Source organism: Durio zibethinus, chromosome 2, assembly GCF_047325235.1.
Source record: "Durio zibethinus cultivar Kanyao isolate XHJ-2024 chromosome 2, ASM4732523v1, whole genome shotgun sequence".
In the NCBI taxonomy this organism is placed as follows: Eukaryota; Viridiplantae; Streptophyta; class Magnoliopsida; order Malvales; family Malvaceae; genus Durio; species Durio zibethinus.
The window spans coordinates 31,835,815-31,907,903 of NC_143163.1; the positions used below are offsets into that span (position 1 = coordinate 31,835,815).

At 30.0% G+C, this 72,089-nt stretch overlaps 4 protein-coding genes, 1 long non-coding RNA gene and 2 pseudogenes across 11 annotated transcripts; 5 read left to right on the plus strand and 2 right to left on the minus strand.

Annotated features, from left to right (window-relative positions):
• Positions 1 to 8,220: 8,220 nt before the first annotated feature.
• On the minus strand, positions 8,221 to 14,552 carry LOC111317856 (putative potassium transporter 12; annotated as a pseudogene). Its single transcript, XR_016331955.1, has 9 exons — positions 14,142 to 14,552; positions 13,192 to 13,419; positions 12,846 to 13,094; positions 11,710 to 11,760; positions 10,993 to 11,253; positions 10,638 to 10,690; positions 10,429 to 10,543; positions 10,045 to 10,299; positions 8,221 to 9,401 (listed from the first exon to the last, which is right to left on the minus strand). The product of XR_016331955.1 is annotated as a putative potassium transporter 12 (transcript).
• Positions 14,553 to 16,522: 1,970 nt separating this feature from the next.
• Positions 16,523 to 17,567, plus strand: LOC111317415 (centrosomal protein). Its single transcript, XM_022919841.2, has 2 exons — positions 16,523 to 16,757; positions 17,021 to 17,567. Exons 1-2 carry the CDS (start codon positions 16,557 to 16,559, stop codon positions 17,213 to 17,215), a joined length of 396 nt encoding a protein of 131 aa, XP_022775576.1. The 5' UTR covers positions 16,523 to 16,556; the 3' UTR covers positions 17,216 to 17,567.
• A 4,170-nt stretch (positions 17,568 to 21,737) lies between these two features.
• On the plus strand, positions 21,738 to 24,081 carry LOC111317857 (serine/arginine-rich splicing factor RSZ21-like). 2 transcript variants are annotated; one of them, XM_022920335.2, is made up of 6 exons: positions 21,738 to 21,906; positions 22,065 to 22,174; positions 22,382 to 22,470; positions 22,972 to 23,197; positions 23,485 to 23,607; positions 23,708 to 24,081. In XM_022920335.2, the coding sequence occupies exons 2-6, from the start codon at positions 22,086 to 22,088 to the stop codon at positions 23,712 to 23,714; spliced, it is 534 nt and encodes a 177-aa protein (XP_022776070.2). In that variant the 5' UTR covers positions 21,738 to 21,906; positions 22,065 to 22,085; the 3' UTR covers positions 23,715 to 24,081. The 2 variants fall into 2 exon arrangements, with proteins under 2 accessions (XP_022776070.2, XP_022776071.2); XM_022920336.2 differs by having other exon boundaries at positions 22,073 to 22,174.
• A 1,256-nt stretch (positions 24,082 to 25,337) lies between these two features.
• Positions 25,338 to 32,627, minus strand: LOC149520130 (uncharacterized). Of its 4 annotated transcripts, XR_016331971.1 has the most exons (4): positions 32,490 to 32,627; positions 32,124 to 32,222; positions 25,753 to 28,801; positions 25,338 to 25,662 (listed from the first exon to the last, which is right to left on the minus strand). It is a non-coding gene; the product is annotated as an uncharacterized LOC149520130 (long non-coding RNA). The 4 variants fall into 4 exon arrangements; XR_016331969.1 differs by having other exon boundaries at positions 25,338 to 28,801; XR_016331973.1 differs by having other exon boundaries at positions 25,338 to 28,801; positions 32,124 to 32,240.
• Positions 32,628 to 35,755: 3,128 nt separating this feature from the next.
• Positions 35,756 to 37,079, plus strand: LOC111317666 (uncharacterized; annotated as a pseudogene).
• Positions 37,080 to 37,536: 457 nt separating this feature from the next.
• LOC111317416 (U4/U6 small nuclear ribonucleoprotein Prp31 homolog) lies at positions 37,537 to 39,486 on the plus strand. 2 transcript variants are annotated; one of them, XM_022919846.2, is made up of 5 exons: positions 37,537 to 37,774; positions 37,889 to 37,954; positions 38,050 to 38,187; positions 38,474 to 38,549; positions 39,096 to 39,486. In XM_022919846.2, exons 1-5 carry the CDS (start codon positions 37,772 to 37,774, stop codon positions 39,116 to 39,118), a joined length of 306 nt encoding a protein of 101 aa, XP_022775581.2. In that variant the 5' UTR covers positions 37,537 to 37,771; the 3' UTR covers positions 39,119 to 39,486. The 2 variants fall into 2 exon arrangements, with proteins under 2 accessions (XP_022775581.2, XP_022775577.2); XM_022919842.2 differs by having other exon boundaries at positions 39,173 to 39,486.
• A 5,153-nt stretch (positions 39,487 to 44,639) lies between these two features.
• LOC111317858 (aldehyde dehydrogenase family 2 member B7, mitochondrial-like) lies at positions 44,640 to 49,211 on the plus strand. The gene is made up of 11 exons (XM_022920337.2): positions 44,640 to 44,825; positions 45,574 to 45,708; positions 45,839 to 45,981; positions 46,060 to 46,213; positions 46,329 to 46,558; positions 46,920 to 47,009; positions 47,668 to 47,841; positions 47,921 to 48,058; positions 48,271 to 48,408; positions 48,504 to 48,565; positions 48,649 to 49,211. The coding sequence occupies exons 1-11, from the start codon at positions 44,747 to 44,749 to the stop codon at positions 48,920 to 48,922; spliced, it is 1,617 nt and encodes a 538-aa protein (XP_022776072.2). The 5' UTR covers positions 44,640 to 44,746; the 3' UTR covers positions 48,923 to 49,211.
• Positions 49,212 to 72,089: the final 22,878 nt, after the last annotated feature.

Below are 72,089 nucleotides of genomic sequence, written 5' to 3' on the forward strand. Positions count from 1 at the left end.
CCAATCATACATGCATGCATTTCTTTAAGGGGGAAAACAAGCCAATGTGGGATCCCATTGTTCGCATCTAATTGTTTATAGAAACGACATAAAAAAAGATAAACAAAACATGAGATCTTATAACCATAAGTCGTTCCTACAGCCTAAAATTCAATAATAATCTTTTCCCTTCCAACACGTAACTCTTTTGACCTTAACTTTTCTCATCATTTGAAAATATACTGTTATATTATTATTTTTTATTATTTATTATTTGCCTCTAATAAAGAGATGGGACCAGTTCCCAGTAGTAGAGGTGTTCAATTGTTCGTAAATTGGGTTTAGTTTTTTATATTAATATTTTTAGATATATATTTAAAATTAAATAAAAATATATTATTTAGTGATAAACTATTCTAATGTGATCTATTGATGCAATGAATCAATAATTTTTTAATAAAAAAATACTTACATTAAACCATAATAACATTAATATTATAAATAGAATTGGATAAAAAAAACTAACAAAACCAATTGATCACCAAGTCGACAATCAACTCTAGCAATGTTATGAGTTATTGAATTTGCTATTATGTTAACATGGATAAAGTCGCATACCTTAAAAATGTGTTGCTATTTCTATTACGTCAGCAACCATGCATGCTCCATCCAAATAAGACTCTCTAGCTTGTTTATATCTCCTCCACGTCTAGGGTAGTGTCACTTACTATGATGATTGATTCAAAACCTCTTTCCCTAACTAGATCAATCCCAAATAGAATCAATAATGTTGATGCAAAGATTATGAAATTAGCTCATTATTAACTATTTTATATGTCTATTGATTTGTGATAAAACAAAATAAATTAACAAGAATAATAATAGGATATGAAGAAATATTAAAAAATAAATTATATACTAGAATAAAAATGATTTTTGTCCAAATGATTTACATTCTTTGATCTGAGATAGGTGGGTAAGTACTTAGGACCGTAAACCACCCTAATAATGTTGGTCATTAAATATTTAGACCATGAAACATTCATCAAGTTTCAATACCACCCTAAAATAGATCTAAACTTATCGGTCTAAGGCGGTTTGCAAGTGACCCTGGACCGTTGTTCAGCCCTACCCGCTCTGAGTGTTGTCTGCTCTCGAGACCCAAAGACCTACCCTCACGATTTTGTCTTCTGGAAAAAGGCAACTCAAGAAACAAATGGTGTACCCTTACTTATAAGCCATGATGCATATCTTTCGCTATTAGATGTCGCATCGTTTTTCTCTCCTTAACACTAGTCTCTTTACTCAACTGTATGGACTGTTCTTTTGCTAAGATTGGATACGGAATCCCACATACAGCGCATTGTTGATGCAACGGAGCTAGATTGTGGATGTAAGGATTAGTCCTTGGACAGCGCCCGCTATGATATCTACTCTGGATATCTAAAGTGGATAATATTTCAGAACGGACAGTCTAACAATCCATGCATCCATGGTTTTGATTCGTTGTGTCTACGAGATCATGTCTGATCTAAAAATTTAGGTTTGTCTAAACTTAGAGTCCAATAGACTGACTTGTGAACATCTCTATTTCTCCTAATTGCACTAACATTTCATGAAAAGAAATATTTAGGAATTTTTGGCAGCAAATCTCTTTCGATTGGGTTGGGTCCATCTGTTTATTCTTTGTTGCTAATTAATGGAGCAATCCAAATTACTATTAGTACCTGCATACTACATAGTTTATTATAGGATAAAATTCCACTTAAGTCCTTTGAGTTTGGTCATAATTAACACCAAGTCCATTAATTTTGGCATTGGCCATCTCACCCCCAAAAACACATACGACCCTAACGGAAATTACATAATTACCTATAGGCTAAAACTCAAAAAATAAAAACAAAACTTTTCTCATTTCTTTCTGATCTCTCTTCACTTACTCATTCCCTCTCTTGTTCTTGAAGTTCAAACTTGCCACCTGCCTTTCTCCTGAATCCTGCAATTCACCATCCTGTCTACCGTCACTCGCAACGGTATAAAAAAAAGGCTTTTGTTCATATGGAATTGATGTTGCACATGATTGTTACGAGGGTTCACAAGTTCATGTGTGAATAATTTTCACCTTCTCCCAACGCTAATTAAGAGCAATTGATACTAACCCTAATTGATACTTATAACATTAATTCGTTGCTGCCACTTCACTTATAAAATTAATTCGTAAAATATAGAGAACACTTTGGATTAATTAATGAACCAAAGTGTCTGAATAAAAAACTCTAACTTAATCCAAATGGTTTTTTAGTATGTCCCAAACAAGAAACATTTTAATACGCCAAAATGAGAATTTAAGATGAAATTGAAGTGATCCAGATTACATCACCAGTGATGTTAATAAATTAGGTTAAACGTGATGGAAACAACAATAAACAATAATTAATGTAGTGATATGGTGGGAAATAACAATTCTTGTGGTTAGGTGTTAGGTCATGAACCACGAAGCATAATTACTCACTCTCTCCTTTTTATCAAGTTATTTAAAAAGCAAAGGCACCTAATCTGGGCAGAAAGTTATTTATGCATTAAAAAGATATATAGTCTAATAGTCATTGGACAGCTATGGCTGACGATGGTCCCTTTCTTCATTATTTTTGTGGCCTAAACTTTTTTCTTTTTGGTCATCTACAAAAACATATTTAATGTAACACCTTATTTTAATAAGTTCAATGCTTTTCTATTCATCTATCTTTTTGAAATCATCCGTCAGAATTAATTCACAAACCAATCTAAATGTTGTTGCTGAAATGAGGACAAGCACTTGAAAGAAAGAGAACAATGTCAATAGTGAGGACAAAGGCTAGAGGTTGATCCATCATTTGTGCTCCCACATTTAAATTAAGGAGTGAAGAAAGAGGAAGTAAGCTAACAATAAGTTAAGGATGAGTGAGAGAGAGAAAAATGAGTATCTACATTAACATATATATATATATATATGTATATAGCATTTAAATCCAAATTAATAATCTAATTCCCTATTCCTTTCTTTGTTTATTTTTATATGAATGTGGTTGGAGGCATGGCTTATGGAGTAGGTATGCAAAATGTGGTTTACAGCTATGCAACAAGGATATCGTGGAGAGTAGAGATTAAGCATGCGGTGAGACCTGGTCATGTTAGGAGGAGAGTCTCAACTCTAAAGTAGTTGAGGATATTTTCAAAATTGAAAGTAAAAAAAAGAATTGGTTGTTTTCTTGTTTTTATTTCCTACTATATTTTGGATGCACGAGGATTGAACTGAATCAATCAATATATAGAGATGTAGGACCTTGATTAATGTGCTAAGCCAAAGTTGAGTAAATTATTTGATTGTGATTTTCCTAATCTGCTATTTAGGTGATCAATTATTAATCCATGAAATGTGTTATCATGGGTATAGTATATACTTTATTTTTTTACGAAGGAGACTTGGGAAGGCAGGATCCTTTCCTTGCCAATCTCGTAGAACTAGTACAACATCTTACCGTCATTACCCCTTACTTACATCAGAAATTTTCAAGACAGGAATCAAACCTAAGCCATGCACTAATGCAGCGCACTCCCAAACTCGTTCTTATCATCGGGCTATGCCTTTGAGTGGATCCATAGTTTATACTTTAATTTGTTAACAAGTGTTTTATTTACATTTGATAAGTTTCAATATGTTTTAGGTATATATCATTTGAAAATCAGTGTGAACTTTTGTCATATACAGTATTATTGTTGAATACAAATAATTTTTTTCTACATATGAATAACGCCATTCGTTTTGTTTTAATATAATAGAGTATTGCCAAATAAACCATGTTTTAGAGGCAAATAGAAGATTTTAAAATCCTGAAATCTTAGTTTAAATTTCGTTGTCTATAAGTTTGGTTTAATTTTATATTAAATCAATTTAGTTTAGGGTTTTAGTTTATTAATTAAATTTTAATTTGTTGATTATTGTTTATTTGATTATTAATAATTAATTGTAATTATAATTTTTTTGTACTTGTAATTTCAAAATATATATATATATACAATGGAGAGTAATATGCTAATTTGGAATCTAAAATATGCACATCCTTATCTTATCCAATCTATAACTCTTTGCAGTTTACAGCTCTATAAATACAAATCTTTTTTTTTTTTTTTCGGATACTTCCATTGCTTATGAGGATTCTCAATTCACGTAAGTGCTTTCTAATAAGCAAGTCCAATGGCCCTTTGATTGGACAATCTCGATTAGCCGTCTAGCCCACCAAACCCTTATCGTGAAAACTCAATCAAAAAACCTTCAATCACATGTAAATCTGTCATTTTCAATACCGAAATTTTGAAGTAGACCGAAAGTTGGAGTGCTTGAGTAACTGGATGACCTAAAAGTTTATCCATATGTCCACCTAAGAGTCCCACCAACAGACACGAATTAGTTGACTTAAGAAGATTACAACTAATAATAAAATAAAATTCCATATTTTTTAAATCATATTTTTTGTGGCTTTTAAATTACCACTCAGTTTTTCTGGAGCAATTTTTTGGCCATCTATATACTGTAAATTAATTGGGCGTGCTTTACTCCATGGTAAAAAGTTAAAAAAAAAAAATGCAAGAACAGTATTCACCGTAAAAGTTAATTTAACATATACACAGCATTGTCATTATATCATTAGAGTACGTAACTAAGTATTGTTGTCGTCTTTACCCTTTTTTTTTTTAACAATGCATTTATTTTTCCAATAAAAAAAAAGTAAAAGCAAAAACAAACACGTAGCAAAGTCGACAAGTCTAATTTATCTGGTCTCAGTCAACACAATGACGTGAAACAAACTTTTTGGAGGCATGCAGGCACGGTCATATCTATACGTGTTGAATTTTAATGGGATGGACCTATTGTTACTCCGTCCCCAATTCTATCCTACTCTTTGTATTAATGCTTCTATTCATGAAATAAAAACTTGAAATTATACTAACTAAATCAAATTATTTTTATTTATTAATTTTTATATTTTAAAATAGACATAATTATTTAATTTAATATATGTAAATAAATTTATAAACTAAAAAATCTTTAAATTTTAAAAATCAAAGAATTGAACCAATTTAAAACAGTGATTTGATTATTTAAAATATTTAATTTAATTTAAATTTAAATTTTAAAAAATCAAAACAATGCATATTAACCAATTCTTTTTTAAAAATTGAATTGAACCATTGTCACCGTCACTATGTGGACGATGGGAGATTACCTTATCAATTAAAGTTATCAACATTTGTTGAATGCTAAGGATATTACTGATTGTGGAAATTAGAATCAACGAGATTGATTACATTTCATTTGTAAAAATTAAATACTTTTTTTTTAAGATTTAGATTTGATCATTTTTGTTAACAATCTCTTTTAATGGGTGGCCTATAAATTCAAGTAAGCTCTCTAAGACTTGACATGTGTTGGCTCTAAAAAAGGGTAATATCCTCTTTAGCTGAATTTTTAACACCAAAAATAATATGAAAATTAAAGGGTTAAATTTGACACAATAAATTGAATAAAAGACTCAATTTTTTTTATTTTAATAGTGAAATCTAAATTTTTTAAACTAAAAATGAAAAGTTTTAATAGTAATGAAATAACTGTAAAGAAATAATTATGCAAATTGACTATTGCAAATGTAAGTAAATAACAATTGTGTGGAGGTGCAATGACTAGTTTTATTAGAGCCTTTTAGAATTGAAATCAAAAGCGTGGAACATTGTCCACGAGACACATATTGCCTTTATTGGCATTTTTAGATTATTAAATACTGATAATGTAATGAGAATGAATTCCATATTGGTGCTTGGATGAGTTAGGAACCTGTCATTAACCACGCCAAGACATCCTCTTCTCTACAAATTAGCTCTAAAAAAAAAATTAAGATAACGTAATGTAAGCACCATTAAGGCCGACAAAACACGTTAACATCAATAAAATAAAATAAAATAAAGTCAACTGATCATTCAAAGACATGATTTTCAATACATATGTATATAATTTTCCATGGAATTCATTTTTCCTTTTTTAGTGACAAGCTGATGTGATTATTTGTGATAGTGCTATTACCTCACCCATGAGTGACAAATCCTATGAAAATTGCAAATATAAGCAAACTATGAATCCTAAAATTTATATTTGTGATTAATATCTAGTAGCTTAATGACAGCATTTTCATAGTGCGTGTGTTGACATCCAAAATAATCCATAAAATGGGCCAAGATTTAGCAATAAGTAACTAAGTTGATTCAGTTAAAGCAATTAATATGTATTGGATCAATAATAATCAAATTAATTTGTGGTTAACTAATTAAATAAAATATAAACAGTATATCCTTGGATTATTAATCCAATATAGTCAATTAGAGATTAATTGGGTTTAGATTTATTAAAAATATTAACTATAGGCCCAAAAATGCACAAGGCCTTATAGACATAGACCGTCCTTAGCCCCAACAATGCTAGGAGGGAATTCAGCACTTAAAAGGGTAATGGAAATTCAACATAATAATGTAATATCATGAGACTGAGTGAGATTTGTGTTGGAGAAAATTCAGTAAATGGCATAGATATACTACCTTCTACATGGGACAGTTATCAGTTTTATGTTGAAATGAAAATTCAACTAACAATTATATGGAATGGGGAGGATCATGTTAAGCAATTTTCACTCGCCTTGGACAACATGATGGCAAAGAAGAAGGTGACAGCAGCTATGGTTAGACATTTTGTTTTCTTCTATAATTTATTTGTTATTATGTGAGTTAGAAAGAAGTAAAACTAATTTTGGAAACTACAAACACCATGCAATTACACTTATCTTAATTTTTGAAACATTTTTCCTTTATTTTTCAATTCAATTTATCTTACCATCTGCACATAGGAGCAGTTTTAACTTAGCAAATTATCAAAGTTCCCTTTTTTGTCATTTATTCTTGCTCTTGGTGAGAGCACTTTAATTGCCTAAGTAGTCGGATTAGATCTTAAGAAATCAACCAAAAACATGCACAATAATTAATAAGCAAAAATATCTTCCTAGCTAGTTGGAGACATCTATACCTATTTGGGTTTTTTTTTTTTGATGTTGATATCTAAACAAAACATTAAGAGGCTTGGAGACTTTAGGGATTGGTGGCTGCCTTTTGGCCCTTCGGCATTATGAAACCAAACGCCAAAAATTGACCCCTAAAGTTCCCACTTGTGGTATGCTACCAGACTTGGGGCTGAGAAAACCAAATTGAACTATTGTCTTCTTTTCAGTTTGTTTGGGATTGATTTTTTAGGTATTCGATTCAATTTTGATTAAAATAATAAAGCTTTTTTATTTGGTTCGATTTTGATTTATAAGTTTAAAAATAAAAATTATTCAAATCTAATTGCATATTTTTTTATTTTTTCGGTTTTACAAAACAAAAATAATATTTTATTTTTAAAGATATAAATAAATTAAAAGTAATATAAAAAATTATAAATTCAAAAAATGATGAACCAAAACTATTGAAACCGATAAAATTCTTGATTTGATTCCTAAAAACTCAAAATGCTGCACATTAACTGCATTTTTTATGAAAATTGAACCAAATTAAACTGTTATGAATCCTACTACTAGTCAAGAATTTCAAGATGCAGGAGTTAGGAGCTAGGGGTAAGGGTCTAATTTAGATTGGATTTAAGGGAAAACCACACTAAACCAAATTTGATTTTAAAAATTTGAACCCAACCAATCTAAAGTTATAATAGAAACCAAACCAAACCGAAATAATTTGGTTTAGTTTAGTTTCTTTTTTGGTTAGGCTTTTAATTATAATGTAAATTAAATCATGAAAAAAAAAAAATGGTTCCCTAACTTTTTATCATAGATAATGAATATCATCCATTTAACTAGATGTTACTCATGAATTAAGATTACAAAGAACGTATTATGAATAAAGAAAATGACCGTGGAGTTGGACCAGTGTATTATAGACAATCAATTACAAGTTCACTCAATGTTTGAGGTGGTAACATGCTTGACTCGAAAAAGAAATACATTTTTTTTGTTGGTCTGAGAAAACGATGGCATTCCTACGCTTGGACAACATGCAGACGCCATACAATGTCAACGATAAAAGCATTAACGAATGACTCGACTGATGCTGAATGTGATATATGAGTGAAGAGGCGAAGGAAAAATTCAAAAAAACCACACTAACTACAGGTTTAATATAAATTTTCCAATGGCAGCCAACCCCGATGTACAAATATTTATCACTCTTAGCTTAACCCTCGATCTGAACTGGCAATGGGGTGTTCAGAATCAATAAAATGGTAGCTCTGATGGATGGCAAACACATCAGACCATGTATGTCATACCTACTTGCAAGATATTCATGTGAGGTACACTCAAATTTGCAGCGCCAGCTCGGCAGTTTCTCCTTATGAATGCATAGAAGTAGTTAATGACAAGTTTCTTAAGAAAAAAGGAGTTCTTTTTGGCCCTCACATCTCCATGTGCCAGAAAATATGTAAATCCTGAATCTATTGCTTCTCGCAGAGCTGAAAGCTGATATTCCAAACTTGGGTCTTCATCTGATGACATGACACTAGATGGCAATGCTGCTGAAGCTTCTTCTGAGGTAGAAGTTCCCGCTTCTTCTGATCTTCTATCATGCATCAAAGGGATTTTAAGCTCTTCGTTACCCCTGGTTCCATAATCCCTCGAGCTCACTGAAACCCTATCATGGTCCACCTCATGCAAACTGCTCTACAAGGCCAGATCTTGAGCTTCTTTCCGCAAGAAATTCTCCAGGCTTTGAACCAAAAGTTGCTCAAATGCATGGTGATCCTCCTTTTGAATATCTTTGTAACCATATCGAGCAATACACTGAAACATATGGTAGTCCTTTGGGCAAACTCTTCGGAAAAGAAATCTCTCGCTCTGAGGGACCACAGGAACAGGGACGTATTTGATACAAACAAACACAATGGTAGAATGGATGGCAGGTAGGCTAAGTAGAAACTGCCCAAAAATTGAGGGAATGCCATGGACAAGCTCATTGTATAACAAACCGATCCCCGGAACTCTCACTGTCCCAAGTGTGGAGCCAAGTTCAAAGCATGAAGTCCATGGATATGTTCTCTCTGACCTCACTCTGGTACTTCAACACACTGCCATTGCTCCAAATGTACATCACAGTGAGAAAGAAAGTAGCAAAAACGAGTGGTAGCCAGCCTCCCTCTAGAACTTTTGATAGAACAGCAGAGAAGTAGATAAGCTCTATCAATCCGAATACAAGTGGAAAACACAAAGCCATAAATAAATTGGTCTGCCATATTAGAAGCATTACAAGTGTCACCAACGAGGTTGTGACCATCATAACACCAACTTCAGCTATGCCTGCAAAAACAATTTAGACAGGCATTAGAGAAGCTACCATCAAAAGATTAGTAATAGAAGCTACTAGCTTAATCAGCCCTTTCCTTGCTCATAAATATTATGATTTTGGTGGAAATTCAGACACCAGTAATTCTACTCAATACTCATTAGCATAACAATAATACAAAGTTTTAAACTCAATTAAGCACCAAAATCAACAAAACATTATATAACACAAAGACAACAAATAAGTGACAGGATAGACACTGATGAAATAAATAAAACCAAATAAGTTCAAAACAAAGTTGGGGGTGTTGCTACCATGACATGAGGAAGCATTCATCATTGATCAGCCATTATAAATTCGTCAGTTCAACATTATGTAATATACTGCAGTTTTTACATTAACAAATCTGTAAATCAGCAAATATGCAAATATATATGAAATACAATCAATCTATATTATTGAGTAAAATTTCCAAGTGCCACGTACAACCCTAGTAAAAGTAGTAGTGTAGTTCCTGACTTCACCAAAGCAGACACTCAACTGGGAGAAGCATCCAAAAGAACACTAGAATATTTTGAATAAAAGAAAATGATACTTTTCAGGAACCAGAGAGGCAAAAAGAGAAAAATAGTGGTTGAAATAAGAAAAGTTGCTAACCATATGCATTGGCGATATCTGCAGTGCTGCGAAAGATGGAAACAACAACAACACACATGATCATTAAAAACCAATTTATCACAGGGAAGTAAATTTGACCCATCAGTCTCCTTGAGGTGTGAATTATCTTCAGTCTTGGGAAGCATCCAAGAGCCATAGACTGCTTGACACATGAAAATGTAGCAGATATCATTGCTTGGCTGGCAATCATGGCAGCAATGGTGGCTATCACGAAAACTGGCCAGAAAATGCTATCTGTTTGTTCATAAGAAGCAAAATATGAAGTGTCAAAATCAGCAATTATTAAAATCTAAAATTTATTGAGTACAAATTTGAAAATATAGAGAAATAGATGAAGATAATCAGCATGTTGGCAACTGTTACCTGGCACAGAATCATAGAAAATTCTTCCTGAAGAATCAGGGTATTTCATTAGATATGCAGCCTGGCCCATGTATGCAAAGAGAAGACAGGGAAAGACTACAAAGGTGAAGGCCATCTGTGCAGGCAGTACAAATTAATCATAAGAGGCATAATGAAAATCAAAGGTCATTCTTCAAGTACTAAAGAGATGAATTAAAGGAAGAATCAACCTGTATGGCTTGTATGGAGAAATGCCCTAGATCAGCAAACATCGCTTCAGCACCTGTAACAACAAAGAAACATGTTATGCCACTGAAAGGGGGTTGTACTTGTTTCTAAAACTTCATACAAAGAAGCTACTCATCTCAACATCAAAGAAAAGCATTAAAGCTATTTTTTTGCAGGTTCTGAAAATGTATTAATATATATCAACAAATTCTAATGACTTAATGCAGAAACAGATCCATGCATTGTGATATTCTCTAGCATGTCCAGCTTCAGTATTCCACTCGGACATCATGAATATTGATGTTTGACAAACATTGCTTCCATGCTGTCAAGGTCTGCTTTAAAAGCGTAACATACCTGTAATGCACAGAACGCAACCTCCCAGAGCAGACCATGCATCTCTGCTGTTCTTCTTGAAGAAAAAATAGATATAAGCAGGATTGAATGCCTTCATAACTGTAATATCATACTTCACTATATTGTAACTTCCTATTGAACCCAGAGAGAAGAACCACAAAGCAAGTGCTGGAGCAAACATGAAACCAACTTTACTGGTTCCAAACTGCTGTATGCTGAACAACATAACCAGGATTATAATTGAAACAACCACCAATGCAGCTGTAACAAACAGGTAGATAAAGAAAAATTATGACAGTTCATCGCTCTAAAACATAATTAATTTATAGGTTAAAGCTAGAACCATTATCTATTTGTTAAGAACTGCCTTATATGATGGTGCATATTTAATAAAAATTAATACCCAGTGGATAATATAATATTCATCCAGCCCAGTAGAACTGTGATTTAGCAATCAAACTTAGGCTCCTCCACTACCTCCAACCCACCATCAAAAACTTTTTTTTTTTCTAAGACGCTCCTTCAAATAAATATGAGAATCGACATTGAGTATCATATGGAAGAAAGGAAACAATGGAATCATATGATGGCTGCCTTATGCCTCTATCCTCCATATGCTATAAATACTTCATCTCTTCAATTATTTTATAGAAGTTCTTGGCAGTTAATGAACAATAAATATTTTATATGAGACAAAAGATAATGAAAAGCACCCACTTGTACCAAAGCCTTTTATTTCACCCTGAAGACCACTCACAGCAGACATAACTGCAACATAAAATCATTACAACCTGACATCAGTATTAACCCAGGCATATAATTTTGAAGTAATTCAATATGTCAAAAAGATATTGACATTGCTGTCATACCAGCAGGTGAAATTAGGAGCACTCTAGTTTTTGAGAAATAGAAAAACTCACACATAGCAATAGCAATCAATTCAATAAAGCAGAGAAAGTGAAAGCATTTTGCCAATTCAGCTATTAAGACAACAAAAACAGTTTGAGTTCACGATATTTGCTAGGCAAGTACACGTGAACTCAAATATGCAACTTCACTATTAAAAAATCAATTATAACAAGCAGTGGCTGCAAGATTGTGACCTTCTTACAGTGTGCAAATTGCACAGTTAATACAGTGAACACCAAACATACGTTAACTTTGAGGTTCTATTTGATATCAAAGAAATGTTCTAGGAACCTTTATAAGTTTTTCTAACAAAGATGCACAACTGAAGGTGTAGAAGTGAAATACATGTAAACCCGGGACATTGAACCTCACTTGAAGAAAAGATGGTTAAGATGTTTATCTTAAAATCAAATTCAAGTTTCATTTCCAGCATATTTGAAGGTTTGAGTATCCTCCAATAAAAATTATACGTAATTCACCTTGTCTATTCAACTTCATAGATTTGCAAATTGATTCTCCACAAGGAATCTGTTATGCTCCAATGCTCAAGTTACATGGAAGACCCTTTGAATAACAGAAGTGCTTGCTCTCTTAGCATAAAATTTTTTAGGTCTGTCCCAAAAGCTGTTACATGGAAATAATGGACTGTACCCAATCTTTTTCTTTTTCTTAGGTAGAATCTATTATATCATTCAACCATGAATTGTGAAGCATTTTCTTGAACCATATGAATCAGAAAAAGCCTGCGTTCTTAAGAGATCTTGAGTTCTAAATAGTAGGGAGACAAATTTTACTGCATCTAAACAAAGCCAACAATACATTCAGGTTCAATGCATCTAATACCATTCAGCTATTCATAAAATTGATAAAGACAGAATTTGAAAGACTATTTGTTTAAAATATGTTTTTTAACTTCAACACAGGATATATACGCATCTATCTACCTGATATTGCTGGGGTTAGAATGCCATCTCCTATGACCATGGAAGTTCCCATCAAAACCAACAGCAACAGGAGGGTCTTCAAGGATGATCTCGTTTCCAAAGCCTCTTTTATGTTTAAAGCCCTTTCCAACTCTGGAGTGGGCTGTTTGAGCTTAAAACTTGATATCCGTTCATCCGCTGGCTGACGATTTGGCAGCATGTTGATCTTCGCATACCTGCAAATCAGTGAGTATAGTGCAAATGTTCCCCCTACAATTGCATTAATTTATGTGTCAACAGGGAAATGATTTTCAATATTACTAGTAAAAAGTAAAGTGAATAGGAATCCTACTATAGAAGCTCTTACCCTCCCCATTATCATTGGCTTTAAGCACTACAAATACATATTTTGCCAACGGGATTAGAGCAATTGTGTACATCACCAGTGACAAAGTCCCAAGATATCCACATCTGATTCAATTTGTACTTTGCTGAAGACATCACTGAAAACGTATAAAGGGCTTGTCCCCATGTCACCATACACGACCCCAAGTGTTTGAAATGCCAATGCAAGAGTGCGCCAAGTTGAAAGGTCCTGATCAATTAAAGTAATACATTTTAGTAAGAGAATACAGTTGAGCATATTGGAATGTCAATTCCTTTGTAAAACGATCAAACAATTCTTGACTTTTTGAAAACAAAATAAGGTTTTCAATGGTTAAAATTCATACATTCTCAGATTAGAAAGCTAATCACCATGGAAAGAAAAGTACCCTGTATAATTTCCTAGCTATTATAAGTGAGAACCTAATAATTTTCTCCTGAGAACCTAATAATTTTCTCCTGAGACTATTTACTCCACATATTTGATAGAAGACACTATTTGCGCTATACCCCAGTTACTAGAAACAACAAAAGTTGTCCAATTTGTAGTCCATCATACAAAATTGATTGATGAACCAAGCTGTGCGAAATGAATATATGAGAAACTTGGGGACGCTTCAATCACAGCACCTGCTCTGTAGAATGCAACAGTATTTTCTAAACTTCTTTATTTCTTTATTTTTGTAGATGCAAAATTTCTTCATTTATTAAACTTTAAAAGGTCAAAATAAGAAATTGAAAAATAGAGTCGTCCCAGGCATAAACTTTTCTACCAATTTTCCAATGTCTTAAGCAGTACGGTAATGATAATATGCGACACTGATACAACAAAACGCCAAAAGCAAAGACTTTGAAGAGGAAAAAAAAATTATATATCCAAATATCTTCAAGGTATAGAATTTTAAAGGAAATGGAGACAATCAAATTAATTACCTTAGGGTGGTGATCATGAGCATCAGCAATCTCCATGGCTTCAACATCAAAGAAATCAACTCTCCTCGGCTTCTTAACCAGTCTCCTCCGCAAAGATCCATACCCTTCTTTGCCGTCATTTTCATCAAGCAATGACCAAGGAGGTGACTCTGAGTCCACTTCACTACCATCGACCCACTTTGACTCAGCCATCCCACCACCACTGTAAGTTCTGGCAGTCAGTCTCGCACTGCTACTCTCTTCAATCTGATCTTCTTCCATATTCTCAAAAACCCTTCAAAACTCACTTTAAATGGCTTCCGTCTTTGTAAAGAAAGACTTTTTTTTTTATTATTTTCCTTGGCTCAGAAAAACCTCAGCCCCCAGTATTTGGTTCTTTGTACAGAAAAACAAAAAAAACTACCCCTTCGTGTTTAGTGCTTGCTCATTTTCTTCTTCTTCACTGTTTTCTTCTAAGGTAGATCTGGGAGGTTAATCTTATATTCTTCATTGGTCTCTTCCAAACTAATCGTGCAGAGACCAGAACATTGATTAATAATAATTGGATGGGACAGTGAGATCAACAGAGAAAAAGATTGCTACTGCTTACTTTTTAGTTTCTGATGAGAAACGTCTTTGTTTCCGTTGGCTTTTGGTGACTACGCCAATGAACACCTTTTTTGGGGTTTTTTTTTTTTAATGCTGATGCTTTTAATAAAGTGCGTATGTTAGTAGTAGTTTTTGCGTGATAATCGGAGATACGAGGGTTTAGGACAAAAGAATTTTAGAAATTTTTTATAATGTGTCTTGCAGGGAATGGGAGTTGTCAATTGTCATACCAATCAATGTCCTTAAGGCAGACATCATCTTATCCAAATTCCGTCAAGACTTCGTATTTTTGACAGCTCTTTCTAAGAATATGCTTTCTTCGTTTTTTAATTTGAAATAAAAAGAATTATATTTGGAACATAATTCCAAAAAAGGCACACTCAAATAATGTCCTATTATATTTATCTTTTATCGATTTTTTGAATCTTATTATTTTTAATAAAATTATAAAATTAAAATTTTTTAAATCTAAAAATTTTAATTAAATATAATATTTTAAAAAATTATTTATCAAAATTAAATTCATAAAAAAAATTAAAGATGGATATAAGGAAGTAAAAGTTAAGTGCATTAATTTTTTTGACCAATTTGCATTAATCATTCAAATGAAAAATGTGGTTTTTGTTTAACAAATAGCAAAGGTTTTTTTTTGGCAAGAAATCGCAAATGTAGAAGAAAACCATTTATATATTCGATTTTCAAGACGCAATAAGCAAATCAAACTTTGGGAATGAAAATTGTACTGTAAATTCGGCTTAGTGAAATTTAATTATGAATTACGAAAATCAAATTTTATTTCAAATCATAATTAAATTTAAATTATCCTCAACTCATTGATCCAAAAATTAAGGAGTTCTTTAGAGAAGATAAAGCTTGTAGTTTTGAACGAATGCCTCCTCATTTTCTTTATCATTAGGTAAAAAAAAAAACCTTGAATTAACCGTAATGAGCCTAAAAGGAAATTATTTTAATAATTCAATTCAATTTAATCTGAATTAAAAAAAAAAAAAAAACCTTTCAAAAAATCCAAAAATAAAATGAGGTGTCTACTGTCTGTAGGACACTAGTACTTGTAAGGACAGCACCAGCAAACTTCGATGTGGTAGATATATGGTGGTTAGATGGCTTTCAACATGTCAATATACCAAATCTTTGCTTTAAGAATACTAAATAATCTGGAGGAATTCAACCTACGAGTCCCTGGAAGCTCTAAACATAAGAAGATTCTCCAAATTATCCTTTGCGAATGCACAAAAGTGAAAGAGATGATCATGAGACTCCTCCACCTCATCTGCTCAAACTGATATTTCAGTCTTCAAGTCGAGATAAAGTGCTCAATCTGTCAAGTACTGCCAGCCATAATAAATGGATGTTTAGGCAACCTTGGAGTCTTATCTCTCAACCATTGCTAAGTAATGATTGGAAGTGGAAAACAAACCAGCTTGCCACATAACAATATCATCAGTTGAGGTTATGACAACAGAGTCACATAACAAATTGATCTCCTAACACCCCTTAGAATTTAGGGAAGGTCAATGACACTAACCATCATAACATTAAGCAGCAACATAGCATTTTCAGGAATTGGAACATGTTGTAGAATACCTCTGCCATATTTGACCAGGAGAGGTTCTGAGGAAAAAATATGGTATCATGGAATTGTTAGGTTTGAAAGGGCCTAAGGCGCAACCCAAATCATCCTGGCCCAAAAAGAGAAAAGGCCACAGATGGGCTTAGGAATCAGGAACTGTCTGGGTCTTCTGGGGATTGGTTATTAATGAACCAACAAATGAGAAATTACTCAAATCAGAGAGAGACAGGAAGGCAATGTCGATTCTGTGGGAAAAGAGCGAAACCTGGCGGTGGATAGTGAGGAGGACAAGGGATTCGAAGCCGTTCTTCTTGGCTTTCGCTACCATATGCGGCGTCGTTCCCGGTGTTATAGGCTACGGTGTTATGCAGCTCACCAACTCCCGTAATCCTCAGTTGGAGGAACAGCTGCGCCGAAACGCCCGCCCCGAATCTCTCGTAAGCACCCTTTTTTTTCTAATCAGTTTATGAGTTCGATCAATTGTTATTTCTTCGATTAATTATCAGTTAAATATTTTACATTGTTTAATTGATGCTTACCTGCCTGTTTCATTACAAAATGTTGAAACGCATGTCCCTGAATGTTGGAAGAGTTAGTTTGGGAAATAATGGCTCTGATATATTTTGGATTTAGAGCTCCAAATAGAGAGTATTTTATAATGGAGATGCTATTTGTTGTTATTTTGTTTTTGGTTAACCAGATGATGGGGAAAGTAAACCAAGAGCGATTGGCGGAATACCTTGGGGAGCTTCAGCGGAAAGAGGATACCAATGACCGATATGTAGCTGCTTTGAGGGGAGAGACATTGACTAGGAATCCTTACCAGAGAATTCAGCCTATTCCAAAGCCGAATGTTCAAGCTGACAATCAACTTAAGAAGACCGACAAGGCTTAGCCATGTAAATTGGTAGCTTAAGTGTTTATTTTGTTCATGCTTTCCTGGTATGGTTGCGTACTTCATTTCGTAGAGATTAAACTCAGATCTGAAACATATCTGGATTAATAACACCTGTGGGTAATGTTTTTGCAATACTGTAATTCTAATAGGTTCATTGGGTAAACAGATTTATGTTTAATATGTTGGTTTCTTGACAATAATGTTGTTTGAACTTACAACATGTGGTTTTGCATACCTTCTACTCTGTAGAAAGTGTGTGCTTGGATTATTTTCTATTGGCTTGCTGTCTTTTGTGTTCGTGTCATCTGTTGGAAGGTTGGTTTTGAAATAAAACAGCTCTCTTTTGCTATTTCACTTGCTGCAACTTAGCTCTCACAGTTTCCCCAATTATACTTCTTGTATGCACCACTTCTTCTCCTCTTCGTTGCTTCTTTATGGTATAAAGCTGGAGTTACATGTTTAATTTTCTGTTGAGATGTGACCGTTGAAACTGTTGATGCCCCCATTTTAATTTGTTTGATACTTACCAGGATTTCAAGATTTTGTAACATTTACGATTCGACCTGGTTTCAATGAAATGTAACAGCAAGATGATTGTGCTTAAAAAGTTAACCTCTCGCAAACAAATGCAGTCTTCCTGTCTGTTATGGGAATTTAGGCTTACAATTCATGAAACATGATTCTCTATGTTGGGGGAGGATTATTGTCGATGCTATATTGTGAGAAATATTCAGTCTAAAATGAATTAATCATGTGGAGGGAGTAAACTAACCAATAGCTCAGATGCGCAGTTGGACATTATTTTTTTCCAAAGAAACGGAACTCAGATGTCAGAGAGTCTGAACCTCCTTTGGACAAGTGTTGGACAAGATTTTTCAAGCTTGAGAATTGGTACGGTCAAACGGGGACTTTGGATAAAAATTTCAATCAAGCTCGGACTCGACTTATGAACTCTTTTAATCTGCATATGTCTCCAGTGGTTTTTTTTTTTTAATTGTTATCATAATACATATCTAATTTAGTGTAAAGAAGATAAAAAAAAGTTTTCTAAAGTATTTTTTAATCATTAATTAGTGCTTTAGTGTTTAATTCATTTGATTTTATTTAGAGATAATGGATACTTGTACGGGATAATAAAACTTATTTAATCAACAAAAATTGTGAAGTATCAATTTATAAGAATTGAGAAGATGACAATAACTTTTTGTTTTTTTGGATAAATGGTGTTTCATTATTCCAAAGAAGCAGGACTTCCGGTATCAGTCAACAATTAAAGAATGAACTTTCAGCACTTTTTATACAATCTCCCAATTTTTAAATACAGAACTAATAGTGGGATCACTTGTGTTTTTTTTCATATTTTAAAAAGCGAAACTTCATATCAAACTTATGCCTTGCAAAGTATCTTCAAATAGTTAGAGAACAAATGTCAAGTTTTAGAGAATTCCTCGCACACCGTATGTGGTATACGCTTGTTGTCCACTCCTTTCAAAATCATAGCCTTAAAAGTTTTACCTTTAGTATGCTGAATAGCCTAGTCAAACGCCTGTTGCCAACTGTGGAATCTACGATCAATCTCATACATTGTTAACACTAATTGCCAAACTTGCTTTGGGAAGTCACAAGAAAATAAAATATGATCTCTCGTCTTTTCCTTTATATCATAGAAGTATTAAGTGATTTTTGGGCAAATGAGTACACCATCTCTTAATATTAGCTAGTGTGCTCAATCTGCCAAGAATTGCAAGCCGAGTGATAAAACTATGTCTTGGGAGTGATGAGGAATTCTAGACTAATTTTTGCCAAGCCATAGTGGGTTTTCTATCCCTAATCCAGTCCTATGTATTTGAAAGTATGAATTTGCCAAATTTTGATGCTTGCCAAACAACAACATCCTTTTCTTTAGTAAGGGTGAGGCCAGCCAACTTCTGCTATAAACCCCTCATCTGTAGCGGAGTAGTGAGCTTCTGAGTCCAATAATTTGTTAAGAAAGCAAATACAACACAGTTACATTCATAGGGATTGCAACCTGTGATACTATTCCTCTGTCACAAGAAGTAATTAGAGGACCATCATTAAGCCAATTATCAAACAAGAATGAAGTATTGCTTCCATCTCCAATCTTGTGCTTTATGAGCTCTCTGCCAATACTTCCTAGCTTTAAAAGTTTCCTTTAGTGCCAAGTACAAGATTGTGTATAATCAATTTGCCAAAAGCTTTTTCCCCTCGAGTGATAAGCTTTTGTCCAGGTTACCCAATGGGAACCAGCTTGAGTAAATAAAGATCAAATACATTATAAAAGACATGCTTTATTCCATGTTATAAGATCTTTAAGACCTAGTCCACTTCCTTTTTTGAGTAGCGAATGGCTTTCCAACTAACTTTTGCTCCTCTTGCATCCCTCTCTTTTCCTTTCCAAAGAAAAGCAGAACAAACTTGAGTCATTTTCTTGGTAACTCTCTCGGGAAGTAAAAATATGTTGCACCAATAATTTTGAAGCCTAAACATAACAGATTTTATAAGCTGCAGTCTGCCAGCATAAGAAAGTCTCCTTGTGACCTAGCTATGAATTCTAGCAATTATTTTTTGGATTAAAGGCTGACAATCTTAATCATTTAGCTTTTTAGAAAAGAGTGGCACCCCTAGAGACTTGATAGGAAAGCTCAGCATTCTAAACCCAGTACTAACTTGGATCTCTTGTAACTTAGAAGCAGAAACATTAGCATGAAACAACTCACTTTTAGCTGGATTTAATTTCAGATCAGATATTGTGTAGAAAAACTGCAAGATAGATTAGACTTTCTTAGCTGCTTGTGAAGAACCTTTCACAAAAAGCATGAGATCATCTACCAAGCATAAGTGGTTAATTTTGATCTTTCGAGTTTCGACAATAGGGATGATAAGGAAACAGTCCTTGAGAACTGGCATTATTTAACATACATGATAAGACTTCCGTTACTAACACAAAAAGGTAAGGTGATAGTGAATCTTCTTGCCTAATTCCCTTTGCACCTGTCAAATAGCCCACCAAACCTCCATTCAATGATATGGAAAACCTGGTAGTAGTAACGCATTCATGTATCCAATTGAGGAAGTTTACAAGGATGCCTAGCGCGCTCGAAACTCATTTTAGAAAATTCCAACTTACTGAATCAAAGGCTTTCCTCAGATCGACTTTGAAAGTGCATATTGGAAAAATATGCTTCCTATGATTTCCTCTAACTAGTTCTTGAGCAAGAAGGATATTATGTGTGATGCTTCTCCCCTCCACAAAAGCTGAATGGTTAGGAATAATTACTTCAGGGAGACTTTTTTGTTCTGTTAGCCAATATCCAGGCAATACATTTGTATACTGTGCTACAACATAAGATAGGTCTATAATCAGCCATAGGATTGGGATTTTGAGTTTTAGGCACTAGAGTAATACTAGTAGAGTTTATGGCAGCATGCATTCTTCTAGAATTGAAAAAATAATGAATGGCCTTGAGGAAATCCTCCCCTACAATATGCCATGCTTCTTTGACAAATTTTGCAATATATCCATCCGGCTCAAGAGCTTTCTCATCTGGTAAGGAGAAGAGAGTATCTTTAATCTCTTTGCTAAGGAAATTCCCAGCCAGGATTGATTTACTTTCCTCAGAGAATTATTTCTTTAATATAGTTTTAATGTCCACTAGAGAATAATGCTTTCACAAGGATCTAGTGCACCAAGTAACTTCTAGAAATAATCAATAGCTTCTTGATTTATGTCATCGAAAGATGTGAGTTTTCTTCCCTCAACATCATAAAAGACCCTAATCTCATTATAAGAATTCCTGGCCCTCATAACCTTGTGAAAGTATCTTGTGTTTTGATCACCTATTTACACCTATTGTATTCTGGACTTTTGCCTATAGAAGACTTCTTCAGTTGCTAACATCTTCACAAGTTTAGAGGATTTGGCTTTTGATGCCTTTGCTAAGTCAATATCATTAGGCTTAATTAGCAAAAGATTTACTCAACAAGTTGACTAACTCTTTGCGCAACATTTCAACTTTACTTGAAATAGCAACATAATTCCTTCTATTAAGTTGCTTAATGACAGGCTTAAGCAATTTCAACTTTGGTGAAGCACTGACATAAGAGAACCTCTCACATTTTGCCTTCAAATATCATCCACAGTAGACTTCAAGCTTTCATTTTGTACCCAAAAGTTAAAAAACTTAAAAGATGCCAATGACTTTTAAAGGTTATAAAAGACATCGACCCTAAACCAAAATTTACCATTCGTAACCTTTTTTTTCTAATCTCGTCAACTAGTTTTTTATTGTAACAATAATTTTATTTGACTTTCTGTTGTTTCTTTTTTCATTTCTGAACTGGTATTTAGGAGGAAAATGTATGGACCTGAAGACCGCATCATCCCAGCCCAACAAAACCATAGTCCTTCAGGTTCGTGCTCTGGTGGCCACTGGCCAGGGCCCATATTAGACACTACAGTCTACAATATTATATCAGCAAAGCAAAATCGATTTGCTTTGAAAAACAGAAATCAGTTGTAATTTAGATTTTAGAAAACTGGGTCGTTTATTGTTCTAGGGTTTTAGAGCTTTGGGATTGGCTCCAGCACAGCCAAATTAATTAATCTTTTCCTTCAAATTTCGATCTCTCTCTCCTGTTTCGGACAAAACCCTAGAAATTTCCTCAAGGTAACACCTAATCATCTTCTCTCTCATTACATCTACTCCTTCGATCATTTCCTACTAATACCCTAAATTTTCTATGATCTCTTTTTGACGAGCCTAATCGCTAATCAGAACCATTGATTTTTCTTTCTTTGTTTTTTGTTTATTAATTATTATTTAAGTTGTTCAGTGATTTTACGAGAATGTCTCGGGTTTATGTCGGGAATTTGGATTCTCGGGTCACTGAGAGGGATCTTGAAGACGAATTTAGGATTTTCGGCGTTCTCCACAGGTAATTTTTTATCTTATTTTTTTGAATGAAGAAAAGAATGGTTTTTGATTGAGAGGTGGGTCATTATGGGTTAAATTTATATGGTAACTGTGAAGATTTTCTGGTTTTGCTTTGTGCCACTTGAAACAAGTTTTCGTTTCCATTTTTTTTGTTTTAAATACTGGTTGTGGTATATTGATTGATTAGTTGCTGATAAAATGAATCCAGTGTATGGGTCGCTCGAAGGCCACCAGGATATGCATTTGTTGAGTTTGATGATCGCAGGGATGCTATGGATGCAATCCGCGAATTGGATGGTAATTATACTTCTTTTTTTTTTTTCCAATTTTTACTATGAATCTTGATCTTTTTGGTGTTTGTTTCATCCATTTGTTGTAGTTCCCAAACCTGTTTGAAATATGGGGGTTATGTACTCCAATGTCCTTATAAAAGTTCATCATTTTAATTAGATTTTGTTTGATTATTTCTGCTCTCCTCACTTCATGTGCTGCATATGCTTAAAATACGTTGACTATTGAGCTTTGATATCTAGCTTAGAGATACATCCTAACTGTTTAAGTTGGTTGCTGATTTTTTTTTTCTATTTCCACAAGTTGCTATTATTTAGTAGTTGTTGGCATCCTGTTCTTTTAGTTATTTAGTTCATCATGGTTGCTTATCAAATTAATTCTAAGGTTCTTTACTTGACACTGCTTTAGTTCTTTCGGCTCCTCAGGTTCAAATGACAGATTTCTGATTTGTCCTGCTTTATTGACTGTTCTGAAATTTACTAACTGTTTATCTTTTTCTCCTTGAAGGCAAGAATGGTTGGCGTGTGGAACTTTCTCATAATTCAAAAGTTGGTGGAGGCCGTGGTGGGCGCCGTGGTGGGGGTGAGGATTTGAAGTGTTATGAGTGTGGTGAACCTGGTCACTTTGCTCGAGAATGCCACTTGCGCATTGGCTCAAGAGGCCTAGGAAGTGGGCGACGTCGAAGCCCCAGTCCTCGTCGCCGTAGGAGTCCAAGTTATGGGTATGGGCGCAGGTGTGTTTAAGCGTTCTTTTATTGTTTATATTGGATGGTTTAGTCCAAGTTAACTCTGTCAATTTAATATGAGCATGGCACAACAATTTAGGACTGCATTGTATCCATGTGTCCAATAGCGTTATTATTATACTGGCAAGAAGTATTTATCAGTTTATTTGAATGGATTTAATGAAGGCTTATTATTTTATTTAAACTTTATTTGGCTGCTAATGATTGATGATCTGAACAAGTGCGTGAACTACTGAAAAAATTTGCTTGTTAATTTTCCCGGCTCATTGTGGCAGGAGCTATAGTCCACATGGGAGAAGATCTCCTCGGCACTGCAGCATATCACCTTGTCATGGTCGCAGCTACAGCAGGTCACCTCCATATCATCATTCTCGTCGTGATTCACCTTATGCTAATGGGTAAGTCATGCGTATTGAATAACTTGAATCATCAGGGATCTTATTTTTGATACTTGCATTATAGATCCAATTTGATATGCTTGCCTAAATTCCTTTGCAGAGATTAAAGCGGGGCCTGAACTGAAGTAAATCTTGATGACATATATGACAAATGAATATGCAATACTGTAGTTCTAATATGTTCATTGAGCAAAAGAGATTTATGTTACTTATGTTCATTCCGTGACAATGAGGTTGTTAGAACCTGTGGTTTTGCATGGCTTCTACTCTGCCAAGTGTTTCAGCCGCCAAAAGGGGTGCCTTGGACACCATTTTGCGGTGGTTTGATGTCTTCAGCATATGAAACTGGGAGGTCTCTTTCTTACTTCACATTGTTATCTGCTTATATATCTGTTATGTTTTATGTTCACTTAGTATGGTAAGTTTGTCTTTTTGAGATGGATGATTCTAAAGGATTTATATGTTTTGTTTTGAGGTTTGCTTTGAAGTGCATCTAAGTGCACATGGTTTCTTCCTCTCATTGCTTCTCTGCACCACTTCATCTACTCGTCATCGCTCCTGCATATTATAGAAGCTTGAGTTACATGTTGAATTCGCTAGTGCCTAGTAGTAACAAACAAATTGTGGTTGCTACCTTGTTGTGGTGTATGCATCTGCAACAAAGCTTCGACCTTTTTAAGAAGATGAAGCATTAATTGGTCTCCTGTTATTAGCTTCTCTGCCCTTCGTCATCTACTTGTATCATTGCTTCATATTCAGCCCAAAAATTTGAGTTATGCAAGACCCCTTCTTAGCACGTGTTCTGCAACAAAGAGTTGATCTAGCTTTGATCTTTGCTTCCATGGTAGCTGACTTTGCGAGGTGTCAATACTACTTTATCTTGATCTTGTCTAGTACTATTTGTTGATGATGGGTAGGATGTTCATACATTTGCTCGGAGACATATTTGAAATTGATGGTATGGCATCCTTTCTGTCTGCATAGTGTCAACATGTTTTTGAAGGTTGCATTCAGCGTGGAAGCTGCTTCAACCTGCACCAACTTATTTAGTGAGGATCTAAATAATGATTATCTGTGAATGTCCGAAGGTAAGTAGTTGGGGAGTAACCATCCTGTCTTCTGCAATGTCTTTCCACGTTTTCCATCCTTTTAAAAAAATTTTTTTTTTTTGGGTATATTTGCTAGTCTGTTTGGGCGCTGTATTTCACAGAAATCTTCATGCGTTGATATGGCTAATGCTAAATGGCTTGACTTGCCATTTCGGTCCATTCCTATCTTGAAATTTTGATTGCTCTGTTCCGTACAGTATTATGCTTGGCAGTGCTAGTTCAGAATAACTTTTAATGGTGGTTGCATTTCACCTGGCGAATCATTTTAGGCAAATTATGGTAGAATCATTTCCATATATATGCTGTCCGAACTATATGAAGAACAAATTTCAGACAGCTGTTTTTCTTGATAATGGACCTATAGAGTTCAACACTGCTTATAATATTTTTCTTGATGGTTGATTAACTTTATCGAAGTAATTAATGATAAATTACCAAAATATCTGACTCTCCCCTCGCTGCCCATAACGCTATGTATAATAAAGAAAACTGAAAGCGTTGAAACTTTGTTTAACCTATGACTAAATAATTTGTGAAATTCTGCACAAAAAAAATACTTGGATTTTGTCTCAACGTTTTTGAGTGGTTGAGGTAAATTACCCAAAGCATGATCCCGGAGCGCTAACAAAGTAGTTCTTCCTTGAAAATTCCTCCAAGAATGTCAATATCAGTACAACGCTAAAAGAATCGACAAATGATTTTACAAGCCTTTCTTTGTTTTAATTTACAATAATTTCATATATCGACAAGAAAGAATCCACGTTTATTTTCTGTGATAGGTAGGAAAGGAGTGGTTTGCTTGCATTGCCATTGATCTTGCTATTGCTTGGTGACTTTAGATGGTAAGTCAAGGTCAATATCCTGACCAAATCAAGGATTGAGGATGCTTTTGTATCCCTGGTGTTGCTGCAGAAAGTCAAGTGATCTTTTCTAGCCACTCCTACTCCTACAATTAACCACTAGGGTAAAACTTTGATCTTTGTTTACGCAGAACTCATAAATAAGTGATTGAGAGAGGCATGGAGAAGGATTATACCCGAATTATGTTGACGCAGAAGCTAAAGTTCCTTGATATTTTCAAACAAGCTCTAGCAATTCCCTGCAGAAATACCAATTTCATTATCTTTGGCTTTTTCAGCTCCCTTCCTTTTTACTGCTTCTTGGTTTTCTTTGAGATCATTCTCCAGGGGATATTCCTTGAAATCTCCAAGTTTCTCGAACAGCTTCCATATTACTTGCATAATTATTATGATGCTGGGCGATACGAAAGATTGGGAATGAATTTTTTCTCTAAATCGATTCAACTCTGCTTTCTTTACCTGATACCTTATCAGCTTCTGGAGTTCCTCAACATAATCATGATCATTCCTACAGCATCGATGATATATGCAGCGGAGAAACCTGTCATCACCAGAGACATGATGATGATGATGATACGGAAAACAAGGTTAAAAGGTCCCTTCATTACATCAATATGTGTTCATCTCTTGTCAACTACTATTCTACTTGGCTTAGCAGGGTTTGTAACAAACTGCTGTATTATGGTAAAGAGCTTTGAAAGTCGGTCATACATTGATATTTTGCTGACCATTGCTCGTGGAGTTGGTTTTACAGCACTGTTGGTTAAGTTCTTTGAGTGGAATGCAGGATGGAACATGGCTTTAGTAATTTCAATACTGGAGGAGAAATATGGGATTGAAGCATTGAAGTTCTCGGCTTATATTAGCAGGAACTGTAGCGGACGAGGACTTATTTTGATTCTTGTTTTCTTTGTGTGGGGGATTATCATTAGGCTGTGCGGCATCTTATATGGATGCAATCATGAACTTGGAAGCGTTTTATTCACTTGCGTATACACTTGGTTAATTTGTTTGGGAAATATGATGAAGTGGGTAATTTGTGTTGTATGTTTATTTGATTCCAAGAAAGGAATTTTAGAAAATAATGTTGATGATGAGGAAGTAGGAAGAGATGTTAAACTTGTCAATGTTTAAGTTGTTATTGCAATTTGTAACTGCTATGAATAAGCTGAAAAATACCAAATGACTGTTATTGAGAGAACTGAAGTTGTAGATGCTTAAATCCTCTGCGACGGGGGAATTTTTGTGTTTGTCTAGTATATATCACTTCAGATTTCTAGAAATTAGCATCCCGAGTCATGGCACAGCAGACCATTGGCCTGCTTTGCCTTTCATCTGTAATTGCAGATTATGCTTCCAGCTTGGAACACTACTCAAAGTAGATCTTCAAACCCTTGAAGTTGAAAAAAGGAAAAACAAAAAATTATAACTCATTTTCTTTGTTCTCTTTAGTCTAATTTTTAGTATTAAATTTATGATAAATAATTGTTTATTCTCCTTAGTCAAAGTTCAGCTATGGTTCATTTCTTGCCAATAGTTTAGACCCTGGTTTTATCCTAACACGTGTTAAATCAATCAAGTACCAAATAGTTTTTCCACCAAAATCTCCTATTATTTTCACAGGCATTTCCTTTTACTTAGTTAATATAACCAGGAATTTACAATTTTTTTTTCGCTGGGGTTGGAAAGAATAGATTATATTGTTTGGTTTAAAAAATAAATATGAATTAATGTTTAGATTTGGTAACTGAAGTTCAACCACTTACATTCTTTTTTTTTTTTTAATATTTAATGACAAAAGGTTTTTATGTTTTATCTAATATATCCATTTTTCAGTCGATTCAAGTAGGCTCATCTATGTCGGATGTAACCAATTTATGAGAAAATATCCTTTTATAACCACCCGATGTATCTGAATGCAGACTACAAAAATATAAGGGTACACTGATTTTACCATTTGAACCAACCATCCGCAGGTCAATCACTTGTATTCAATGACTGGGTGTTGGAAACCTTTGTATGAGCGTGCTTTTGGGGTCGCCCCAAAATGTCAAGTCTTCATGCGAGACCAAATGAGAAGACTTTGGTCTTGCTTAGGAACATATGGTGAAGATAGGCTATAGAAATATAGAACTGAGAAATATGGAGACAGATCACCCTCAAATGATGTTGAAGGAGGAGCTCGAATTCCTTGACATACTCAAAAAGAAGCTTTCAGTTTTCTTTGAGAATGTCCTCCAAGAAAATTTTCAGTATTTTTATTGTCCACTAGATAAGAGAGGAATGAGGATGATGGGGTTTGAAGCCATATTTTATACGTATCCTTAAGCTTTGTTAGTCATTAGGTCAAGAAACTGAAAATTGTGATTTGAGAATTGGAGGTAATTTGATTTTCCTTTTTCCTAAGTCAGAGGAATCAGGTTTTAATTTTATTTTGTTGTTTTTAAAATTCTAATTAATTTTAATTATTTTATGTAAAATATATTAAGTTTTTAAAATTTATTAATTTTATTGTAAATTGCCACATCATCTTATTTATCCATTTGTATTTGCCATATCATCTTTTTCGTCCACTTGTATGCTGACTTGGAGGAGTCAACTCTGCTGGTAGTGATGTCAGCATTTTTCTTCCAAATTTGGTTAATTTTACTCTAAATATAGCATAACTTCTTAAAGACAGTGCTTTAACTTCATAGTTGTATTGAATGATTTCACAGGGTAATTTACCATGGTTTTGCATTCTAGTGATCGATCAAATTATGCAATCAATTCGTGTATTCAGGTTAATTTAAAGATTTAATTTATATACTACTAGATTTCAAATTCATGCTTCGTTTGCGAGTGTAAAAATATAATTATGTATTAATTTAAGGCTGAAAAAAAAATTTTTAGCTTGAATTAATTGAAAATGATTACACACCGTTTGATGATAGACAAATGCTTGGCAAAGAGGGGGCCAGCCTAGGTTAGGTTTGGAAAGAGAAATCAAAGTAATTATTGCCTTCCTGTTTGATATTTTGCTAGCTGTTTCTATAATTGGATTTAGGGTATGTAAATGTTCAACACAAAAAAAGTGTGCTTAGCAATGTTTAGCACCAACATGAAATTTTGTAAAAGCAAAAGATGCAGACACAATTGCATTGTCAGTCAAAACAACTCTTTGCTTGTTCAACTTCCCGTAACCTCTTGTAGACTAATTCCTTCACACTCTTGAGATTAGGGTATCTAGAAGCATATATTACTAAAAATTAAGACATTGCAAGTATATAAAATATTAAAAAAGAAAGTAAGGAAGTAGGAAAGTAAAAGATGTGCATAAGTCATATAAGGTTCATCCAGGTGAAGCTTGTTTATTCTTGTCTTGTTCACTTTAAGAAAAACATCAATGAAAATTTGCATTTTTTAAAAGTAAACACAGTAATTTAGATTTAGATTTTAATTATTTATTAGAAAAGTATTAAATAATTCCCAATACATTCACAGTCATTGTTTGCTCATAGTGTTAGAAAGAGAGACCTAGAGTTTGACAATACAGCATCATACCAAAACGTGCAAGTTTGATAATAAGTTCACAATAACTAAAAATTTATCACATTAACTTTCAATTTTGAGTTACATTATCAAAATGAAAAATTGCCCAAAGTTTCAACAATTTCAAATTGTACAAACAACATACTACAATTGAATTTTAGATAAAATATCTCAAACACCAGCACATGAATGCTGATATTAAACTATCAAAAGAGCAAGGTTATTTCAACCAGATATCTTAACACACATCTAAGCCCTTAAAGGGAAATCCACTTCATGCACACATACAACATACACATAGCGAAAAGTGGGAAATTGATTCTCATAATCCACATTTTTTTTAGTTTTGGACAAGAATCAGTAAGCTATCTATCTCAATAGCAAAAGCTGCAAGAACTTTCTCGTCCTTGGATGCATGACATTGATACTAAAAACAAACGTTCACAACATGTTATTATTTAGAATTTAGAATCATGAACCAATAAAATGTCACAATAAAGACATGCCCATGGATTTGAATGATAAAAAAAAAAAAAAAAAAAAAAGCTTAGCTTATGGATCAACATAAAATCCTTTCAACTTTGCCTTTTCCTTCAATTGAATCAACTATTTTTCCTAGCAATTATAGAACATATAATACAACTAAAACGCTTTTAAGATTTGATAAAAAAAATTTTATATTAATACAAACAGAAAGAAACCAGTGGCTTTATGTCTGTTAATTTCTTAAAGGCTTGTCATGCATAAAGTGGACACTAGTACCGTTTAGAATTTGTAACTCTAGTATTAAGAAGCATCACTGACGCAAAAAAGAAACCAAAGATTATATGACTGTTAATTTCTATAATAAAACTTTGCCATGAATACATTTTAAGAACTTATAGGAGAACTTGAAATTAAAAATGTAGATTAAACTTTTGGATCACTCTTATCTTGTTATTATTCACATGGTTACTGCATTTCAAATTGGTAGTAAAGTTACTTTGACTACAATGCAGATGACAACAGTTTCATTATTTTAAACTAATTAGAGAAACATCAATGTAGTCAGGGAAGCAGCTTTATGCACTTAAAGGTTTTTCCATTCCATGCACATTTAAGACTATATCAAAGGGGTTGATATGATAAAAACCAAAATAAAAAACCACTTGACTACTAATGTCCATGCAACTCAAGTGTGTGTTAGTGGTTGTATTCTAGAAATGAATGTATCGATCAGTTGTACCACCTCAAGAAGTAAGAAGCCTGTGCAGATGGGAAGACCATACAATTGCTTTTACAATAGCAATATGCTCACAGTATTTCAGGATAGGTTGAGTGGAATGTTGATTTCAAATAAAAGGTTGCATATGGATGAAAGTTTTGCCATTCAATCAGTTGACTATATGTATATTAATTTCTTAGGGGCCTGTCATTCATAAAGTGGACATTAGCACTATCTACAATTTGTAACTCTAGTATTAAGAATCACTACTGACACAACAAAGAAGCTAGTGACTGTATGTTTGTTAATTTTTATAATAAAACTTTACCATGGACACATTTCAAGAACTTATAGGAGAACTTAAAATTAAAAATGTAGATTAAACTTTTTGATCACTTTTATCTTGTTACTATTCACATGGTTATTGCATTTTAGACTAGTAATAGAGTTATTTTGACTACAATGCAGATGACAACATGTTTCATCATTTCAAATTAATTAGAGAAACATCAATTATATTAATACAGTCAGGGAAGCAACTTTATAAACTAAAAGGTTTTTCCATTTCATGCACATTATAGCCATATTAAAGGGGTATGCTATGATAAAAACCAAAATAAAAAAATCATGTGACTGCCAATGTCTATGTAGCTCAAGTGTACGTTAGTGGTTGTATTCTAGAAACGAATGCACCAATTAGCTGTACCACCTCCAAAAGCAAGAAATTCATACAGGTTGGGAAACCATGCAATTGCTTTTACATCATGAGTATGTTCATAGTATTTCAGGACAAATTGAATGGAATGTTGATTCCAAACAAAAAACTATATATGGATGAGAGTCTTGACATTTAATCAATTGACTGTATGTTTATTAATTTCTTAGGGGCCTATCATTCATAAAGTGGACATTAGCATTGTCTAGAATTTATAACTCTAGTATTAAGAAGCACCACTAATGCAAAAAAGAAACCAATGACTATGTCTATTAATTTCTATAATAAAACTTTACCATGGACACATTTCAAGAACTTATAGGAGAAATTGAAACTAAAAATTTAGATTAAACTTTTTTATCACCCTTATCTTATTACTATTCATATAGTTAATGCATTTGTTACTATTCACATAGTTACTGCATTTTAGATTGGTAGTAGAGTTACTTTGACTACAATGCAGATGACAGCATGTTGCATCATTTCAAACTAATAAGAGAAACATCAATTATATCAATGCAATCAGAGAAATAACTTTATGCACTAAAAGATTTTTCCATTTCATGCACGTTTGAGGCCATATTAAAGGGGTATGATATGATAAAAATTAAAACAAAAAAAATCACTTGACTGCCAATTCTATGCAGCTCAAGTGTGTGTTAATTGTTGTATTCTAGAAATAAATGTATTGATCAGCTATACCACCTCTAGAAGCAAAAAGCCTATGCAGATAGGGAGACTATGCAATTGTTTTTTACAACAGCAATATGCTTATAGTTTTTTAGGATAGGTTGAATGGAATGTTGATTCCAAACAAAAATCTACATATGGATGAGAGTTTTGCCATTCAATCAGTACTTAAGAACCATGGCTGTTGCATGTTCTTGTTGCTTTGTTCTTTTGTTGTCGAGGAGAAAGGAGAGTAAAAGAGTTTAAGAGGTTTTCAAACCCTTAAAACAAATAGCTAGATATAGGAACAAGAACTAATTGTAAATCAAAATTTTTATGCCAAATTTAATCTTCAATTTCTTATGACATTAGGCAATCATATCCGGGATTAAATAGGGAAAATCCAAGAACCAACAAAAATTAGTTACCTTTTTTACATGCAAGTCTTTAGAAGATGATTTGAACACTTTCTTCATCATCCAAAACCATTCACTCCCTTGCTTTCCCATTTCCACTCAAGATAGGAGCTTCAACAATTGTAAAACCTAAATCAAAAAAATAGTAAAAAGCAAAAACCCTAATCTAAACAATCAAATCCTCAACTTTATCAATCAATAATCAGAACTCATTTCAAAAAATTATAAAAAAAATAAACAAACAATGAAAACCAAAATTTTATGACTTAATAATAAAAATCTATATAAAAAAAGTAATAAAAAGAATTGAAGAAAATGATAAAATCTAGTCAAAAACATAGAGATCAACTCAAAACCAAGTTGAAAAAAAAAACTTACCTAAAAAACCCAAATTTTAGCATATTCCTTAAAGGTCAATTCGTTATCGAGAAAAGTGTTGTGGTTTGAAAAGGTGTTTGAGAAAAGCCATAAGCAAGAATTGATGAGAGATGAGAAGAGTTTGATTAGGTGCTGAGAGAGAACCTTTTAGATCTGCATTATTGCAAAATTACTTATGCAATTCTTTTTTACGATTTTGCTGAAGTGTGTGGGCAATAATTGGGGATAATTTTTATTTATAGTTATAGATAATTCATATAAATTAGAAGTGTGTTTATATGAGAAATTTTAAATTTTTAAAAAATTTTGGAATTTATATTTTGAAATGTATCAATTCAAAATAACATGATTTGTAATTACATTGTTTGAATAATTATTTTTTTAAAAAGAAATTTTAAATATTGAAATTTGATGAGAAAAATAATTATAATAAATAAAAAATGATATTAGAGATAAAAAATAAAATATTAAAAAAATATATAATATGAGTATCATTAGATTTGTAAAAATATGTAGATATTACAATAATATAAAAAGTTAAAAATAAAGTCTATAATGAATTTTTATAGTTAAATTGAAAAAAAAATTGTGTAAAAAAATATCATTTCTCACCATAAAATCAAGGAATTTCACAAATATTTAAAAGAGAATTTAAATCTTTCAAAATTCCTCATTCAAATTTTAAGAATTTTGACAATTCCAATTGTTATTTTATAAAATAAAATAATTCTATTTTAAAATTTTAAAAATCTCTCCATAAATGAAATTTCTCCTTAGAATCCATTATCAAATCACATCCTCAGTCTTTTTTACTTTTTTGATTTGTTAATATTAATTCGATCACTAACACTATTAAATTTTAAGTATTGGGATTGTTGACATAATCTTTAACTAACACTAATAAATTTTTTTAATGGATTAGTAAAAATATTTTATAATATTATAGATAAAATTACCAATTATATAAATATTATGCGTAATTGTATAAATTAAAAATTATGGAATAAGAATTATAAGTATTCATTATCATTTTAAAAAATTACAAAGAAAGCAAGTTTACAAAGATTTTTGTCTTATTTTTTTTATTTTCTTATAATGTATTATCAATGTTATTTTCAAAATCTTTTAAGAAAATATTTTAAGTAAAAATATGAAAAAAAAAAAAAAAAATAATTAGCAGACAAATATTAAATTACGTATGATTTTAAAATCATTTAAAAAATATTTTTAAATTACTCAAGTCAATAAAAAACTTAGTCGACTATGAATTTTTAATGGATCAATATGATTTTTTTCAAATCAATTGCATAAATAATTAAATTAATGAATCGAATTAATGGACCAATACAATTTTTTTCGAATCAATTGCATAGATGATTAAATTAATGAATGTAATTGATCGATTGACTGTTGAGTCATTCTAAGTTTGATAATAGTGATCGGGACAAAAGGGGTGCCATTAAAAAAATTAACTTCATTAACCAACCTGTTATTAAGGGTGAGCAAAAGTTGATTTGAACTGACTAGACCGATCGAAACCGAGTGAATTCGGTTGAATCGATTCGATTTATTTGATTTTAGTTATAATCAATTTTTTAAATCGATTAAATTGATTAATTCGGTCGGTTTTTAATTTTTAAAATTGATGATCGCACTGATCGAATTAATCGACTTTTTAATAATTAAAAATAAAAAAAATTGAGATAAATATTTTTATTTTTATTTTTTTGTAAAATATTGTTGAAATTATTAAATTTTTTAGTAATTTAGTTTGAATGATACTAAAATTTAAATTTTATTGAATTGAATTTGTGGTTAAATAATTATTCATAACAAAAAAAAAGATAAAAAAATCTGTTATTTAACCGAACCGATTTTGATCGATTATTTAATAATATTCGGTCGGTTCGATTACTTGTTAAATGAAAGTCGATTAAGTCGGTTATTGATTTTTTCAAACCAAACCGACTGAACCGATTATTTACTCACCCCTACCTATTATATGATACTTGTTTTGTGTTAGGGACAAAGTCAGAAAATCTATTTTTCAGTCGAAATAAAATTATATATATAATCAAAGTGATTTATTTGAAAATTGCAAAGTAAGTAAAAATAATTATAAGGTACTAAATTGTAATAAGCATAAATACGATGATAATATAATTATTAAATAAGTATTCAAATACTTATAATTTATATTTCATGTAAAAAGAATTTAATAAAAACTTAGTCTGAATGTAGAAAAAAAATACCTTGAGCAGTTGGAAACTTTAATGTTAAAACATATTTTAGTAAAAAAAATATTTAAATACCCCACCCTTAATTCAAAGAAGGTTTCAAGAGTAATACCAACTAGAATGGTAACCATGCTTCTCGTCGGGCATTCTACTTCAATTTATTATAATTTAAGAGAATAAAAGGAGGTATCATTCTACTTGATTTTGATTATATATAAAAGATAATATAAACATAATTTTATTTGCATTTTAATTGTTTAAAAATAAATATAAACACCATTCTATTAGCATTTCAGTATTACAAAAGATAATATAAAGGATTTTTAAAAAAAGCATTAATTGTAAAAAAAAAAAGTTCAAAAGCATGTTATGATTGTAATATCAAACATTATTTAATTAAATATGTTTGATGTTATGGGTATATGATACATATATTTGATAGTATAGACATTTACCATTTCCCCCACCTTGTAAAGATCTCACATGCTACATTTCATCTAATGACTGCATTAACACCAGGCCTAATCTAATGTTCAAAATTAATGGACCTTACCGGAAAGGACCTCAACCTAGACATCACCTAGTTTTTAGCGTAAAGGGATAAAATTTATATGAAATTTTTTAAGATGAAATTTGTAAATTAAAAAAAAAAATGATTCAATAAAAACTTTAATGAAAAATCTAAATCGATAAATTAATATATAAATAATTATTAAAAATACTATTTATAATATAAATTTAATTGATATTTATTTAATAGTAAAAATTTTATCAACATTTTACTTAAAATATTTATCTAAAAAAAATAAAAATTTATTAATTTTTTAAAAAAATTTGTACATTTTATCTATATAATAAGATTTTTTAATCTAAAATTTTAATTTTTAATTTTTATTTTTATTTAATCATTTCTAATAAAAAATTTTATAAACTTCACTTTAAAAAAAATCTTTTTCTATTGTCAAGTACCCAAATCGTAAGTGATCATACTTGTTCAAAGAAGTCATGGCTGCATGATGATGACTTTGGTGGTGGTGGGAAAATGGAAGCCATCTTTCCAATAAATAAAGAGTTGATCAAGTTTAACCACTAGCTTAGATGCCCATTTGGTTTGACCTTAAGACATTCTTTCCCTAGTATATGACCGAAAATTTCTACATAAATTATGATAAAACCCTTCAATAGATTCATTGGACATGAAAGGGATTGAGATCGAGAACCACAGCAATATGCTGAATCAGAAGCCAGAGATCTTTAATATACTCAAAGAAGCTCTTATGATCCCTTATAAAACTACCCACTTCATCCCACTTTCTTTTGTGGCCTCCATACCCCTACTTTGCTTCTTGGTTTTCCATGAAATGATCCTCCAAAGAATACTTATTGCAACCTCGGAGATACTAAGACAACCCCCGGCTTATTTTGATGAATGGCTGGTACCAGTCAATGGCAGAAGAATGGCAAATGATTTCTTTTATAAACTGATCCAACTGGGTCTTCTCCATCTGCTGCCCCTTCATCAATTGGAGCTCTGCGCCGCGGTGGTTACCGTTGATTTGACAGGAAAAACATATATTAAAGAGAAACCCATGACTCCAAGGGAGATGGTAAAGAGACTTCTCAACAAAGCAAGGTGTAAAGGCATCCTCATCACATCTGCATATGTTTGCTTCGTATCAACTTGTTTTCTACTGGGATCAACATGGTTAGTGACAAACTACTATATTATAGTGAGGAACTTTTTCTATTATGTGTTCACTGCAGCACTTTTTAGAGTAGCTGCCGTGGCTTTGCTAGTGAAATACTTAGAATGGACTGCCATCTGGAACATGAGTATTGTGATTTCAATGTTAGAGGAGGTACATGGGGCAAATGCTCTGGGACTCTCGGCTTATTTTTGTAGAGGCAGCGAGAGACAAGGGTCTTGTTGATGCTTGTTTTCTTCGTGTGGGTTGTCGGTTTAAGGTTAGCATGTTTCTACAGTCAATGCAATCTGAAAGGCTGGAGAACTATTTTACATGTTAGTTTGATTTGCATGGGGAATGTGATGAAGTGGGTGGTTTGTGTGATCTATTTCTATCATCGCAAAAAACAGACCGTAGACAGGGTTGACGAGGAAGCAGGGAGACCTGTCAAAGCTGTATATGAATAAGATCGTTCTTCGGTACTAGAATTAGCCTGCCAGTTCTAAAGTCATCATATCTTTTATTAATTTATTTTGGGTGCAAAAAAAGGGTCCAAGAGTCCCTAGAATTCGAGCAGGATGTAACAGAACAAACTTTTATAAATTGTACCTAAAAAAATAACGCTCAACGTATTTGACCCACAATGTGAATGAGAACATTAGCTGTTCCTTGATCAGCAATGAGTTATGAACTTGAATACTTGAGATTGTTCTTGATACTCGATTTCTCACTTTTCCTAAATCTTTTTTCCTTTTCTGATCGTCTTTGAAAAGTTACCGTAGAGACCCAATTTTCTTTTTTTTTTTGGTTGAACTTTCTCCTTTTTCATCAATCAAGATCGCTACCTAACTTGGCACAATTGTTTTTAATTAGATTCATGTAATTTAAAATAAAAATTAATTAAAATAATTAATAAATTAATAATATATCGATAGATATATATTGTTATAGATGTAGTTGATCATGAAATTTTACGTCAAAGGATTTGGGCCCAGCAACTCAAGCAGGGCTAGGGTATGACGATGAAGAGAATCAAACCTCGTGTGGTTTAGGCCCATTGTACTGAAAATGGAATCCACTGTCGAGCCCATACGAAGTCACACCAAGTTGCTAGCACGCTGCCACAAAAAAGACACACACACAAACGAAGCAGAAAAGATTAAAGGGGAAAAAATGGAAAACCAGAAGCTTCAAGCTTACTAGACTTGTTTAATTGTTTTAGCTCTCAAATCTGGCTTTCTAAAATTCCCTTTTCTTTGTTTTTCTTCGATTAGGGTTTCTTGATTCTTCTAATTAGGAAATTTTAAATTCCAATTTGTTATCGTTTATTCTCTGCGTCAAGAGTCTCGAAAACCTTGAGATGGTTAATTTTCTTCTTGTTATAATTTCTTTTCTGCCTTTCAGTTTTTGATTACTTTTTTTTTTAATCAAATAATTTCATTTTCACTGTCTAACTTACTTACTGGTAAATTTACAGGCAACTCTAGTTGATTCATTTCCTGCGGACCTTGATGAATTATCGGGCAACGAAGCCAATGTTCTCGTGAGTTGAAATCTTACTTCTCTTCTCCTTTTTCCATTTCAGTTATTTTTATTTGATAATTAATATTATTATTGATATTCATATCAATCTCTTAGGACGAAGAAAATGATGATGTCAAAATCATGGAAGAAGATAATGATGGTGACCTCGCCGATTTTGAAGCCCTTAACTATGATGATCTGGACAGCGTTTCGAAATTGCAAAAAACTCAGAGACACATTGATATAATGCAGGTTAGTTTCATCTCTTAGCAATGTCTTTTGTTTTCACCTTCGTGTTTGAATTCTTAAATTTAGCATACTGGTCAGACTGGGAGTGGCAAACTGCGTGTGTGAGTTGGTCAGAGCAAACTTGCGGCCAAAGTTGCTAAGAAGTAGGTTTTCCTGTTCTTGTTTTAAGATTGCAAGTTTGGAAGTCATTTGTTGTTTTCCCAGTTTTGTTCAGTAGTTTTGGTATTAATTTCTCAAACTCAACCTTGCATGTTGATCTCATGGGTGTATTTTTTTTTCTTTCCTTCAGGTTCTAGGAAAAGCATTATGGAAGCAGTGGTGCTGCCTCTGGACTAACTTCAAGTTTGTCTTTCACACCTGTGCAGGTATTTATCTTCTTCTACTTTGACAATGAACTGACAGGATTTTAGTTCTACACATACAAGATATGAAAGATTTGAGAAGTCTGCCCGCTTGCTTTTTACTAGGTGCAAGAAAGGGTTTAGCATTTAGGACTCAAAATAGGGGTAAACAGTTTAGGTTAAGGCTGTTTAAGTTGCTTGAAGCAGAGGTGAAGAGATGAAATTACAAAAAGAAAAATCTGCATAAGACTATTTTTTTAGGTTGGTGATTTTACATTGTTGACTTCAATAATGCAAAAGGGTTCTAGCGATGTGGAGGACCAAGGAAACGAGGGCAGGGTTTCGGTTATTTTGAAGTAAGTGGCATATGTTATATGTAGTAATATGTGTGTAGGCATGTAAGGAATTTTAGAGGATTTATCTTTTAGCCTTAGAGATGTGTGTGTATTCTATCTCATAATGTGGCTGTCTGTCTGTATCTTGAGATGTAATGTTGTGTAACTTTGCTTCTTCTAAAATTTAGAACTATAGCTTTTGATGATTATTTTCTCAATTTTCCTTGGAGAGTAGGAGAGGGTTGGCAAAAGTCTTAGGTTGAACTTTTGAGAGGAATCAAACAGTAATGATTGGCATCTTTATTCCTCAAGGGATTGAGCTCACAAACCCTCAAGCTCATGTACATCAGCTTGGCAGTGGAACTCAAAGTACTTCTCTGAGACTGGAATATTTTCAAAGATCGAGAGGACATGAAAGAAAACACTTGCTGACTGCCACATCATTGGATGACATCGGTCTAAGGAAATCTATGTAAATTGTGAAAGCATCAGGATTACTCATGTTTGGTTATGCTGTAGTTTACCTATTTCATAGAGTTTAATAGACTTCTATAAAAACGATAGCTGCTTCAGTGACATGGAAAGTTTGTCCTTCATTCAAGCTACCATTCATTCTTTGCCAGTTATCTTTGAGACACATGTTTGTAGTCATGCGAGAGAGAGAGAGAGAGAGAGAGAGAGAGAGAGAGAGATCATGCTTTGCAGTTTTGTTTTGTTTGAATTTGTGTGTTTTTCTTTTGGAGATAAGTTACTTGGTTTATAAAATTTAGATGATAGCCTGTTGAATTTGCTGGGATTTGAATATTTGAGCTTTATCTGTTTCGTATGTCAGAATTTGTTTATGCATGTGTGGATCAGATTGTATGAAATTGATTGAACTGTTAAAAAGAAAATTGTGTGAACAATGATTAAACTGGGAATAGATGGTGGCCAACGCCTACATATTAGAATATATTCGAAAGCCTAAAGTAATAATGGAAAGTCTTGATAAAGGAACAGCACGTAAGATGTAAACTTCATCTTCTGTTTAGCGAAAGGGACTAAAGAGCTTCATATGGCTGTTTATATTTTCATCGTGAATGATAATGATCACCCACCTCCTAGTCTGATTCTTTTACTTTTCTAAGTGGGCCCAACACTCTTCCCAAGTGGCCGACAAAGCTAAACCTTTTACTTTCCGTGTATGATAAAACCTATTGTGAAAGTAGATTTTCAGTTGACTGCAGCACCATGCCAGATATGGAAAGTTGTCATGGCCGACGTCAGAAGAAGAAAAAGGACCCAAAAAAAATAAAAACTACACAGAAATGCTAGGGAAACTCGCAGCTGACATTATTACTGAACAGTCGAGTCCACATGAATCCACGTCACCTTATCTTTTAAACTTAAAACTGATAACGTATTATTACAAGTTGCATAACTCTCCTTTATAATTGACAGTAACATTGAATTACATTTATTTAGAAAGATCTTTCACGTCTTGTGCAAATGCAAATGTATTGCACATCTTTCGCGTCTTTTTAATTTTTGGTCTTATCTAATCTCCGACGATACTTATCCAAAAACATAATCAAGATATATTTTTTTTAATTTTGATATTAATTGTATTAAACAAGATATTTTTTTAATTTTGATATTGATTGTGTTATTGATATCAAAAACTGTGAAGTAAAGCTAAACTCACAAATAATACAACAATATTAGTATTTTTTTTCTTTTAACTTCTTATTTCTACAATTCTATTTATATTATATATTTTACTTAATTATAATTTTTACGTCTTTTTATGTATGTACAATAATTTTGTATTTGTGCAAGGTAAAAAATTAAAAAATAAATACTTTAAGTTATATTTGATACATAAAATAATAGATAAAATAATATGATAATTATTTTATATTATGTTAGATTTTTATATCATTGAAAGAGATAAAATTACAAAAAAAATTATCATTCTGTTAGTATAAGGTGATTTAATCTTTTCAAAATGAAAAATAATTATTTTTAATTTATAAAATTAAACTTATATATCTTATTATACCCTTAAAAATTATATCTATAATTTAAATAATATAAACTTTGAATAAGGATAATTTTGATCAATAAATAAATTATCCTATTTTAATTTTTGTATACATCAAATATAAGATAAAATAATATTATTTAATATAATCATATTCATAATATCATTTTATCCTATCTTATTATAATATCGTGTATCAAATATAACCTCAAAGTAATGTTATATATCTACTTATAATATTATAGCGTTTTTAAAATTTATACCCATTCAAAATTGTGGTATCTCTAATGCTATCCAAATTTTTTTTTTCTCAATTGTGATTAAAATTGCTATCGACAATCCAACTAAATAACAAATATAAAAATGTACTCATAGATTTAAAAGCAACAAAAAAATAATAACGAGATCATATTTTAATTAAAATTTATTCTAAAATATAATTCGCTTTCTATTCACTCACTTGTCATAGTATTTATTTATAAAATTTATTTTAAAAAATAGGATTTACACTATTATTATTATTTTTACTAAATTTAGCGTCATGAGTAAAATTATATCAACTTTAGTTGAGAAAATTATCAACAAAGTTTAAAAAATATTATAATAAATATAAAATTAGAATAGTTAAATTTTTTATATCTTATTGACAAAATTACCCATTTTTACAAAAGAATTATTTAACTGATCTTTTTAATTTTAAAAAAAAAATTTGGAGCTGCGTCAAATTTTAATTATTTTATTATAAGTTATTTTTTAAGTACAATAAGTAAGCTAATTTTTTGGGTATTTTTGGATTAAATAAAGTTAATTATTATGAATAATATATAATTTAAGAGTAAAATGATTGTCTATTTTTTTTTTCATATTTTATAATAAATTTGCTTGAACACTTTCCATAACCATAGAATTTAAAATTATTTTGAGTAAAAAAAACAACCGAAATATATTGAAATTTTAATAAAGACTAGTTTTAAAACCATGAGATACACAAAAATATATTTATATATCAATAAATTTTATATAAATATAAATTTTTTTAAATGATAATATAAGCTATGAAGCTTATAAACAACTCAAAACTTATATAATCATTTTTATTTAAATTTATATATTTTAATATAATAAAATAAATTAATTACATATTGAATATATTTATACAATTATTATCAATTCTAGAGAAAACTCAAACTATAACTTATTAAATCAAGATAATCTCTAAACAAAAGATAAGAATGTTTTTTATTTCAAAAAAATTAAAAATTTCATCTTTAAAATCAATTTTCGCATATAAACTTTTTTTCATGAGAGATTCTTCCATAAGTTGTTGTTAAAATGAAGATGCAACAATTAATTCTCTAGTATTTTTTGCTATCTTTGAAGTAGGTATCATTTTATTTGATGAGACAATAGATTTCACAAACGGAAGTAAAGAGATAGATAAAATAGCAATATGTAATTTGACAATAATTGAGTTATAATCTTAACTATATAACTTTCTAATAAACATAATCATTATAATAAGCTTATATATACCTCTTCTAATAATTTTTTACATTCAAGCTCAGGGAAAAAATTGTGCATCTTATTCACAAAAGTTTTGGTATTATTTATCTCAAGATTATACTTGGTTGCCCTCATCTCGAACATAAAAATTTTACCTCTAAGATCTTCAAATATCTGTTGGATTTTATAATCTTTATTTTCCTAAATCATAATTATAAATATATCATTCAATTAATTTGAATATTAAATAATATTAAAATAATTTTTAACTCAATACCTTAACAGATATTTCATACAGATCATTAATATTTCTATTAATTAAATTTTTAGTTTATGTATTAAACTGTACAAATATTGTCATTCCAAAATTATCATATGCCTCAATATTCAACTTGTACCTATAAAAAATGTAAAATTCTATAATTATAAATATAATATAATAATTTAAAATATTTTTATTATCATCATGGAATAATATTTTTTTATGTATCAAATATAAAAAATATAAATACTAATTACCTTAGAGTTGGATTAGGGACACCGACATTGCAGGAATAACATTGAAATTTCCCATTAATTTTAGATAGTTAAAGAAATATAAGTTATAAGTTTAAAAAGAGAATAACTTTTTAGTAGCATTGACCAAGAAACAATACAAAGTGAAAATTAGAGAAAAAATTAAAGTAGAATTGAATAGCGATCAAAAGATATAAAATTAGTAAAAAGTGGTTAAAGATACATTATATTTAACCTAGAGCTACTTATACAAAATGTGTTGTAGGTTAATTAATAAGATAATTTTAAATTATGAAAGTTAATATTAAAATAATAAAAATTGTGAGTGAATAATGGTCTAACAATAGTAAGTTGATTGATATTGAAATATTTTATTTTGGCATTAACATTTAGAAATCCCTTAATTTAAAAAATAAAATAAAATAAATATATTATATTTAATAATGGCAATAAAACAAATTAAATTTTAATTAAATCAATGTGCATTAATATCTAGATTTTAAAATTATAAAACGTTACAAATAAAATTAAATGAAATCCAAGTGCATTAATATTTTTTCAAATGAAATCAAACGTGCATTAATGTTTTACGAAATGAAATCATATTTAATAAAATATAAATCTACCAATCAAATATAAATTAATAAAATATTTTATTTCATTAATTTGATATATTTGCTTTCTATATTTACATATGAAATATATCAATTATTGGATACTATATTTAATCAAATATAAATATATCAAATAATTGATTAGAGAATCAATTATTTTATAATTGTAATTGTAATATTTATGAAGTTATTAATTATATATTGATTGATTTAATTTGTCAAATTAAGAAAATTTTAAGATTTAATACTTTTAATATGAATTGAATTGAAAGTAATTTAAGATTAATAATAAAAACATAAATATAATCAATTTAGTTTTTTAATTATTTTTAAATTAAAAATACATTAAATAGAATAAAATAAATTTATTAGATGTCACATAATAATTTTTAAAACAATTCATATATCATTATTTTAAGTCATTCACATAGGATTTTTTTTTTTTATTTTTGTCAAAAACTTTGACTTTTATATATTTATATAAAATTAAAAAGTTAATTGAATAAATTGATCATAAGAAAATATATATATAACGTATATATATTTTGTTTAATTCAAAATTATCTGTAAAAACAATGACAATATTAATATATTTTGGGAACACCAAAGGCCTTTTAGTCTTAACGTAACTTTTTGGATGTGATTTGAAAATTGGGACCATGCAACAGAAAAAAAAAAAGAAAAAGAGATGACTTGAATATTCGGTTGCCGGTATTTAGTTGAAAAAATGTGGAAGCGTGGCTTCATGTACGAGGGAGTGTTGGAGGGTGATGGCACGTATGGGTGGCGCTAGCATTCCCCAAAACTATATGGAAATTATCACGTTCGACGTCAGAAGAATAAACAGATCAAAATATGAAAATTATCTCATTCCAACTTATCCGATGCTTTTTGTTTTACAGTTGTATAGTTCCACGCACGCATTCAAACTCATTTTCAGATGACGCCAAATTTGTACTCTTTTTTTTTGGGATTTTGTTGAAGCTGGCAAACTGCCCTAAGCGTTGACTTCCACGCGGCACCGATTACTTGTAGAACCCCAACTGCCCCTTTAACTGTCCCCACCCCTGATCTTCCTCTGCCTGCGCCTACTTAAGGCGACTTCTGGCATTGCATTGCAGATGCGCCACAAACTCCCTTCTCATTTTTTTTTATCAAAAGAAAAACAAAAATTCTGATTAAATTAAGTTTAATTTCGTTTCAAATCTCTTGATTGTTAGATAATCGATCATGGCGGGGGCTACCTGGATTTCATCGTTGCTTTCTCGTAAATTGGCTTCTTCTTCTTCTTCTTCTATGCTCTCTAAAGGTATTTCTATTTGAATTGATTACTTCATTTTTCTGTGAAAATTTTTCATTCTTTTAATTTTCGTTTTCTTACCTTTTTTTTCTCAAAACAATTGGATACCGAACTCTTATTTTAATGAAATATAAATGTTAGCTACGATTAATTTAATCATTTTTTTACTTTCGAGGTCCGATGGAATTTTTTTGTAGTGTGTTTGTTTGGTTGCTCAGAAAATTTAATGAGAAAAAGGAAGGGAAAACTTTTTTTTTTTTTAACTTCTAGTTTCGTAACGCATTTGTTATGTCTCTAATAAGAAAATCAACGTGAAACTGAACACTTACATACAAAGTTTCTCTATCAAGAAAAAAGAGTATCACTGATATTAAGTTTCCAAAATTTTCATTCCTTTTTGCTTAAATTATAATAAGAAGATGCAGAGTTGAACAACAAATTTAACACCCTGGCATGTCAAAGAAAACGTTTGATATATCAAGTTATAAACGAAGTTGCATTTTTTGCATCTGTATAAACAGCAAAAAAAAAAAAACAATTTTTTTCTTATGGATATAATTAAATATGTTATGCATTTATGGCACGAGAGAATCTTGATGTAGTAATGTGGATAACAAGTGCAGTTATTATTATCCTTCTTTCCTTTCATGTATTGTGAGCCGAAAATTTTTGTGGGAGTTGGCTTGTTACTGTTAGTTTTATTACTACTAGTATTCATTCTTAGCCTTAGTTGTTGAAATTAGTTTTTTGTTTCCAGGGAGGATCTCTGGAGTGGGCAGAGTGGTTTCTAATTACACCACTGCTGCTGCTTTTGAGAACCCAATTACTCCTTCTGTCAAAGTGAACTACACTCAGCTTTTAATTAATGGGAACTTTGTTGATTCGGCATCAGGTGAGCTTTTGGTTTCTCACATTCATGTACAGTTATACATTGTTGTGGACGTACCTATAAATATGTCTCGTAGGCATTTTATGTTAGTTATTCTTCAGCTAATTCTTTACCAAATCTCGCAATCCAACAGGTAGAACTTTTCCAACACATGACCCCAGGACAGGGGATGTGATTGCTCATGTTGCTGAAGCTGATGCTGAAGATATAAATCGAGCAGTTTCTGCTGCTCGCAAGGCCTTTGATGAAGGAACATGGCCAAAGATGACTGCTTATGTAACTTAACAGTTTTTACTTCTTACTGTCATATTAAATAATCTTCAACCCTGCTAAACTTTGTCTAATGTATTCCAGGAAAGATCAAGGGTATTGTTCCGATTTGCTGATCTTCTTGACAAACATACTGAGGAACTTGCGACACTTGAGACTTGGGATAATGGAAAGCCATATGAACAGGCTGCTAAGGTTGAACTACCGATGATCTCACGTATAATTCGGTACTATGCTGGTCAGTAAAGTCACTGAAATTACACTTAAACATTTTTTGCTATCTCAAGTATCATTTACTAGTATCTTGTTTGCTTTTATGCAATGTCTGACGCGGGATTCTTTGGGTTATTCAGGTTGGGCAGACAAGATTCATGGTCTTACAGTTCCAGCTGATGGCCCACATCATGTGCAAACCATACATGAACCAATTGGTGTTGCTGGTCAAATTATTCCATGGAATTTTCCTCTTCTCATGTTTGCTTGGAAGATTGGACCTGCCTTAGCATGTGGCAATACTATTGTTCTTAAGACAGCAGAGCAGACACCCTTGTCTGCTCTTTATGCTGCCAAGCTAATTCACGAGGTAGTTTCTTGAGTATATAACCTCTATTTACCTATTTCTCACCATGGGGTTTGTACCTAATAATTTCTTTTAGATTTCACCAACAGCACAACGTTAGGCTCTGCTTTTATTTTTTTTTCTTAAATTTATATCTTAATTTAAATACACTGAATTCAGATAAACGATACTTAAAACTTCAGTGTTTTTTGGTGGCGTATGTGCAGCTTTTGTTATTATATAATTAAGAATGTAAACGCAGGTTTTTTTGTGCCCATGGTTTATAACTTGATTATTGAATTCCTAAAGTTATGCTTGAATGACTGTTCATATAGTTATTCTTGATCTTTCATTCACTCATTCTCACTGGGAATCATTTTCACAGGCTGGACTTCCTCCAGGTGTTCTAAATGTGGTTTCAGGTTTTGGTCCAACTGCTGGTGCTGCTCTTGCCAGTCATATGGAAGTGGATAAGGTACTTTACATCCTTAAAAGAACTACTCAGTCTACATTAATTCCTGTTACCGTCATTTACTCTCAAAGAACTATCAACTTTATCTTTTATGGGTTCATATACTAATGTCTGGTATGATTGTTCTGAATTCCCTGTTTTAACATGTAATTTTTATAATCTTGGCAATCATATCTAAGTTGATAAAAAATTAATAAAGTGGTGTGATATTTGTATGCTATTATATATTCCCATGTTTTTAGTTGGTAAATAGAAAAATAGTCATTACAAATATCTAAAATGTTGGACAAGGAACTTTAGTTTTGTAGGTAAGCTCTTATCATCAACTCTGTTTTTATTTGGCACCTTTAGAGTCCAGCTGTTTGTTAAGTTCACGTTTCTTGAAAATTTGAAGGGACTTAGTAACGAGTGTTCCAATTAAGGCATTCTGAATTCCCCTCTCAACTCTCTCTTTCTGAAGAGTTGATTTGCCATTGACTAGCATAAACAAGTTGATCTCCGTGAAAGATTGGTAAACTTGTAGAAATAAAACTATCAACCCTGCCCTAAAATTTCTATATATTATATCAGATAGAATGTCCATAGAAGTAATCCAAGAAATATATATTTCATTGCATGACTCTTTTAGTGTACCTATGAGATCAATGGTAACCTTTTACAGCTTGCTTTCACTGGATCAACTCAAACTGGAAAAATTGTCCTTGAGTTGGCTGCGAAAAGCAATCTTAAGCCCGTAACATTGGAGCTTGGAGGAAAATCGCCTTTTATTGTATGCAAGGATGCTGATGTGGACAAGGCAGTTGAGCTGGCCCACTTTGCTTTGTTCTTTAATCAGGTATGTCTGAGGATATGCACCAAAGTCAGTTTCAATATAGGGATTCTTTTTATTGACTGTAGTTATAAACCATTTGCAGGGACAATGTTGCTGTGCTGGCTCTCGTACATATGTACATGAGAGTGTATATGATGAATTTTTAGAGAAGGCAAAGACACGTGCATTGAAACGTAGTGTTGGTGATCCATTCTTGGCTGGAATTGAACAAGGTCCTCAGGTAAATCAACGACCGTTTCTTCATATAGCTGTTCTTATGTCAAGTGATTTTTAAGTACATTATTAAGAACAATGCTAAACCATATTCAAGCAGCCCAATCTTCAATAGCTAAGAGGAGAATCAATGAAAATGCAATGTTATATTTTGGTTTGTGTCCTATAAATTCTTCTATGTTAGCTAGTTATACTGACAACGGTGCATACTTAAATCAGATTGATTCAGAACAATTTGAAAAGATCTTGAGGTACATAAGATCGGGTGTTGAAAGTGGAGCAACTCTTGAAACCGGAGGGGAGAGGATAGGGGACAAGGGCTACTATATTCAGCCCACCGTCTTCTCCAACGTAAAGGTATTACATTCACAACTTCAACTGTAACCAGATTACCAAGAATGCTATTGAAACATGATACTGGAGATAAATGATAAAACTTGCACTTTTATCAGGAAGATATGTTGATTGCTAAGGATGAGATATTTGGTCCAGTTCAGTCTGTCCTCAAATTCAAGTGAGCAAATCAACCAAGCCTTGTGCATCTTGTAGTAAGAGAATTTAGGCCCGACTGATGTAATAATGTTTCCTTAATTGCAGGGACATCGATGAGGTTATTGGGAGGGCTAATGCTACCAGTTATGGACTGGCTGCTGGTGTCTTTACACATGACTTAGACACTGCAAACACCTTGACCCGCGCATTGAAAGTGGGAACAGTTTGGATAAACTGCTATGATGTGTTTGATGCAGCTATTCCATTTGGTGGGTACAAGATGAGTGGACAGGGAAGAGAAAAGGGTATTCATTGTCTAAGCAATTACTTGCAAGTAAAGGCCGTTGTCACTCCCTTGAAGGATCCAGCATGGATATAAATGATAAATCCCTTTTACCAACTTTAATTTCTCTTTCTTTAGTACCTCTGTTTCCTTAATCGGCGGAACTAAAGATTGCAGCAATAATTGAGGTAGGAATAATTTGGTGAATTGTTGATGATGAAAAAGTTAAAAACCTTTTCGGGTCTCTGAATACAATCACAGCCAGCTGTGCTCGATGACAAGGCATCAACGTTGGTCATTTGGTTCTTTTTTGCCTTTTAGCTTTCTTGCAGGAATCAACCTTTAAAAAAAATAATGAGAAGCTCTAAATCTATCGTAACAGTTTCGTCGTGTTTGGTTCCCTGGAATGACCTTTCCATTCCAGCTCTGTTCTTGACGGAATGATCTTTCCATTCAACCTAAAGAATTGTTATTCCGTGTGATTCTCTGTTCCTTAAACATCAGGAATCATCGTTCTTGACTCCCCTTTAGGAATAGCTATTCAACGCGCTAAGGAATAGTACATTATAATTTTTTTTTGACAAAATTATAATCGATTAATTTGCATATTATTGGCATATATAAGCTAAAACAAACCCTATTTCATTTTCAACAAATAATTTTATCACATCATCCACCGACGAGCAGGAAAGTCCTTCAGCAAATGAACAAGAAGAGCTCTTTTCTATATTTTTTGTTTTCTTTCGAATAAAATATGCAGGAAATTCGATGAGAGAATGAAGTGAGGTTTTGCAAAGTAACAAGCATTAAGAAAATTTTCTTCAAAAAATTTTAGATTTTTGAATCCATATAATAATAGTGCTACTAGAACTTTGAAATTCAAAATGTTTAGCTCATTAAAGTTTATTTGACAAAGACGAGACCAATTTGCATAACTATAGCAAATATATATATAAGTTAAAACAAACTCTTATCTCATTTTCAACAAGTAACTCCATCTTCGCATCATCACTGAAGAATAAGAAAGTTCTAACGATAAAAGCAGGAAGAGTTCTTTTTCTATAGTTTTTGTATTTTTTGGAATAAAATGCAAGAAGTTTGATGAGAGAATGAAGTGAGGTTTTTTCAAGTTACAAGCATTAAGAAAAATTTCTTCAAAAAATTTTAGATTTTTAAGTCCATAAAATAATAAAGCTAAAACTTGAAATTTCAACGCATTAAGAAATAGCTCATTAAAGTTTTTTTTTTTTGACGAAATTATCCTACATCAATTTGTACAATTATCGGCACATATATAAGTTATAAAACAAACTCTATCTCATTTTTAAAATAAAATGCAAAAAGTTTGATTAGAGAATGAAGTGGGGGTTTTTCCAAGTTACAAGCAGCAAGAAAATTTCTTCAAAAAAATTTGATTCTTAGTCCGTATAATAATAAAGTTAAAATTTTGAAATTCAACACACTAAGAAATAACTCATTAAAGTGTTTTTGACAAAATTATCCTTAACCATTTTGCATAATTACCGACACACACACACACATATATATATATATATATATATATATATATAAGTTGAAACAAATCCCATCTTATTTTCAACAAATAACTCCATTGCCACATCTTCCACTGAAGAGCAAAAAGGTTATTCAGCAAACAAACAAGAAGAGCAGAAAGAGCTCTTTTTTCTATATATATATATATATATATATATATATATATATATATATATATATATTTGTTTTCTTTGGCATAAAATGCAAGAAGTTTGATAAGAGAACGAAATGGGGTTTTTCCAAAGTTAAGTTACAAGTAGTTGAAAATTTTCTTCAAAAAGTTTTGATTTTTGAGTCCATATAATAATAAAGCTAAAACTTTGAATTATTCAATACGTTAAGGAATACCTCATTTATTTTGACAAAATATCCTTGACCAATTTGCATAATTATCGATATATATAAGTTAAAACAAATCCAATCTTATTTTCATCAAATAATTAACTTCATTGCCGCCTCATCCATTGAAGAGTAAGAATGTTCTTCAGCAAACGAACAAAAAAAAAAGCAAAAAGAGCTTCTTTTTCTTTTTGTTTTCTTTGGAATAAAATGCAAGAAATTTGATGAGAGAATAAAGTGGGGCTTTTCCAAGTTAGAAGCAGTAAGAAAATTTTCTTCAAAATAATAAAGCTAAAATTTTGAAATTCAACGTGCTAAGGAATAGCTCATTAAAGTTTTTTGGTAAATTATCCTTGCCCAATTTACATAATTATTGGCATACATATATATAAATTAAAACAAACCCTTTATCATTTTGAACAAATAACTCCATTGGCGCATCATTTGTTGAATAGTAAGAAGGGTTTTTAGCCAACGAACTAGAAGAGTTTTTTTTTTTTCAAATAAAATGCAAGAAGTTTGATGAGAGAATGAAGTGGGGTTTTCCAAGTTACAAGTAGTAAGAAAATTTTCTTCAAAAGATTTTTGATTTTTGAGTCCATATAATAATGACACAAAAACTTTGAAATTCAATGCCCCAAGGAATAGGTCATTAAAGTTGTTTTGACAAAATTATCCTTGACCAATTTGTATAATTATTGGCATATACATAAATTAAAACAAACCCTATTTCATTGTTCAACAAATAATTGCATTGCTGCATTATCCATCGAAGAGCTAGAAGGTTCTTCAACCAACGAACAAGAAGAGCAAGAAGAGCATTTTTTTTTTTATCAAAATTTTTGTTTTCTTTGAAATAAAATGCAAAAAATTTTGATTTTTAATCCATATAATAATAAAGTTAAAACTTTGAAATTCAATACACTAAGGAATAGCTCATTAAAGTTTTTTTTTTGATAAAATTATCCTTAACCAATTTGCATAGTTATCGACATATATATAAGATGAAACAAATCCCATCTCATTTTCAATAAATAACTCCATTGCTACATCATCCACTTAAAGAGCAAAAACGTTTTTTAGTAAATGAACAAGAAGAGCAAAAAGAGGCTCTTCTTCTATACTTTGTTTATAAAATGCAAGAAGTTTGATGAGAGAATGAATTGGGATTTTTCCAAGTTACAAGTAGTAGAATATTTTTCTAAAAAAAATCGATTTTTAAGTTCATATAATAATAAAGCTAAAACTTTGAAATTTAATACGCTAAGAAATACCTCATTTATTTTGACAAAATTATCCTTGACCAATTTGCGTAATTACTAGCATATATATATATACATATATATATATATATATATAAAAGTTAAAACAAACCCTATCTCATTTTCAACAAATAACTCCATGGGGGCATCATTTGTTGAACTGTAAGAAAGTTCTTCAGCAAACGAACAAGAAGAGCTCTTTTTATATATTTTTTATTTTCATTGGAAAAAAATGCAAGAAGTTTAATAACAGAATGAAAAGGGCTTTTCTAAGTTGCAAGTAGTAAGAAATTTTTCTTCAAAATTTTTTATAAAAATTTTTGAGTCCATATAATAATAAAGCTAAAACTTTGAAATTCAACGCGCTAAGAAATAGCTTATTCAAGTTTTTTTTTTTTCTGACAAAATTATCCTTGACCAATTTGCATAATTATCGACATATATGAAAGTTAAAACAAACCTTACCTTGTTTTCAAGAAATAACACCATAGCCGCATCATCCACTGAAGAGCAAGAAGGTTCTTCAGCAAACGAACAAGAAGAGCTCTTTTTCTATATTTTTTGTTTTCTTTGGAATAAAATACAAAAAGTTTGATGAAAGAATGAAGTGGGGGGTTTTTCCAAGTTACAACCGGTAAGAAAATTTTCTTCAAAAAAAATTGATTTTTGATTCCATATAATAATAAAGCTAAAACTTTGAATGACGTTAGGTTCTAAATCTATAATAAATAAAAGGAAATGGGTTTTTTAAGTTGCAAGCTTCAAATCTGTGTAAAGAATTGAATGGATATTTTAGAGAAAGGATTTTATGAAAAAATTATTTCACATCAGCATATGTCCTTTTCATTCAAATCAGGTCACATAATCATATTAATAAAAAAATTAATCATTTATTATAAATCACATATATGAGTGTTGAAATTAATATTCATCATTTAGTTATCACATGTAATATATAATAAATAATTAATTTTTTTTATTATCATGATTACATGGCATGATTTAAATAGAAAGAACAGGTGTCGATGTAGAATAACTAGTTCATACAATCATTTCTTGAGTTTTCCAAACTGCAAATACAGGCGTAAGGAATGGAAATGCAAGAAAGAAGAAAAAGGGAGAGCTGAAAGAGGAGATGAAAGAAAAATGTGTGAGTTTTAAAAGAGTTTTGTTTTTAGTTTGGGGAGAAAATTAGAGGAAAAAAGGAATAATTGTAAGAAACTAATGAAATATTTTATGAGGATACTTTGGACATTGTACTAACTATTCTTTTTTTATTTCATAATCTATTGTTGTCAACATGAAAATAAAGTTAGAATGCTTAACTTATTCTACTAACCAAACAATAGAATACATATTCCATTTTATTCTTTTCTTCTTTTTTTTTTGTTAAAGGGTTAAAAAAAGCCTTAAACTATAATTAAAAAATCATCCAAATATTTATTTTTTATAGCAATCAATTAATCTCTTTAATATCTATTTATATTCAATTAAACCTTTATTTGGATGAAAAAGTTAATATCATTAATTTTTTATTGACTAAGATAAAACCCATATGATATTAATAATATAGATTAAAATTTGACACATGACGTAGTTAATATATATAAAAACTAGCTTGTGACTTGTGTGATGCATAAATTTATTTATTTATTTAATTTGAAATTATAATTATAAAATGATATTAAATTTTAAATAAATATATAAACAAAATGTAAAGGTATTATTCAAAAATATTAAATTCTTTATTTTTTAAAATTTTTAAGTGAAAATGGATGATCGGTCTCTTCATAAACTATTTTCAAATTTTGTGTAATTATCAAATTTAAACTTGAAAATAATGTATTTAAATTTACAAAATGATAGAAAGTCTTGAAAAATAAACACTTTCCTAGGCTTAAGGATATAAATTGGATAATGCTTAAAAATATAATGAAATACAAATGAATTAAATTATCATTCATAATTAAAAATATATAATTTCATTTTCACTTTAATTATTCTATCGTTTATATTTAAATATCCATATTTAATGAAAAAATTCTTGTATTACAAAATTAAAGAAAATAATATTTTTATTATTTGAACAATTTGATTCAAAAAGTAAACAAGTTGTAGACACTTTAGATAATTGTCTTCAAAAGTCTTACAGAAAAAAAATAAAAAGCTTTTCATCTCCATCTCAATGTTAAGTTATTAATATAAGATGATAAAGTTTAGTAGCAAAGTAGATATACTTATCATCTTATAAATATTAATATTTTCGGTAAATAAAAGCAGGTGGTATTATATCATTTTCATAGTTTACTTTTTTACTTGTACAACAACGGAGTACCCTAACTCTATCTTTTAACTCTTGCATTTTATGGATACAACATTTAGCAATACAAAACAAACAAATAAACCTCATGAAGGATTATTTTATTGTTACATTGTAAATATCAAAAGCGCCATATGTTTTAACATTAAAGCGAACATATCTCTATTCTTACTTCCTACAATAATCTAGTTAAACAAAATGCAATATTTAAATATTGCTATTATAATTTTTATTGATTTTTACCTAATAAAACTATTGTTTTGTTTGATGGGATGCTCGATTTTGAAGTTTTAATTCCCTTGACTTAATATACGGCCTATTATTCCTAAAAGCAAGTTCTAGAAAAAGGCCATTGTAGCGCAAACATTCCACAAATTAATGGCAAAACTATAATTATTGATCAAATAGAACGCAATTGGTAAGAAAACTTTTGTCACACTGGTATTTTTTAGAGAGAATATCAATTGTAGATAAAAATCCTCAAAGCTCTGGATTGGATGTTTTGTAATTAACATCCCTTTTAACCATTAACCAGTTGCTAAAAATCAAAATAATAGTTTCCCAAAATAAAAAAAAAGAATATATGCAATTGGTAATGAATGAAAGAGATAAAGATGATATTTTATATGATATAAGTAGGATTAATACCATTGGTACGTGCAATTAATCAACTAAATAAGTAATAAGAGAAATTTAGCACAAGAATATTTCATCAAGGTGGAAGATGGCATCCATTAAATAGTGAAATAAATGATATTTAGTATTTTAAAATTTATTAAAAAATTTATAAAAATAAATTTATATTTAAAATTTTTAAATTTAAAACAAATATATTTAGATTGTTAAAAATATATTTAAAAAGAGATCATATATCTAGTTGTTAAAGATAAATCTAAATTATATTTTTTTTTAAATTAAAAAAGAGATGTGTAGATGGTTTAATAGTTCATTTTAAAAAAGAAATAACAAAATTATTTATTTTATTCAAATGTTTTTGAAAAAAAGTGAGTTTGGGATAAATTTTATTTGATTTTAATTAAAATAAAACTCTTGAAATATTAAAATAAAATCTAATTTTTAAACTTTCAAATATTTTTAAAAATAAAATAATTATTGAATGGGATTATTTGGTTAAAAATTTAAATTAAATTATTCTCTTGCACATAAAAAATATAGGTTATCTATGTAAGTATTCATATGACATACTTTATCAAGTATCAATGTATTCTGTAATATAATAAAATATATATATATATATATATATATTAGATTTAAGATGAAATTTTTTTGAATTTTTAAAATCTTATAAGAAGTTATTTGAATTTTTAAAATCTTACGTAAATTTTTTAAAAATATAAAATTTTTAAATCAAGATAAAAAAGATTGGTGAAAAATTTAGATAAACTTAATCTTTGTAATTTTTAAATATGTTTAAAACATTTTGATAATTAAATAATTTTTAAAATAAGATTATTTGGTAAACAACTAAAATTATTTATTAAAAAATAAAATCCATATTTTACATTTTTAACTTTAAAAAATATATTTCTAAATTAATTTGATTTTCAAATATAATTTGAATAATTTTGATATTTGAATAAAGTTAAAATTATCTAATTTATAATTAAAAGAAATTATCTTATTTTTTAAAAAAAATATCTTATGTGTCATTTAAAAAAGTTATCTACATAGATACTCATGTGATAAATTTATTTATACATGTTGTTATATTATATATATTACATTAAATAAAATAATTTTTAAAATTTTTTCTATCCTTATCTCTAAGAATTTTTTAAAAATGCTATTGATAATTGTTTAGAGAGTAAACGATTAAATTTTATCACGTGTTAGATTTTGTTCATTTAAAAATTTTATTAAGTTAAAAAAAAATAAAAAATTTAATTAATTGCAATAAAATATTAAAAATTAAATAATTATTAAATTAAAATTTAAAAACATTTTTGTCCTTTAATTTTTTTTTTTTTCTATTCTATCACAATGTCAATTTTATTTCTTCTTTCCTTCGTTTTGCTATAATTAATTTTAAAAGCCGTAAGTGAAAGGGTAACTGTTCTAAAAGTTTGGGCGTATAATGCTACACAGCTTTTCAATGTGAGTGACAACAACTAAAATTTGAGTTGACATTTCATAGCGTAGCTTTCCAATTTGAGTGATGGTCACTCAAATTGACATGTGGTAACAACTCACATTACATTGTACACTGAGCAATTTGAGAAGGTGATGGAAAATATGGCCCTTCTTTTAGTAACTTAATAAATCCACCATTTCTAATAAAAGTAATTAGTGATGAAATTAGAGCGTAGGTACATATTTAAAAACTCTAATGTCCTATTTCATTTTTTGTTTTTATTTGAATTTTACAAAAGTTAAGAAAAAAAATTGATTTTAGTGTATTTTATATTAAAATTTTATTTTTTTGTAAAATTAATGTACCGTAACTAATATATATATAAGAGTATATAATTTTAAGACAAAAAATGAACCCATATAAAAAAAAGAAAAGAAAGAGAGACGAAAGGAATACTATTAATTTTATTTAGGTACTTGATTGTAATATTAATTTTATTTAGGTGGTTGATATACGATTTCTGATAATAGACACATAATATAGGCTCAGTAAAAGGATATACATAAAAGTATGACATATACATGTTTCAAATCACAATGATATGACCCCAAATTGATGAGACAAGGTCCAATCACTTACAGCAACCGTAAAATTCACAAGCCCACAAAAAAAACATCATTGCTCAAATCTCAAGAATTTCAAATACAGAATAAGTTAATATGGCATTTGGTATAAACTTTTACGGTTATTGGGGTGATTTAATTTTTATGGTGATAAAATTATTAAAGTGATTTGATTATTAGTGATTTTAAATTATTATATTTGATATAATATTATAAATTATTGATAATATTACATCACTATATTTGATATTATAGAAAATAAATTATTGAATTAAATCATCCAAAATAATCTTATTATAATTAATAAGATTATTCAAAAGAAACCAACAATTTAATTTTTTTATGTAATGAACATTTTATAAAATAATAATTCATTGTTCGATAAAAATTATACAGTATGATCCGGTTTTGATGAGTATAATTCAAACTTATTGATACATTCACATTTAAGGGTCACATAAGTTGTCTTGTATAAAATCATTAAAAATTAAAAATTTACTTATAAAAATTAAAAATTTAAAGAAATAAATTTTGGCGGGCATCACTGTTGGAATATTTTCAAAAGATCAAATTATCATAATGGTCTTTGTATTCTAATGAAATTTAAAATTTAATCCCTTTACTATTATTCATAAAAATGTAATTTTAGTACTATTTTGATTTGATAATTTTATTTTAATCATTAGTCCTGTCAAATTATTGTCATTAAAAAGCCTAAGATAATCGTTGACTTTATGATGTAGGTGTCAACCTTGTTGACGTGACAATATGAATGAATAAAATCAATTGTCAAAATATGTAAATGGTTTTTATATTTACATGAAATTTAAATTTTAATCTCTTTGGTATAATTTATAAAAATTTAATTCTTGTACAAGTTGAATTTAACAATATTGATCTAATTACTAAGGTGATCCACATCTTTTTGTTAATTTTACCAATGTAACCGTTGTCTTTTTAGAAAAACATTTGAATCTTAAGGAAAATTCAAGCCCAATAATAAAGCTCAAATCATCTAACTAACCCTTCTTTTTCAAGCTTGGTCAGAATTTTGTTGGGCTATTCCTAGTTCATTGTGGATTCTGACTTGGACTTGGGTCAATTGGTATAATTTGTATTTGCTTTTGTTTATTTTATCCTATTGTTTATGGATGTTTTAAAATATATAAAATAATAATATTTTTGTTTTTTTAAAAAATTAATCCATGATATCCTACCAAATGATTAAAAATTTTTTATGGGTTTAGAAATTTTAAATTATGAATTCTACTAAACTATTGGAGAATTTCATAATGAATTTTGAAAAAAAAATTTTCATCCTGCAAAATGATTGGAGGATTTAAATATAGAATTATGAATTCTACCAAACGATTGAAGAATTTCATAATGAATTTTAAAGAAAAAATAATTTTCAATCCTCCAATTATTTTTCAATCATACTAAATGATTGAAGGATTTAAATTTCAGAGTTAAATCTTATCAAAATATTGAAAGATTTAATGATTTTTTTAAAAATTTTCATAAAAAGGTTTTTTTAAATAAAAATCCCACCAAATAATTAGAGGATTTTATTAATTGTTTTCAAAATTAATTTTTTGAAAAAAAATACATTAATGAATCTGATGACGAAGCCTTTTCAAGGTAGAACACAAGTCTCTATAAATTCTCTTGAAGTTAGAAAATTATCTTAAATTGGTTCAAAATGATTGGAGTAACTTTAAGACCAATTTCCAATTTGGTAAAAATAAAAATATATTTCAAGGGTTGGATAACATGAAATTAAACTAGTACCATCTTTCGATAAGCGTTGAAAGGGTACTATAATATTTCTCATACATATCGTACTTCTAAACCTAGTAATAATTTTGTATACCAAAATTTACTTTTTAAAGATATCTAAGTCAAGCTTGTTATATCTTTTTAAAATGGGGACAAATTCAATTAGGTAGTCAATTTTACTTAACAAAAAAGATCGGTGGTGACTCCCCAAGTCAGATCTAGCTATAGGTTTATGGGCTTATACATTATAAAAATAAGATTGGACTATTTTACAAATTTTATTATCAATTAAGTTTTTTTAATTAGAAATGAATTTAGGTAATATATTATTTGTATTTTTTTCTAAACAAAGGTAGAATAATGGGAACAAGAAAGCATAGGCTTTTATATCAAAATGTATTATTCTTACATGAAAATAAAATTTTCTATTAAAATGTCTTACATTGTGGTCATATGTTTGGGGACCAAATGATGTTATTATATGCAAAATGATTCTTTTGGATCATGTTTCATGACTTGCATTGTCATGATAATTTGGATATGAATATAATGATCACAAAATATTTGTGAAGGTTTTTAAAATTAGAGATAAATATCAATGGACTCTAATTACATATAGACATATTACTCATACAAGTAAAGTTTGAATTTATTATATACAAAATATTATTATGTCCTGTTTAGGTGATAGGCATGGTTTTGATCAAGGCAATAAAAATGGTTAATAATGTCCATGACAAAGGATGCGTATATGTACAATATTTTGATAGTTAGTTGATAGGTCCATTGATGGTCTTTTAATATGAGTACATTTTAAAGGGATATTTTAAACACCTTTGCCTAAGTACGTAACTTGTTGACAAAAATCATGTTATTTGAGTATATATACACAATAAGTTTCAAGTCTTGAATTGACTATAATTAGAACTTATGGAAAATAGCAAAAAAATTGTCTTGTTTCATCAAGGGATTTGAGGTCTCTTAACAATAATTTACTTAGTGAAAAAGACAATATGATGTATAATTCACACATTTGGTGGAAATGTATTAATGTCTTGTGATATCAAGAAATATATAAAATGGACAAATGTGAAGCCATCATGACAATAATAAAGATAAAGTGATAACTATGAACTAAATGAATTTATGACAATTGTACAATAGATATCCTTAATAGTTGAATTACTATGAAAAGAGTATTCTTTAAAGCATGGATAATCATAAATGTAAGGATGTTAGTCTTATGACAGTAATAACTATGAACTATAATATGAAGTTATTTATGATGAAAACTCGACTCAACACTTGGTATAGCATCAAGTTTTGAGTTTAATGAGTTAAAGTACATTATCTGTGTGTGACTGCAACTACTATAATCCTATATTTTTATCCAAAGTAAAGTGCTTGGTATCGTAATGATATAGAAAATATGAGGTTATACTCTTAATAGACCATAACATAAATATATTAGAATGTTGTAGTTATGAGAACACTTTTGATGGGAGCTATCTATGTAAGTGTGAAACATGATCATTTCTAGGAGTTCAAAGGTTTGGCTCTAATAACACTTATGGAAAGATGATGTAGATAGGTATCTAAAATAATGTTTTTGGATACCTAGCATTCAATGGGTGTAAAAGTATTTTGTGTGCAATAAGTTTGGTTAACCAAACAAACTAGCTGGTTCAAAACATAGTCTACCATGTGATTTCATTAACTTTAATTTATTTTCACTAAGTGAAGGTTCAAATCGAAATGCAAAAAATTTTTAGAATTATTAAAGATATGGTTTATTTTGCAATGGTAAGGGATTATTGGAACATTTTCAAAATAATTAAATCACATGAATTGCATGTGATGGTGAAAGATTATATGTCTTTAAAATACAATTATTTATTAAGAGTTATGTCTATACAAATAGATATATATTTGAACAATTATGACTATACAAATTGACAATTATATGAACACTTATATATAAACAAAGAGATATCCATTTTATTATAAATAGAACTTTTCTAGTTTTTTGAAGATACAAGAACAATAATTTTATGTTAGAAGAACCATAAAAGCCTCACATATTTTAATAATCAAATCAAATAATTTTATTCTTATGTTGATTATGTAGATACCTAATTTTGTCCAAATCAGTTTAAGTTTATTTGATTTTTATGTTTAGTCTAAACATTTTAATTTGGGCCAAATTATGTGTTCCAATTGGATTGAGCTTGATTAAGCTTTGTTTTGCATAGACACAAACCCAATTCCATTTCATTATTGGGTTAATTTTGAGTTAAGATTTAAAGGTCCAATTCAAGAAGCCCAAATTTTATAATTAAGGCTCAAAATCTATCTTAAGGCCCAATTTTATTTTTATTTGAATTTATTAAAAAGGACGAAAAAAACCAAAAAAAAAAAAAAAAGAGGATACATGGTAGTGGCAAGCAAACACTTGCATAATGCACCATCTACCACTTCAGGCCACAACAAGCCTTTATTAGTTGGATCACCCTTACCCCCTGCCTACTATCGAACCAATCCAATCCACCATCAACTACCACCATTCAACCCAATTTCCCATGGCCCTCTTTCAAACCACCATAAAAAAAAAAGCAAAAACCCACACAAGCTGAAACCATTAGCCCTCATTTTCTATCATCAACACAACCCATACACATACAGACAAAACTTGATGACCCCCTCGTTAGATTCCAACTCTCCACTAAAAAATTACCACCATGACTTAGCCTAATAGGCACCATTAATCTCCATTTCGAACCACCAATACCAGAAACAAACTCAGTTAGAGAAAAAAACTCTTCCCACACCTGAAACCTACCCTTCCCTAACAAAAAAAAACCCAACTAGACATTACCCCCTGCCTCTATTAAAATCAAAACCCACTGTCAAGCAACAAGCAATCAGAATAAAATATATCCATTGTGTGCAAGGAACAGCAGCACCAATAGAAGTGACCAAGACCCAAAAAAGCAAACTAATACAAAAATACTAAACAAGGGGAAAATGGGTGTTTTGGTTCTTGGATTTTTTTTGGTTTATGGGCATTTTGGGAAGAATATTTTCAAGTTTGTAAGGGATGCAAGAAAGAGGAGAGCCATAAAAACAGTGAAAGATCGACAATGTAGGGTGGTGTTTAAGCGATGTGGGCTCTTGGTTGATTAATAATGGTGAAAAGGTAGATCTAGGGGAAGAGAAGAACATATTTCAATCTCGAACAAATAAGATGACGGAAGAGGAGTTTTCAACGGTTTGAAGTTTTGAACTTGGATTTCAGATGTAAACTTTTCAGTTGGTGTTTAGGCAGAATTAGGCTCAAAAATGAAAAGAAGGGATCAAAAAGAGTTTGAGGTAAATTTTGGGCTTTAAAAGAACTGGCCAACAGCAAAGTGTGATGACTAACATAGTGGTCAGTGACTAGAGCAACAATTAGTTAGAGCTAGATGGAGAGATGTTGGAAGAAGATGTGATTTTTTTAAAGAAGGGAATGGAAATGATTTAAAAAAAAAAAACATTTAACTTTTACAAATTAAAAAAAAAAAACCCAGGCAAGTCAAACTTGATCTGATTTGACCTGACCTAATTCTGGCAAAGTAATTGGTTTAAGCCCAACTAACTCCATGTTTAACCCAGAAACCTATCTCACTTTAGGTAGCTTACTTTTGGTTTTTCCCCTTAAGCTTTAATTAGGAACCTAAAGAAGGTATACCTTTTTTATAAATATGGGCTTCTCATTTTTATTTCATCTACCTATTTTTAATTTGAAGAATGGTGTCTTAATCGAAATAAAAATGTGAATACTTGCGTAAATTTTATTATTAAGGGAATTATTATTATTATTATTATTATTATTCAAAGAATAAAATATAAGATAGTATCTCAAAGTAGGAAAATAATTTTGAAAATTCTGTCTATATATTGAAGGGAATTCAAATCATATTTTGAAAGATTAATTTTTTCAAAATTTCATCTAGATATTGGAGAATTAAAAAAAAGTTTATTTCATAAAATACATAAAAATAAATAATTTTTTTCATCTTTAATTTTCTTTTAAAAGAAAGATAATGATAAAAAAATAAGATTAAATAGGTATAAGATAAATCAAATTGGTCATTTTAGCCATTTAATTTATATTTGCATCATTTATTTGACTCTTGTTGCATTATACCCTAAAAATATGAGAATTTGTAAATGATAATTTTGAAAATTAGTTTTTATAAATAATGATTAATGTTCCTACGTAAGAATACTGTTGAAACCCTGCCTAAATATTGGAGGGCTTCTTAATAATTACTTTTTATGAAGGAATATTATGTCAGATTTTAAGGAATATCATGAGAATTCTAAGTGGAGAAAAACTTTTCATAATTCCATTTAGATATTGGGGATTAGGAAATATTTCAAAACTAAGGATTTCCATTTAACCTAAATAAATAAATAAATAATTAAATATGTATTAGATGAATTTAATTTGTTATCTATATTTTAATTTGTATTTGTGTCATACGTTTGCTTCATATGACATGTGCTTACATTTAATTGCTTTCAAAAAATTAATAAATGGTGATTTTTAAAGAACTATTTTAATTAGATAAAAAAAAACTAATATTCTTAAGCAAAAACAATTTTTAGACCCTACCTAAATATTGGAGGGCTTCTCAATATTTATTCTTTATAAAGAAATATTATGTCCAAATTTTATGGATTATTATGAAAAATCTCAAGTAGAGAAATATTCTTTAAAATTATGCCTAAATATTGGAGAATTAGAAAATATTTCGATATTAAAGATTTTCTTCTTAATCCTAAATAAAAAATTAAAAAAAAAAAGAGAAAAAAGATTTTCACTAAAATGAAATTTAAAGGAGTCATTTTCAAACATTAAAATTAATATCAGTTTATCAATATTAAGGATAACATATGATTAATCGGTATCATTTTTAAAACAAGAGTTGTAGAGATGCTAATATTTTTTCATGTGCAGTCATACTCCTAAACCTAGTTTTATTTTTTCGTAAACCAAAATATCCTGTCAAAGAATTTTAAATTCATATTATTATTTTATTAAAAAAATTAAAATTTTTAAATGGCCAATTACACCTTAAAAAAAGATTGGTAACGATTCTCTCTTATTTTGAAACTTTTAAAATTTTTGTCTAACAGTCTTTAAAACCATTATGATAGCTTGGTGACTTTATTGAAAAAATTTTTGAAAGTCAAGCCAAAATTGATCATATGCTATCACAAGTTTTGACTTAGTGGTCTTAATTAATATTTAACTTTGACTACTTTACCTTTGATTTTCTTAAAAAAATGTTTTCCATTACATGCATATTATTGTTGTGTCATTTATTTTATGTTTTTTTATTATATTTTCATATGCTGTTCTTAATAGATGTTGGGACATTTAAGATAAGGGTTGTTATGTTATAAAGTTTTGACAGGTTCCTTCACACACTCACATTGCATATCATACATGAGCTCTATGCCCGACTTTTACCCTTTAAGAGGAAGTTAAGTACCCATGCTTTTATGAGGTGAATACCTCTACAATGGCTAACGAAACATTGTTATGAGGTAAATACCTAAACCATTTCCATTTGTAGTTTATAATGGGTGAGGATCAAGGTACCTTACTAGTTTATAATAGACGATGATGTGATGAATAATTTGAGAACCTTTAGACATATAAATTTCAACCCAACATATAGCGAACCTTAGAAGACCAACTTTACATAGAGCCATGCCAACCTTTTAGTAAAAATTATCTAAATTAGGATACTTGTGAAACATTCTAGTACAATTTATATTTAAGGGTAATAATAATGCAAATAAAACTAAAATAAAAAAGAAAAATAAAATAAAAATATTTTTTCAATAATTTTTTATATGCAATTCAATTTGTCTGTTATTTGTCCAAAATTTGCATATTCAAGAAATGTTTTTAAAAAAGAAAAGGTTTTTTTTTTTATTTTCCAACAAACACAAAAACAAAACAAAAATAGAATTTTAAAAAAATCAAAAAGGAAAGTCTTCTTAATTTTTTGTTATTGGCTAAATAATAAGAGTAGAAGTGAAAGAAATCTTAAGATTTTGATCATTTTTTGCTCATATATTTTTATGAGAATTATTTTCTTGAGTTTTTTTTTTTTTTTTTTTTTTTTACAAAAAAAAGGGGGAAAAAATGAAAAAAATAAAAATTTTGATTTTGAATATTATTTTACCTTTTGCATTTCATTTGATTTTTTACATACATCTTTATCATGTTTTGTATTTGAAGATAATAAAGTTGTACATATGTTTCATTGTATACACATTAGGATGGTAAAGTTAATGTCATCAAAGTTGTATAGTATAAGCATTGCATGTCATGTAAACATGTTTTGTCATGCATATGGTATGCCAGTGCATTTTATAATAAGTATGTTTCATCAGTCATATACATACATCTCATTACTCATGTAGTGTGTCATTGTTTTTCATGCATATACATTCATAAATGATATGATTCTAAACTTACACTATACACACATTGTATTTCATGCAAACACATAATCTTTCATAATATAAGACTTTGCATTTCATGCATACACATTCACGTGATTTGTATTGTAACGTACTACATTTCATATAAATATGTCTCATCATTCATTTCTTGTGCATTATAGATACACTTTATTTTATGTAAATATGTCTATTATTTGGTGTACATATATGGATAAATAATTTGATTCTCATCAAATTTGAATGTTACCTATATTGCATTTTAAAAAAGCATGCGTCATATTTATTGTACACACATTCATAAATTTGTCATGGAAATATCATCTCATTCATGCATTTATTTAACCGTTCTTTCACGACGTCCTATCATTTGATGAATAAAGTGCTCCTTTTAGGTATAAAAATCCTAAAGTTCTTGCAAAAAAGATCATGACGATGAAAATTTTGAAGATGTCCAAGTTAATTTCCAGTTTTTTTCCTTTTCATTTGAGTTTGACAAGAATTTCAAAAAGTTGAATATGGGAAAGGATTGAACACCTCGGAGTGAATAAGTCCAAGTTGAAAAATAATATTGTAGACATGAAAGGCATAGTTGTTAATCACAATCGATCTTTCGTCTCTTTAGCTTTGTAAATAATTTTTCTTTAGAAATTCTTGAAAGTGGATTGTTGTTTCTTCAAAAAGAATAGCTTTTAATTTTTGGACTTTGTAAATGATAACATGTTGATTGGCTAGATTGGATTTGTTGGATTTGTAAATATTATTTACATTTTGAGAAAAATTTAAAAAAAAAAGAGAAAAAATAAAAATGATGTGGAATTGTTTAAGAATAAAGCCTTATATATATATATATGTAGTTTTCAAGGTAATGAAAGAAAATTAGGATAAAAAAAGAAAGCAAAAAATTTAGAAAAAATGGGCCTTTTCAAAAAAAAAAAAAAGAAATATATGTTTCTATAAAAAGTGACAAGAGTCTCAAAAGAATAGAAAGTTACTATTAGGGATAAACTCATCAAATACCTTCACACTTTTTTTAAACACTTTCATGAATCATAACCCTTTAAGGGTCATGGACTTGAATTTGTGAACCTTGTCTTCGCTTGATCATACTGTGGTATGAAAGTGTGATAATGTTTTCTTAGGCAATGAATAATGGGACAATCAATTTCAACAAAAAAAAAAACCTTTTTTTATTTATAAAAAATAAGCAAACATGACATTCTTAAGCTCTAGATGTTGGTAATTTGATATTTATTAAGATTATGTTATAACTTTAATTGCAAAAGCCACTCACTTAAATATGTTCAACGACCTCAAACACTTTAATCTTTCAATTCTTACTAAAAATTACCTTTGCTTCGTTTCTTATGACACATTGACCAAAAGAGTAAGATCACTTATTGCCTTTGAGATAACCTGCATTATGACTAGTATTTTCCATTAGTGGAATCCTAAATAAGTTCATTAGAGGTGGTATGTTAAAATGGGAGCATCTTTCATGCATTGTGTTTTTGGCGAAATTGATTAATATATGAGTTATGGGGCATGTAAAAAGAGGGAAAAAAGAAAATGAAAAAAAAAATGATTATGAAATCATACACTTGAGAAATTCAAATAAATCCAAACAAAAACCTGAAAAAAGCCTAAATTTTTAAAAGAAACCAAGAAGACAAAACTAGAGAATTCAAAATGAAAAGAAAAGGCAAGAAAACCAAACAAAAAATCCAAAAAAAAAAAAAAAGAAAAATTTTGAAAAAAATGAGAGAAATTTTGAGAAGCCTTTCTTTTAACCCATTTTCCTAAAAGGAATCACTTTTCAACTTAAATGTCTATGTTTGAGATGACAAATGATCATTTTTTATTACCCTTTCACAAATAAAAAAATTATCCACTTGTTATCCTTTTGAGCATGATGAATTCATTTTAAATTAACCCTAACTATGAATCACCCTCTATATCAAGGGCAAAAAGGTATCAACAGTTAAAAATAGTGAAACCCTACTTTAAGTATAAAAAGGGAACCATATGTGTCAAAAAGCAAATGTTCAATAAAATGAGTTTCCAAAAAGTTTTAAGCTCACTTAATCAAAAGTGAATATGTGCAAAGAAAAATAATGAGAATAGAGCAAAAAAAAAAAAAAGGCCAAGCGAAAGAAAAAAACAAAGCAAGAGCAAAACAATAAAGAAAGAAATAAAAAGAATAAAATGATAGAGTGGCAAGTATGAAAAAATGAAAAGACAAATATCTTAAAAGGAATCCTTCATATGATATGAAATTATCCTTGGTTTGATCACCCTTAAACACATTTTACGCTTATTTATCTTTTTTTTTTTCAAATCCCCGAATCTTAGCTTACGTTACATGTTCTGAAAAGTCAATTTTGATCAAATATAAATGCTTAAACTGAAAAGCTTTTCCTTGTGAAATCACCATATAACTTTTGAGTCTTTTGTTTTTTTTCACTATCTAACTATTATTTGAACCATCAACTATTTTGGATAAAATTTAGATTATTAAGTGCAAAATGACACAATCAAGAAAAAGCAAAAAATATGCTCAATGGTGAAAATTCCAAAAAAGGCAATCTATAGCAAATTTGAAGATTATGAAACCAATTTTGATACCCAATGAAACAAGAGAAACTAGTATGCAGTAACCCATACTTTTGAAAGATTGATGAGTGTTGATGCCTTGAAAGTTTGAAATCCATCAAAAGAATTGATTTTGAAACTTTGAGCCTTCTTCTTTTATTATTAAAAAATCTTTAAAAATTTTAAACCTATCACAGCTGATCTTGACATCATTCAAAATGCCAAATTTGGATACTAAAAAAAAGGTCGAGCATGTTTGGTTTTCAAGGGAGCTATACTTTTTAAAAAAATTTATATTTCATTTGTGAGCCTAGATGAGAAAGTATTCATCTTTTTTATTCCCTTTAAGTGGTGAAACTTTCTTGAATGAACAATAACCTTGACATACTGAACCATTCAATCCATTTGAAAAGAAAATTGTCACATTTTTCATTTCTAATAAGGAATGTTAATTTTTAAAAGACTCTCAAAGTCACATTTGTCTGAATATTTCATTATCTTCGACTAAAAAATTCAATTATGTGAGGTAATTTTTTGATCATTTTGAAAATTTTTGAATAACTAACCACGTATTTTTTATGAAAAATAAAGAAATCATGTTTGGTGTAAAAGAAATTATTAAATCATAAGAACCTTAGGACTAGTTTGGATTTAAGAAAGAAAAAATGTTTTTCACTAAAGAATTAGTGTTGTAAAAAAAAGTGAAAAAAAATTTATAGAAGGAACATGGTAGGTTATTTTCTTGAATTTGCCATGGGGCATAGAATGGGTGTTGATCATATATATGTTGTATGATTAGGTTTGAAGAGTTGAAAAGAGAGAAAAATGAAAGAAAAAGATTGCAAAAAGAGATGGAAAATAAAATATAAAGAAAATGAACACTTAAATTGAAAACCAAAAAGGGCTATTTAAGTAAAATAGACTATTTTGTCTGAAAACATAAAAAAAGTAGTCTAGGAATACAAGACCAATATCATTTAAGAACCTACAAGATAGGGGCAAAGATTTAGTTTGATAAGCCAAAGGAGATCTAAGGTATCAATAAAATAAGTTTTTGAGAAAAAAATTCAGAATTATAATTCAAAATTGTCTAAATATTTATTATTTAAATATTGTTATCCTATCCAAACATTTGTCAGAGTGAGTTGATTTTACCTATTTGTTCTTTGCAGATTTATTTTATTCCTTTCAATACTGAACACCTCTTTTTTTCTAATTTATCTTAGTTTTTACCAACTTTCATCATAATGAACATAAAAAATGTATGATTGTATTACATTTGTCATTAAATTAGGATGATGATGATAAAATGAATGATAATGTCCATAAGAGATCCTTGCATTAATTTGAAAAACAATATGAAATTATAGGGAACATGAATAAGGATTGGTACTTAAGGCTTGTACATTAAGGACATGACTTTTGGGAAAACATCAATGTCATCATGTTAAAGAATTGGCTGACCATGAAGATGTGATTGTTGGAAGTTGAAAATGAAGGAATATAATGTGGCAACAAAAAAAAAAAAAGAGTCTAGAGGGCTATTTTACCACACTTAAGGTGCATGACATTGATTTTCATTGATCCTTGCATTCAGGACATGAAATTGACTTAATTGATGCTTGCATTTAGGACATGACATTGAATTTCATTAATATGTGCATTCAAGACAATCATTGCATGTAGAAAAGATAGAAATATCAACTCTCAGTTGAGAAAAATGAAAAAACTTTCAAAAGAATAATTAAGATGAAAAAAACTTCATAAGATATGATTTTTGTCAATTGATTGAGAATTTTTCAAGATGAAGATTTTAACCCTTGGTAAAAGAAAATGTTGTTGAAAGATTGAACATTCAAAGTAGGAAAATTTGTTAAGATATGTTAAAAATTGGTTGAGGAAAATGATATTTTTTTAATTAAAGGAGTTCTTTTCATTATGAGATTTTGATCTCTTGTTTGCAAACCTTTGAACTCATTTGCGAACTTTGAAACTCAATTGCGAATCTTTGAAATCATGTATAATGACCCTTTGATGTGAATCTTAAACCTTTTTGTAAATCTCGAAGACTTTTGATCAAATTTCGATACAAATTTTGAAAACCTTTTGGTGTGAATTTCAAACCTTTAATGTGAATCTTAAAAACTTTTGATGTGATCTTGATACAAATCTTGAGAACCTTTTGGTGTAAATCTTGAACTTTCAATGCTAATCTCAAAAACTTTCGAATGTAATCTCGATACAAATCTTGAGAACCTTTAGGTGTGAATCATGAACCTTTGATGTGAAACTTAAAGGCTTTTGATGCGACCTCGATGTGAATCTTGAAGACCCTTTAATGTGAATCTTGAATTTTTGATATGAATCTCAAAAACTTATGAAATGAATTTTGATATAAGCATTTCAATGTGAATCTTAAATATTCGATGTGAATCTTAACTTATTATGTGAATCTCTTGATACGAATCTCAATAACCTTTCAATGTGAATCCTGAATCTTTGAAATGGAACAAATTCTGATATCTTTTAGAGAAGAATTAATTTTTAAAATCTTTATACTTTTGATTGGAAGAGTTTTTACCAAGATAAGACTTTTAGAGTTGTAGAGTTTCTGTTTACAAGAACATTTTGAGATAAGAACTTTAAAGTTGCATAACTTTTGTTTAAAAGAGCTTTTTTCAAGATAAAATTTTTAAAGTTGCATGGCTTTTGTTTAAATAAGCCTTTTTTCATATGAGATTTTTAAAGTTGCATAGCTTTTATTTAAATAAGTCTTTTCCAAGATGAAATTTTAAAAGTTGTGAAGCCTCTGTTAAGAAGAGTATTTATAGGTGTCAAGATTTGTAAGACCTCTTGGATTCATAAGTCTTTTGAGCTAAATCTATTTTAGTGTTGAGATTTATAAAACTTCTGGACATAATATCTAAGTTCTCTAGGCAATATTTGTAAGTCTTCCAACCTGAATCTATTTTAATGTCAAAATTTATAAAACCTCCGAACATAATTTTTAAGTCTTTCTGATAAGATTTGTAAGTTTTTTTAGTTGAATCTATTTTAGTATTGAAATTTATAAGACCTTCGGGCATAATCTTGAAGTCCTTTGAGCAAGATTCATAAGTCCTCTAGGCAAAATGTTTTAAATGTTTAAAGTTGTAAAGCCTTCAATGAGATGAGCATTTATAGGTGTCGAGATTTATAATAGCTCCGAGCATAATCTCTAAGTTCTACAGGCAAGATTTGTAAGTCTTCTGAGTAGATTCTATTAGATTTGTAAGACCTTTAGGCTTAATCTTAAGAAAATTATATATATATAAAAAAAAGAAAAACAGATATAATATTAATTAGAAGCATTTTTTTTAAAAAATAAATGTTGAGAATTTTTAAGATATCCAAGATAAGAAAATTTTAAAAACCTCTGGGTACAATTTTTGAATTATTATGTTATATTTTCAAAAGTTATGGAACTTATGATTAAAAGAGCTTTTAAATTTGTTTTTAAAACTTATAGAACCTTTGATGAGATGAGTTTTTTTTTTTTAATTAAAAAAATCTAAAAAAATTCAAAAATAAAGAAAATTTAAAAAAAACCAAAAGTTAGATAACTCAAAAAAATTTTAAAAAGTAAAAAAAAAAGGGCAAAAAAAAACTTTTGAAAGAATCGCAAATCATTAGCTTTGGATAAAATTATTGTCTATGTCTTTATCTTATTCCTAATTCTTAGTAATATATAAAGAAAAGCAACTGTAGCACTTAATTTTGTTCAGGTTGATTCAAGTTTATTCAATTTTTGTGCTTAGTCTAAATATTTCGATTTGATCCAAATTATGCATTCCAATTAGATTGAGCTCAATTAGGCTTTGTTTTAGATTAATCATTTTTGAACCATTTTTTATAGAGACTCAAACCTAAATCCCTTTCGTTATTAGGTCAATTTTGAGCTAAGATTTGAAAGCCCAATTCAAGAAGCCTAAATATGATAATCAAGGCCTAAAATCCATCTTAAGGCCCAATTTCATTTTTATTTGAATTAATTAAAAAAATTAAAAAGAAAAAAAAAGGATAGATGGTAGTGGCTGACAAACAATTGCATGAAGCACCATCTACCCACTTTATGCCACAACAAGCCAAATTTTCAGTTTGATGCAACAATTTTGTTGCTGTAATTCTATGGAACATTGAA

Coding starts and splice junctions, on each gene's coding strand:
- LOC111317415 (XM_022919841.2), top strand. CDS start 16,557: ATGTCGATTCTGTGGGAAAAGAGCGAAACCTGGCGGTGGATAGTGAGG. Junction 16,758..17,020: donor ACGCCCGCCCCGAATCTCTC/GTAAGCACCCTT, acceptor TTGGTTAACCAG/ATGATGGGGAAAGTAAACCA.
- LOC111317857 (XM_022920335.2), top strand. CDS start 22,086: ATGTCTCGGGTTTATGTCGGGAATTTGGATTCTCGGGTCACTGAGAGG. Junction 22,471..22,971: donor TGCAATCCGCGAATTGGATG/GTAATTATACTT, acceptor TTCTCCTTGAAG/GCAAGAATGGTTGGCGTGTG. Junction 23,198..23,484: donor AGTTATGGGTATGGGCGCAG/GTGTGTTTAAGC, acceptor TCATTGTGGCAG/GAGCTATAGTCCACATGGGA.
- LOC111317416 (XM_022919842.2), top strand. Junction 38,188..38,473: donor GACACATTGATATAATGCAG/GTTAGTTTCATC, acceptor TCTTTCCTTCAG/GTTCTAGGAAAAGCATTATG. Junction 38,550..39,172: donor TGTCTTTCACACCTGTGCAG/GTATTTATCTTC, acceptor TTATTCCTCAAG/GGATTGAGCTCACAAACCCT.
- LOC111317858 (XM_022920337.2), top strand. CDS start 44,747: ATGGCGGGGGCTACCTGGATTTCATCGTTGCTTTCTCGTAAATTGGCT. Junction 46,559..46,919: donor CTGCCAAGCTAATTCACGAG/GTAGTTTCTTGA, acceptor TCATTTTCACAG/GCTGGACTTCCTCCAGGTGT. Junction 47,010..47,667: donor GTCATATGGAAGTGGATAAG/GTACTTTACATC, acceptor AACCTTTTACAG/CTTGCTTTCACTGGATCAAC.